This window comes from Podarcis bocagei (genome assembly GCF_964188305.1).
Source record: "Podarcis bocagei genome assembly, chromosome: 1".
In the NCBI taxonomy this organism is placed as follows: Eukaryota; Metazoa; Chordata; class Lepidosauria; order Squamata; family Lacertidae; genus Podarcis; species Podarcis bocagei.
This window is the reverse complement of record NC_138125.1, coordinates 96876927-96949015: the sequence shown is the minus strand read 5'-3', so window position 1 is coordinate 96949015 and position 72089 is coordinate 96876927. Positions and strand designations below refer to the sequence as shown.

At 44.7% G+C, this 72089-nt stretch overlaps 1 protein-coding gene across 4 annotated transcripts; it reads right to left on the bottom strand.

The window, feature by feature from the left end:
• Positions 1 to 43293: 43293 nt before the first annotated feature.
• C1QL2 (complement C1q like 2) lies at positions 43294 to 54145 on the bottom strand. 4 transcript variants are annotated; one of them, XM_081171763.1, is made up of 3 exons: positions 54062 to 54145; positions 51604 to 52434; positions 43294 to 44664 (listed from the first exon to the last, which is right to left on the bottom strand). In XM_081171763.1, the coding sequence occupies exons 1-3, from the start codon at positions 54077 to 54079 to the stop codon at positions 44485 to 44487; spliced, it is 1029 nt and encodes a 342-aa protein (XP_081027889.1). In that variant the 5' UTR covers positions 54080 to 54145; the 3' UTR covers positions 43294 to 44484. The 4 variants fall into 4 exon arrangements, with proteins under 4 accessions (XP_081027889.1, XP_081027891.1, XP_081027892.1 ...); XM_081171765.1 differs by lacking the exon at positions 54062 to 54145 and adding an exon at positions 53260 to 53490; XM_081171766.1 differs by lacking the exon at positions 54062 to 54145 and adding an exon at positions 53176 to 53218.
• Between the last annotated feature and the right edge of the window lie 17944 nt (positions 54146 to 72089).

Below are 72089 nucleotides of genomic sequence, written 5' to 3'. Positions count from 1 at the left end.
CAGAAAACAACCTTTCTCCCTCCTCTATGTGACATCCTTTTATATATTTGAACATGGCTATCATATCACCCCTTAACCTTCTCTTCTCCAGGCTAAACATGCCCAGCTCCCTTAGCCGTTCCTCATAAGGCATCGTTTCCAGGCCTTTGACCATTTTGGTTGCCCTCCTCTGGACACGTTCCAGTTTGTCAGTGTCCTTCTTGAATTGTGGTGCCCAGAACTGGACACAGTTCTCCAGGTGTGGTCTGACCAGAGCAGAATACAGTGGCACTATTACTTCCCTTGATCTAGATGCTATACTCCTATTGATGCAGCCCAGAATTGCATTGGCTTTTTTAGCTGCCGCGTCACACTGTTGGCTCATGTCAAGTTTGTGGTCAACCAAGACTCCTAGATCCTTTTCACATGTACTGCTCTCAAGCCAGGTGTCACCCATCTTGTATTTGTGCCTCTCATTTTTTTTGCCCAAGTGCAATACTTTACATTTCTCCCTGTTAAAATTCATTTTGTTTGTTTTTGCCCAGTTCTCTAATCTGTCAAGGTCGTTTTGAAGTGTGATCCTGTCCTCTGGGGTGTTAGCCACCCCTCCCAGTTTGGTGTCATCTGCAAATTTGATCAGGATGCCCTTGAGTCCATCATCCAAGTCGTTGATAAAGATGTTAAATAAGACTGGGCCCAAGACAGAACCCTGTGGCACCCCACTAGTCACTCTTCTCCAGGATGAAGAGGAACCATTGATGAGCACCCTTTGGGTTCGGTCAGTCAGCCAGTTACAAATCCACTGAGTGGTAGCAGAGTCAAGACCGCATTTTACCAGCTTCTTTACAAGAATATCATGGGGCACCTTGTCAAATGCCTTACTGAAATCAAGGTAGGCTATATCCACTGAGTTCCCTTCATCTACCAGGCTTGTAATTCTGTCAAAAAATGAGATCAGGTTAGTCTGACATGACTTATTTTTCAGAAATCCATGCTGACTATTGGTGATCACAGCATTCCTTTCTAGGTGCTCACAGACTGTTTGCTTAATGATCTGCTCCAGAATCTTCCCTGCTATTGATGTCAGACTGACTGGGCGGTAATTATTTGGGTCCTCTCTTTTCCCCTTTTTGAAAATAGGGACAACATTTGCCCTCCTCCAGTCTGCCGGGACGTCGCCTGTTCTCCAGGATTTCTCGAAGATGACTGCCAGTGGTTCTGAGATCACATCTGCCAGTTCTTTTAATACTCTTGGATGCAGTTCATCTGGCCCTGGAGACTTGAATACATCTAAACTAGCCAAATATTCTTGTACTGTCTCCTTAGTTATTCTGGGCTGTGTTTCCTTTGCTGAATCATTTGCTCCAAATATTATGCTTATTGTATGTTATGTTCATGTTTAATGAGGGTGGATTTCTGTATTGGGGGTGGGGGGTTATGTTATGCTGTAAATAAAATTTCCAATAATTATTTTTTTAAAAGAATGGTGCCTCCCCATTAAAGAACTGCATTATTTGCCATCATACCTGCTCACATCTTACTCACTGGACCAAGAAGAAAGGTCAAGGCTGTGCAGGGTACAGGAGAAAGAATTGTGCTCAAGGTGCCTATGTGGCCACTTACATATTGTCAGACGATGGGGAACTCATCACCTTGAAAAGAGAGCAATAGAGGACACAGCTTTGCATAAAACTGACCCATGCTAACTGATGCATATAGATGCTGTTTTTGAAATAATTACTATGGTTCAAATAGGATGCAATATATGTCACTCAAGAAAGCACATTTCCCAAAGAATCCTGGGAACTGGAGTTTACCCACCATAGTTATGCAACTCAGGACTCATTTGCATGCTCAATGTGCCATCCAGATGCTAGCCAAAAAGGCAAACAATGCTCAACCTGAAATTTCTCAGAAGATAAGATTCTTGAGAAATGCAGTTTGGAAGAACTCAAAAGCTTGCATGCAATTTTGTGACTTTTGATTTGCCTAAGTTTTGCCCCCAGTGTGGATTTTGGAAAGATCATGATGTAATCTTCACACGAGAGGCAGCAGAATTCAGCCTTTAAACCAGGCAGATTCATGACTTCAGTTTACAAATGGGCTCTGTTCACCTAGCATCAACTTCTGTCAGAGTTATGTGTTACATTCAGCAGAAATAAAAGTTACCAGGCTTGTTCAAGCTTGAGAGGTTCATGTTGTATTATCCAATCCAAATAATCATCTCTGTTGAAATTCCAGCTGTTCTTTTCGCAACCCTATTACAAAAGAACTTCAAACAATTAAAACCCCAATACTTTGTCGACATTAATTCAACATGTGTGGACTCAGTAAACAACCGACAGTATGCCAATAGGAGTAGGCCATCATCAATATCTTTTAAATAAAGGAAAATGACTGTCAGCCATCGGGGCCATGTGATGGAAACTATAAATGAAAGTGAATGTTCATTCAACGAATGATTTTGTCTTCAGAATATTTCAGTCATGTCAGCTCCTTCTCTATTATCCAGGACAAATTACTTTGACAGCACTATCTAGTCTTGACATCTGAGTTGTCTCTATAGCCTATTATAGTTTAGAACAGGCATAAAATATTGTTCAGACAGTATGGTTAGTCTAAAAGGGAGAAATTTAACTGCTTTGAAACAGCCTATTAGGAGATGAACTCTCAAGTTTAGCTGCAGGCAGAGAATTAATCCAGTGTTTTTTTTAAAGTTCTTAAACTGCAGCCTTTTTTTCTCCTTTTTCTTTTTTTTGTCAACCAAATGCCCTTTTCATTTTGAAGGATGTAAAATCTGAATCATCATTACAAATTTAAATGCGGCAATTGGAGGGGAAAATGCAATTAAGGAATTAGGGCACATTACGGACAGGCTTAACATACCAGGTTCTTCCACAAATATAAATGGTGGGAAGAAGAGACAAAGTTTGCCCCCAAATCCTGCAAACAATTTAGTATCGCATGTGGTTTTTATTTCTACTGTATCCGAATGCCCCATGGTTTGCAAAGTCATCCTCCGTCGATTGTTTTAGGCAGGTTTCTGTTGTACCGGGAACTTCCCTATGCCTTGACTCTTCAGACTGTACCACAGGAACTAATAATAGCATCATGCTTTTACTGACCTCACATCAGTGTCTTTTGAATGATCAGGAAAGGGGACAGGAGTCAGGCCTGGAACATTTTGGCACTAGAGGTGGGAAATCTAAATGGCACCCATCCTCACATGAGCGCACTGCGTCCTGGACAATGCAGACAAACAGCACACAATCTTCACAGGCTGCCTCTTCCGAGGGAAATGATAGATGAAGGGCCACATGAACACAATAAGCATCTGTTTGATTTTATATACTGTATTAAGTAAATTGCAGCCACAAAGAATGATGGATCCAAACCAGGATTACAACACAGGAGGAGGTTTTTAATTGTCGTTGTTCACCCACCCACCCGTCCTGTCTGCCATGGTTCAGATCTAATGCCCCATTGGCTGTTAACTGCATCAGGAGGAAAGCTCCTACGGTTTCCCCATAGGAACACCAGAAACTGCCTTATACAGAGTGACACCATTGGTCCATATATCCCAGTATTGTCTGCTTTCCGTGCGCTGCTCTGGTTCACCAGAAGTGGCTTAGTCATGCTGGCCACATGACCCGGAAGCTGTACGCCGGCTTCCTCGGCCAATAAAGCGAGATGAGCACCGCAACCCCAGTCGGTCACGACTGGACCTAATGGTCAGGGGTCCCTTTACCTTTACCTGAAGATGCCAGTGAGTCCCACCTGGGACATTCTGCATGCAGAGAAGATGCTCTATCACTGAGCCATGGCCTGTCCCCAGAGGACTCTACCAAAAGACTGAAGGAGGATCTGCTATGGTTTTCACATCTTTCTTCTTCCTCAAACACTTTTAAATGCCCATCTCCTTTTGAATGTCCCAAGGCAGCAGGAAAAGGAGCCAAGATCAATAATATAATGTTTATTAACTCACATATTATCTCCAGCTCCCATCAACTCCAGCCAGTGGTCAAGGATGAGGGGAACTGTAGTCCAAAAGGGTCTGAAGGGCACCAAGTTGAGGAAGGGTGCTAACAGAAATGCTTGTTCTATTAACATTTGGGATCATCCTCCTGGTAATCTCTTTCCCTTGTGTGCAGGATTACTGCAAAGTATTACTAGATCTGTTTTGTTTGTTAGCTGCAGAACTTATTCCACCTCATGTTTAGAGACAACAACTTATTTTTTTTGTGCTGTTATTTTGTTTGGTTGATAATCAGAAAATCTCCCATTCTGGTCGTCATTTGAATTCTTCCTTTAAACTGCTCATCTTCGTAGCTCTTCAACGTTTTTCTTTGGTTTTCGCTTCATCGTTAGATTGTCATTTATCGAGCCAGGCTGGGAGAATTCTTTTAATTATGACACTTTTCATGGATGGGCCTATCGACCCAATTAAGTATCTCTCCTAATTAAAAGGAGAGGCTATTTTTGAAAAATAAAAAGTCTGCTAAATTTAAAATGAAACGCTTGATTCAAAGAAAATAAGGATAAAAGCTGATGATGATTATGTTTTGGTTAATTTTTCCTCCTTATTTATTTAATCTTAATGCACATGTAGTCAAGGACTCATCTGCACTGTACATCTAAAGTGGTATTTTAAAGAATCCTTGGGAACTGTAGTTAGTTAAGATAACTGAGGGTTGTTCGGAAACCCCCATTCCCCTTACAAAGCTACCATTTCCAGAGTGATTTAACAATCAATCCCTCTTACCAGTTAAATAGAAGTTATGATTTCCAATATGTGGTATGTGTCTTTTATGAGTTTGTGAATATTATGATTACCAATAAAGGAATAAGACAGTCCTGAAAATTACATTCTTTGTCAGTTTGTTTATACAAATAGCAATACTGGGCCAACCCACCAACATACACATTGCACTGGATGCAGTTATGGTTAGTTACGGCACAGGACAGGAGACTTTTCACTCAATGCATAATTGACTTAGATAATTCATTGCCACAAGAGGAGATAACGGCCGTGACCTTGGATGGCTTTAAAACACTGGTGTAGGAGAGCAGGGCCAAGTAAGCTTCTGGGGGAGCTATTTGCCAGTCCTCTGCATGCATTTCTCAGAAGAGAAATAAGCTAAGAAAAGGAAGAGGTAGGTTACAGACGAGCATGCATGGCTAAGGGTTAAAATGCCAGTTTCATTCTGAAAAATCCCCCAATTCCTTTGTCATGCCCCAACGAAAAATGTCACAAAATATCAAGCAAGCTTTTTTTTAAAAAAAAAACATTTTTATTAAAATTTTACACCAAGTTTTAGCATAATCGAAAATTCAAATTACATTTTACATTAACCCAACCCCCCCCCCGACTTCCCTCAACTTCCCTTTCTGGTTTATAGCATATTTATTTCTTCTGCTTATAATTTTATATGCCTTAAGTACTAAAATTAATTGCCAGTCTGTTTTTAACATTTTAACCTCATATTTATATTTTCTATTTATGTTTGTCCATTGTAAGTGTATTGCTCGAATCCTGCGAGTGAGTTCATTTCAATGCATTGTTTCCGTATATACATCATAAAAGGTTCCCAATCCTTTCTGAAGTCATTGTTGTCCTTATCTTTGAGTCTCTCAGTTAGCTTCGCCATTTCAGCATGTTCCATCAACATTTCTAAAATATCAAGCAAGCTTTTGAGTTGACCAGAAGCCTTCCATGCCTCTGGGCTGCATTTGTGGCCAGCTGCTTCTTGGCCCTTTTCCTTGGCCTACCAAACAGGCCTGTTGTTTGCAGCTTGCATTTTCTTTGAAATTTGGAGGTATTCCATACTGTTATACAGTTTGCCCTGTGCATATTTAAGGAGGCGCAGACAATCAAGGCTCCCTGACAAGTGGCCCTAAGAGTTAGTTTCTAATAGGTTACAAAGACGCAGGGAAAGCAGAACCATGTCTGTTTATACTTACTGTTTGTTTAATCACATTTACCTCACACACACACACCCCAAAGAGCTCAAGGTAACACACATGATTCTGCTGCCCCTTCTGGCATATTTTATCCTCACAACAACCCTGTGAGGCAAGTTGGACAAAGAGGATGACTGGCCCAAGGTCACCCAATGAGCTTCACAGCCAAGTGGCAATTCAAACCCTGGTCTCCAGTTCTCTGGTCAGAAGTAACATTCACAGTTATGATCTGTGCTTCCCAAACAACATCTTCAGAAGTTAGAACACAAGTGTGGGCAGACAAAGTGTCCATCACGCTGCTGCTTCTACTGATATTTCTTTGTCAGATTTGACTAGCTCTTGGTATTTCAGTTTACTAGACCACCACACATGCAGCCACCCAAACACGTTACATTGTCAGATCAGTTTGGAGAGTAACTTCTTAAATATTGAACTGTTCCTGATCTCGGGTGTCACTTTTCGTTGATTAGTTTAAGGGCTATGCTCAGTTTGTTTAACAACTTTCTTGACACTGAACAAACAACCCAGGAATGGGAGTCATTTGCAAAAGAGAGAGGGGGGAAAAAACAAATACAGGGGCAAGGACAAAACTGTCAGCAAAATAGGAAGAAGGATCCTATTAAAAATGACAAAATAATGCCCGTTCTTAAAAGGAAGTCTATGGACATTGGCTTATCTGCATTCAAATAAGACTTGAAAGCAGAGGAAAGTTAAAAGTTTTCATTAGCAGTACAGTGATACCTCTTAATTAGAATTCCTGGAGCATATTAAATGGTATTTAGTTTCTACCTCAATGCATCATTTTCTGTTAAATAATTGATCACAGCACAGAGATTGTGTTTGTGGAATTTAAGAAAGTGATTAGGCCAGAGAACATTTGGGGAAGGCGGGGAGGAGGGGGAATTACATCAATAACATAAGTGTTATGTCAGCATGACTCAGTGAACAGCATTTTCTGCTGGGCCAGAAGGGATTGTGGGATTAACCTGATGGGCAAAGTCGCATGAACTCCCGTTCCACACACAAATCCCAAGCGTTGCATGGGGGTTGTTAGTCACCACAGTGGTACCTCTGGATGCAAACGAGATCCGTTCCGGAGCCCCGTTCGCATCCTGAAGCGAACGTAAGATGTGACTGAGCGTCTGTGCATGCGCGGGTCACATTTTGCCACTTCCACGCATGCGCATGACATCATTTTGAGCGTCTGTGCATACATGAGCGGCGAAACTCGGAAGTAACGCGCTCCGTTACTTCCAAGTCACCGCAGAGCGCAACCCGAAAATATTTAAGCTGAAGCATATTCATCCTGAGGTATGACTGTATCTATGTTTTCAGCGAGAACCACAGCTCCTCGCACACATAGGCTTGCACACCTAGTCTTATGGTCTCCTCACAAGTAACTCAGCCAGGGCTGACCCACCCACGAGGCAAGGTGAGGAGACTGCCTCAAGCAGCAGGGTCCACAGGGGCAGCAGATCTGGCTTCCAAAGAATGCATCGCCTGCTGTTGCCGCCTTTGCAGCTGTGTTGCATGCCTTGGTGTCAGGCTTCGGGGAATCAACTTCCACCCCCATGGCCATAAATGAGCAGATCAAACGAAAGGGAATTCTTACCAGTAAGTTTCTTTAATAAACACAGTGAAGGACAAAATAAAGCATCTAACCAGAATGGCGGTGCTCCCAATTAAGGTCACTCCCCACTCTGTCCCTATTAATCTACGTCACTCCTACACCGTGCCGAATTTACATATAAGCTAAACAAACTATAGCTTAGGGCCCAACTCTCTTGGGGGTCCCAACAAAATTTAAAGGGAAAAAACCTGGATGTACATTTCCAAAATATAAGATAAAAAACAAATAAAATAAAACCTACATACAGCAACAGTGTTTCGTGTTGCGTAGGCTCCTATGATGTAAGTAATGGGCCCCGCCTGCTAGCCTGCTATCTAAAATATCACTGGTTTGCTCATTTCTATATCAATTACTTTGATAAATACATATATATTTTGTTATGTGCAAATGGCTTTAGATACCAATTAGGTCCATAAATTACCATATAGCATACAGTGGTAACTCAGGTTAAGAAATTAATTCATTCTGGAGGTCTGTTCTTAACCTGAAACTGTTCTTAACCTGAAGCATCACTTTAGCTAATGGGGCCTCCCGCTGCCACTGCACTACCAGTGCACAATTTCTGTTTTCATCCTGAAGCAAAGTTCTTAACCCGAGGTACTATTTCTGGGTTAGCGGAGTGTGTAACCTGAAGCTTCTGTAACCCGAGGTACCACTGTATATTCAAGACAAAAAACAGTGACAATTTGTTGTTGACAAAGGACAGCTGGACATAGAAAGGGCCCCATTACCTTCAGTAGCTTAGAGCCTCATCAAGCCTAAATCTGGCCCTGCTCCTACGTCTTGTAATCTGAATTTGTAGCCTCTGTGCTTTCTGTTCTGACACATTCTGAGCTCTCGTGTCTTTGGAGAAGGGGGGTGGATACTATCCGGAGACTAAGAATCTGTTAACTCTCTCTCTTCTAGTGTTTCTTCTGCTAGCTGTTCCCTATCTCTGATTTCCCAGCTTCTGCCTTCTGAACTATGCCCCTCTGCAAACCACTGTTCCAAATCTATATTGTCCTCCTGCTCCTGGGAAGATTCAGGATCAGGAGGAGGGGGTGGCTCCCACCATTCTTCCTCAGTGCAGCCCTCCTCAGCACGGTCCCTGACACTTGGAGGCCAAATCTGCCACCTCCTCCTTGGCGCCCCTCCCCCAAATGCTGCTTCTTGGTGAATAAGTGATGCTGCTAGTCTTCTCCCACTCTTATTACTACTGTAGATCTTCGATCACCTCTTCTGGGGGTGGAGTAGAGGGGTGCCATTTTGTGGTTCACATCAGGAACCAAAATGTCTTGTGCCGGCCGTGAACACAGCATCCAGGATAATCAGATCGAAAAGCATGCACCCTCCCCTCATCCCCACTTCAGTCACTTATGATCCCTGAAAAATCACTCTGGAGGATCAGGGAAAAGAGAGAGGCGGAAGATTTTTTTTCCCATGAGCTTCCTTAACTTTTCCTAGGATTCAAGCCCAATTCTGAGTGATTCCTCCCTCTCTCAGCAGCCATTGGTACCCCATTCCATATTATTTAGGAGAGCCCGCAAGCCTTTTCAGGGAGCACAGGGGGCTACTGTGGAGAGGAGAGGATGGCACACTTTCATTCTGTGAACTTCCGTAAAGTTTTGCTTAGTTTTGATCAGTGAAGCTATATCTGTTAAGCTTCTTTTCTATAGTTTGGTTAGTCACGCACCTCTCTAGCTTCAGTACTAAATATACATTCTCTGATGGGCAGAATTTCTTTCTGCGTTGCTTGTATCATTCAAATAACTTTGCCATTCATCATGTGTTGCAAAATGAATGTTCCATTAGATTAAAAGGTATGACATCTTCTAAAACATGCAACTATTTAGGCTTTGGGTAAAGATTCCACACCCAAGGTTGATTAGTTTATATTCTGGGGCAATTATATACTGTTATATTGTGAATGGAAAGCTCTAATGGTTAACCTTCCATCACTTTGCAATAAAGAAATAATTACACTATAATCTATGGACTCCTGTTCTATAAATACTTATTAAAACAGCCATTGGCATATTAATGTCTAACATGTTCCTTCATGATCTGTTATATATTGCAGCTGCCTTGCTTGCTTGCTTGCTTTTTTCAACTATCATTATACGTTACGTTATCATATTTATTCCATACGTCTAAGACATTCAAGGTGGCCTACATGGTTCCATATCATCAAACTTGTTCAGATCCAAAATTGGGGGCATGCGTCTTTCGGGGTGTGCTCTGTGTGAGTCATGTGACCCTCACCTTACTCTCAACCTCCCCTCCAAGTCCTTTTTTCAGGGTGAGAGTGCAGCGCAAGATCACGTCACCAAAAATGTCTGCCGAGATCTCACACAAAGAAACAGGATGTCCTCTTTTTTCTTCCAGGACACTTGGAATGCAGTACATCTGCTTCCCTATTTTATACTTACAACAACCCTGTGAGGCAGGTTAGGCTGAGAGACAGCAACAGGCCCAAGGTCACCAAGTGAGATTCGTGACAGAGTGAGGGTTTGAACCCCGGTTGAAGTACAACACACTAACTCAGAGATCACCATCCCGGGATCTGCTGGTACCCACAAAGGCCCTTCTTGGCACCTCTGGGCAACAGGGTATCATGGGCACTAAGTTGGCAAACCTCAATATATTATTTATTTAAGTGGCAAGTAGTTTTTGGAGCTGGAAAGGTCTATCCCTGCACCCTTGCTTTCTTGGTAGTTTTGAAGGATTTTCAGGCCAAGAAGTGACAGTATTCCTTCCTGATTCTTTTTTCTTTCTTTTTTCTAACTTTCCTTTTGTTTTTGTTTTGTGTGTGTGTGTCTTTTGCTTAGTTGTGTGCAGTTAGAGGCCCACACAGAGCCTTAGCTAGGTATCTTGTGCTCCTGGCAGAACCATCCAGATCATGCAATAATCAATAACTTTATTTATAGACATATTTATGGACATATTTCTTTTAGCCAATTTTGCGCCCCGCCCCCCCCCCTGTCTGCGCCACTAGTGGAGGTCTTCCTTGCCACCCCCTAGCTACGGCCCTGGATTCATACTACTTGGGACAGCAACAGACCTGCTTGGTGGTGGTTGTTTTTTTAAACCCCGGTTTCCCTTAGTCACAGATAAAGTAGGGCTCAGAGAGGGACTGGTTTTAATTGCAAAGAGGCAAACAGATAAAGGAGGCTGGTCCCTCCTCCCTCCTGTGAGACTGGCGGCCACATTCAACAGGTGTCATGATCTGACCACCTGTTTTGAATGACATTTGGGAGTGAAAGATGTTACATGGTTAAATTGCAACCAGCCCCAGGACCTTGTGGTGAAGGGCAAATTATAGCTACCTACAAATTAAGGAATTTGTATTCATTAAGTTAGTATAAGCCACTTTGTGAAGGCTCAGCTTCAGGGGAGAATCTACTATGATGCTTCAGGGCCTCTTATCCTGAAGGAACCCCAGAAGCACTGCTTAAAAATGTGGGGAGTAGTAGACCCAATTTGAGCCCCACAACTCAAAACTATTATTATTATTATTATTATTATTATTATTATTATTATTATTATTATTATTCTATTTCAACAATCCTAAAGTTTCAGGGTCACTAGCACAGATGTTGTAAAGGTATGGTGATCTGTTGTGGAACAACCCCACTGAAGAAGATAACAGTGGTTACCTAGACCTAGTTTCTGTCTAGGGGCCCCCATAACAGTTCAAGCTTCAGGGTTCCCAAAATGTGGGTCCACCACTGCCCAGCTTAACTAATTGACTGAGGAAAGTCTTCTCATTTGATATTGTTTATTTTCAGACATGCTCAGACCTGCTGAAACAAAGCAAGCTGTTATGTACTGAGTTGAATAGGATCCAAACTGCAGCAGTCTGATTGGTCCTAGAACAATAGGATCCAAATTACAGCAGTCTGATTGGTCCTAGAACAATAGGATTCAGAATGCAGCAGTCTGATTGGTCCAAGAACAATGCAGCAGCATGATTGGTTGTCAGGAACCACCCAATCATGCTTCAGATATAAGTGAATCCACAACCTGATTGCCTTACAGTAGAATTCCAGAATTAACCAATCATGTGCAGCCCATTGTGTAAATAATGTATATAAAGCAGATACTTTGAGGGGACATTCATTCATTCCTCCTCACCACTATGAGCTGAATAAAGAGCATGAAATCACCTTGCGACTCTGAGTATATTTCACAAGCCATGTTAGGCACCGGGCAGTTGCTAGTCCACAGAAAATTACACAAAGGAAGCCTAATACTGCTGCACAAAATGAGGGCGATGTATAGCAAAATGAGAGCCCCAATCATGCTCAAAAGTTGTTCATATAGATCAAAGATCTTCGAGGTGGTGGCAGCTGCTTGTAGCAAATGGCTGTGTCTTACAGCTTTGGTCTCACACTTCTGGGACAGAATTCGCCGACCAATTCAGTACCTCGGCTATTGTGCAAATGTTTTTCTTCTTCTTTTCCCCCAACTTTTGCATTTTTTTACCCATCGGTAGATTTTCAGCACCACCTAGTTGCCAGATGTTATATTTTGCTATTTTTCTGTGACTTTCCCTCTCTCTGGATCTCCACAAGATGGGTGTGTTATGGCAGCTATCATTGCTAGGCAGTTCAGCCATGTGTCAAAAGCTGCTTTTCCCTTTCCCCTGGGCTGGTGGGAAAGACTGAGCCTGGAGGCCATTTCAGACAGTGCCTACATGGTGGTTATACCTGAGAAGGGAAACAGAAAACACAGATCACCTGGATCGTATCTGGGAAAGAAATTGGAAGCATTGATTACTCATGGAGAGGCATTTCCCAGCAGCATGGAACTGAGCTGGGCAAAAGACCATTGAGATTTGATCCAGGAAACAGATCCTAGGGCTGGTTTTGGCTGCACCTTTGATTATTCTTAAGCAGGTAAAATTCATTAGACAGATATTGTTGTAAAAAGGTCCCTGGCGAGAGACACTTACAATCTAAATTTTGACAGAGCAGGAAACAAAGGAAGAAAGTGAGGGATGTAAATGGTATGTTAGCTACCAAACAATAGGAGCAAATGCAAATACCTGCACTTCAGTTTAATAATAATAATAATAATAATAATAATAATAATAATAATAATACTATTTGTACCCAGCCTATCTGTCTAGGCTGCCTCAGCCACTTTGGGGGGCTTCCAACAGATAATAAAAATAATAAAACACCAAACATTAAAAAACTTCCCTATACAGGTCTGCCTTCAGTTGTCTTCTAAAAGTTGTATAGTTATTTTTCTCCTTCACATGTGATAGGAGAGTGTTCCGCAGGGCAGGTGCCCCTACCGAAAAGGCCCTCTGCCTGGTTGCCTGTAACTTCACTTCTCGCAGTGAGGGAACCACCAGAAGGCCCTCGGAGGAGGACCTCAATGTCCGGGCTGAATGATGGGGGTGGAGATGCTCCTGAGAAGATAAGTCCACTTTACATAACCAAAGAGTCCTGGGTGTACTACTTTAAATGCCTGTCAACACATCTCCCATGATCACATTTATAACAGTCAGTTGTAAACCAGTTTGTGCTTGGATTGCTCCATCCCCACTGATAAGACCACTTCATTGGACAAAAACTGCTGGCATTAAGTCCTGTTCATAGCTCACTCTTCCCTTATAAGAGCTATCTCACATTGTGGTGTGTAACATATTCAACCCTGTGATCTGAAGGTTCGCACTCTCAATGATGGCTCACAGAAGAGCTGACACATCCAATTAATGTAACGTCCTCTTTGAAGAACCATGTTTTTGGCATGAAAGATCCTCCAGCCAGACTATTTATACCTTAGAAGGCACACAAGTTGCACAACGTGTCTGTGGTTTCGCTTTATTTATTTATTACCACCCCCCACCCCCGTGATTCATATTGTCTTTTGTGTGATGGTGCTAATTATTTTGAAAGCATCCCAAGGACTGTCACTCCACTTTTGTTGACAGCGAATGTGGAAAATTAATTTGAACGGAGCAGCCGAAGATAACAACTTCATCTCCAAATTACTGCTGACTGATTCTGTATTGCCAGATCTAGCAAGTTCACTTCCTTGTCATGTCGCTGAAGAACGTAACACTTTATGGTGAGAGTCGGGCGCAAACCTCTTTCTGAGGACCGTTAGTTGAGCATTCTGAACACTCCTCTTGTAAGCCACTCACAGAAGTCCATGTTGGCAATTCCACAGGCAGGAGCGGCCAATGGGGATGAGCGATGCTGAGCACCTGGCCTCCTGACTCCAGTGCCACTGCAGTTTGGGGGCAAGCAGGAATGGGGGCAAGGCAGCAGGGGGGTAGGCACTGTACAGATCTCTGGCAGAGCAAATCCAGAACTCCTTTCACTCCTTTTGTTTTGTCCATTTTTTATCAGCAAATTTAACAAGAAGCAAAAGGGGGGGAGTCAAAATGAAATAAAAATCAAAGGAAAAAGAGAGGGAGAGAAGAGCAGGGGAAATGATACATTATATTATTGCTAATAATAAAAAACCACAATCAGTTCATATTACAGATACAGTGGCTATCAGCACAAAAATCTCAAATTAAACATCAGTTAAGACCAGCCCTCTGGATATCCAAATAGGTATCTACACTAAATTGATGTGTATATGTCATATATTCAAACATTGCTAGGACAGACCACTGTGTAACAGACATTGGGTATTTATTCTTTCAGGCTGAAAGTATAACTCTTTCAAGCTGCCTGTTCTCCTATGAGTTTTATTGATATCTAACTGCTACCAGAGTATTTATATCAATCACACTAAAGATACAATTTGTGTTCCATTATATTATGAACGGTGCCCATTTTTCTGCCATCAGGGCTGCTGGTGTAAATCTATGCCTGTAATGAATTTCGTTACATTTGGCCACATTCACAACACACATTTAAAGCACTATGGTACCACTTTAAATATTCATGGCTCCCCCAAACCATTTTGGGAGTTGTAGTTTCTTAAGGGTGCTGAGAGTCATTAAGAGACCCATGTTCCCCTTCCAGAGCTACAATTCCCACAATTCCCTGTGAAGAGGGATTGTTATAGCATTCAGGGAACTGGGAATATGATTCGCCTACCAACTCTCAGCACCCTTAAGAAACTACAGCTCGCAGAATTTGGGGAAGCAATGACTGTTTAAAGTGGCATCATAGTGCTTTAAATGCATGATGTGAATGCGGCCTTATTCTTGTTGGCCCCATATAATACTTTGAATATAATACTTCAAAAAGCCTAAGAAGAGTTATGCTGGATGATACCAAAGACCTATCAAATCCAGCATCTGATTTCCCACAGAGACCAACCAGATGCCTCAGGGAAATCCCAAGAGTTCCCTCTTCCCGGTGCTATTTTCCAGCAGGAGAATTTTTTGAATTGGTGTGTTTATTTCCTCCCTTCTTCATTTGTGAAGCTATTCTGAACAAGGTTGTTTTTAATAATAAATGTAATAATAATAATAATATCTAGATCCTTGACATTCACTCCTTCCATCCCATCTCTCCACTAGACCCATCTGCCAGCAGAAACGCTGCTTGATAAAAAAATTTCTTCTTCGGCCTCAACAACAGTCAGAACACATTATTGTTCCACGTGAGCCACAGCAGCGACGGCAAAGGCCCGCTTTATTCCCTACAGACTGGCCTGCTCCTGCCGCTGCCATCCGTCGCCATCAAGCCAACAGTAACTCCAGCCGGCATTTTAAACACTGCCAGCGGGAGCGGTTTTGTTCCCTCCGCCTCTTGTCTCCATGGGCAAGGACAACATGCTACCAGTACGGACGCTACTACCGCTGTCAATTCAGTTGATCGGAGTGTCAGACTAAACGCCCGTTTGCCGCCAGAGCTTGCCTGATTATAGAAATAAAGGATGATGCTGTGTCTCCTTTAAGGGAGAAGGAAAGTATATAGGAAGCTGCCCGAGTCAGACCGTTAGTCCATCAAGCTCTGCGTTGTCCACACTGACAATGCCGCTCCCCCAATAAGAACATAAGAAGAGCCCTTTTCATAGTCTCATTGCTGAGCTGCAATGGGCAGAGCTCAGTAGAGTGGGAGGCCAGCCAACCAGAAGAGTCTCTGAGGTGTGCTTGCCTGGGGGCAAAGCCAGCATCTGAAGTCAGGTCCAGTCCTGGTGCTGGTTTTGACCTATAAAGCCTCAAATGGCTCAGGACCGCCTCTTTCCATATGAACCTACCCAGGCCCTGAGGTCATCTTCTGAGGCCCTCCTCCTCCTCGAGAGGTCTGGAGGGGGGGCAACACAAGAACGGGCCTTCTCTGCAGTGGAACGCTCTCCCCAGGGAAGTTTGCCTGGCGCCTTCATTACACACCTTTAGGTGCCAAGCAAAAACATTCCTTTTTAACCAGGCCTTTGGTTGTTCTGATTGACATCCTATACCCTTTTAAAATGTGACTCTTTTCTGGGGAGTGTTATTTTTCTTCTGGTTATATATGTTGTGATCTTTTCTGTGAACCGTCCTGAGACCTCCAGGTATAGGGTGGTATATAAACTCAATCATTCAGTAATAATAATAGGGTCAGGCAAACCGCAATCCATGTAGTCAGGCAATCCAGGGGTCAGGGAATCTGCTGATCGTGGGGTCAGTGGTCAAGAGAAGCAGCAAGGTAGAGCCAGGAACTACAAGCGTTTCCAGCATCTGACTGCTGCTGGAAGCTCTGCTTAAGAAGGCTGAAGCCAGCTGGTTCTCATCAGCACCTTCCCCTCTGTGTCCTCGAAGGCTGGTCAGCTGCAGCTGGAGTCATTCCATCTTCTCCCCCTTCAGGCTGCTGTTCAGCAGGCAAAGCTGACTCCTGGCCCACGACAGCCCTGCTGGATCAAGCCCCATCTAGCCCTGCATCCTGCTCTCACAGTGGCCAACCTCTGTTGTGGCCAAACCACCTTCTGTGGCTTCTAGCAACTAGTATTTGCTACCTCCCACTCTGGTTTTCCTCCCTCAGGGTTTTAGGCAGGGACCATCCCCAGTCGTAACGGGATGCTAAGGATTGAACCTGAGCCTTCCTGTGGAGCAGATGTTTTACCACTCAGCCACAGCCCTCCCCCAGATGGGGCTGACTTAAAACTGTTTAGCAGGAGTCCAGATAAGAGGAGGAGGGTCAGCACTTGAATAATAAGATGGTGGGTAGGAGCAGTTGCCCCTCCTCACCTTTTATAGCGACTCTTTTTAAAAGGTTACAGGGTGGGAGTATAATTTGGCTAAAATTGAGGGGAGTCGGAGTAGAGCTTATGGATTTCATTAATCACACACACCATTTCCCTCAGAATTTGAGCACTTGTCGCATCCACAGAGCACTGTAATTTGGCAAATATCAAGGCGGAAGCTTCATTCCAGTTAAATATTTTGTATATGGCAGGTCCAAACCTTTCATCCTTCATGCAGATAGGTTGTGAGGCTACACAGGTGGGACCTATGTCCTTCATGCTGACAAAGTAGTGGGTGGGCGGGACTTTTTGGTAAAGAGAACTACTGTCCTTAACAGGGCCGTCTTTAGCAGAAGCGGCGCCAGGGTGCAAATATCCGTCCAGCGCCCCCAGATTACCACGGATAGTGTTGGGGTGGCCGTAGCTGTGCACTGTCAGCCATCTTGGGGGGTTGCAACTGTCCCCCATGCCGCTGCAGGAAAGCAATCCCTGCAGAGGCTTGGGAGAGAAGCTGCATGCCTGCCAGCCTTATGGTTGGCGGAGCGCAGCTGGTGGGCATGCAGGGAAAGTGGAGGCCACCGGCAAAGCCGCGCAGCTCCGCTACTTGCTAGGGTGCCCCTGAGAGGCTGCCGCCCTGGCGCGATGCACCACTAAGCCCTATGGGAAAGACGGCTCTAGTCCTTAAGGACGCAGAGCCTTCGAGAAGGAATTGAAAGTAGCCTTTCACCAAATGGTAGAGAAAGGATGGGTTCGTAGCTCATAGTCAGTGAAAACACAGACACTGGTGGTTATGGCATTTGGTTGAGATAATGAACTGGAAATGACTACTGTCACAATTCATCTTCCAACAGCAACCTATGAGACTTAGAAACAGATTTGTTCCCTTGCTTACAAAAGGGAAGGATCGAAGAATCCTGTTTTTCCAGTGGCACAATATTGAGTTTGATTGCTAAAGGGAGGGCGGAGCATTACCTCCACAACAGAAGTACTTTTTTGAGGGCAGGCATCATATAGGAACATACATAGGAAGCTGCCTCATACTGAGTCAGACTGTTGAGACCAGCAGCAACTTTCTAAGGTTTCAAGCAGGTCTTTCTAAGGTCTTTCCCTGCCCTGCCTGGAGATTGAACCTGCAAGATTCAGTGCAACATATGTACTCTGAGTTATGTCCCTTCACTAGGACAACACTTGTCATTTTTAGAGCTATTTCTTTCTTTCTTTCTTTCTTTCTTTCTTTCTTTCTTTCTCTCTCTCTCTCTCTCTCTCTCTCTCTCCTTCTAAAACATTTGTGTGTGTTTTTAACAGACAATACAAGTAAAACCCAGAGGTTGATGTGCACAGCAAACCACAGAGGAGAACAACATGCAGATGCTACAGAGAAAGATGGCGTCCATCATTATAGTTCAGTTCACATGTAGATAGCCCCTCCCTTTGATAGGTCTCTTTGGAGAGTGGAAAGACTTTTGTATGTACTTTATCTCAGTAATCCTAATAACCACCCTGTAAGGTAGGCCAGTATCATCACAACTTGTCTAAGGCTACAATAAGTCCACGGTTAGGGTAAGATTTGAATTTGGGGCCTCACAACTCAAACAGAAATTTATCCCATAAGCAAATTAAACCAACTCTAAACTGAATCCTGGCATTTTGAATCTCGGGCATATATAAAAGAGAGTGGTGCCTGCAACACATTTATTGTGCAAAAGACAGAGAAGGAGGATGTGGAAGCACCCTTGAATTGGTAAAAAAGATGTACCAGTGGTGTATTCCTATGTTCCTACGTAAGCAAGAGCAAAGAGTTGAAAATGGCTGGTGATAAATGAGAACCTCCTTCTAATCTGAGGAGCTGGTATAGAGAAGAATTTAATGACGTTACAACAACCTTCCTCGTGGGCTCATAAGGTTCCTTCCCTCTAACCCACTCCTTTAAGATCAGAAATGAGAAACGTCTCATCAGAACTTTCTCAAGTTGTTACTTTTCTCATCCCATCTAACGTCAGGCTGTATCACGCCACATCCGAGCATGTCATGTCAGATTTTTAGCAGCCACAGTATCCTGGATGCTTAGAATTTCAGTAGATGTGGCAGGCATCGTCAAAGAGCCAGCAGAAACAGAAAACAAAACTCAACCCCACAAGCAGGTATGAGGCATGTCTGTCCCTTCATCAGAATGCATGAAAGGCACTACAAAACTCTGCCTCAGTGCTGAGCAGACCAGCAGCAGCAGCACAGGAGCAGAAGAGCTCTGATTAATATTTATAGGGAATGCATTCGACATGGATAAAGTGCAAATCAACATGACCCATGGGGAAGATGATTAGAAATAATTATTATGCCCAAGGTGGAGCATCCATTGTCTTGGGAATTCTGCCTCGTCAAAAGCCAAAATCTGCAAAAAGAAATTCCAAATTCTCTGAACAGAACATTTCCCCCCTCGGTGACTCTCATCCTAGAATGAAATGTGGCACTTCCCTCTGAGAGATCACTGGGATTCCTGTCATTTCCAGTTTTCATATTTAAAATGGTCAGGTTTCTAGACCTCATGGATGCAGAGAAAAATCCACACACACACCCCAACACCCCATTTCCCTGCTTTTGCTCCATTTGCTTTACTATGCAACTGGAACAGAATATCTATCACTACAATTCAAAGACTGAAGTTTGAACCTACCATTTATTTTAGCCACCTAATAGATGGGATTGGTCATTTGATTTCATAAACTCCAGCTAACTTGTTTAATTTGCATAGGGTAGTTCAGTGGTGGTTAACCTGTGGCCCCACTTCAGACTTTTTTAGACTACAGCTCCCATTATCCCTGACCACTGCTTGTGCTGTTTGGAGTCCAACAATATCTAGAGAGTCACAGATTAGTCACCCCTGGTCTTTCTATTCTGTATAATTGTGTCCAACTCACGTTCACCTGAAGGAATTTTGCTTCCTTTTAGCCATCATCACAAGATTTGGGTGTTGGGTGTCCAATCTGGCATCCCCATCTATGCAATCAGAGAATTAGCATGCTTATTTCACCCTGACTGTTGTGACATTGACTTTAGAATGGGATTGGAATCTAGAAGTGTTAATAAGGACCAAGATGCATGGTGGAATCAGGAATCACAGCTGAAGAATCCCTGGAAGATGACTATCCAACCTCTGTCTAAAAACCTCCAATGAAGGAAAGTCCACAGCCTTCCAAGGGAGTCCATTCCACTGTTGAACAGCTCTTACTGTCAGATATTCTTCCTAACAAATCTCCTTCCTTATCATTTGAATCCAATTTTACTGTGCTAATTCCACCATGTCGGGTAGTGTGGCTTTCACCAACAGTTACCCAAGGTTCACAAGAGGCAGAGTGTTTATTTGAGGGACAATGAAAACAAATTCGTACAAAACTGAAGTCTGGGATGGATGCAATTAGAATGAGTAATCTCCTAAACCCATTCCCACCCAGCTAACCCTGTCTATCCTCTTTCCTCTTTCCTCTTCCCTCTCCCAGCCATGAACTGACTAAAATTCCCATCTCTCACCCTGATAGTCATTCTGAGCTCTGCTCAACTCACTTCCACCCACTTAACATTCCATGCACCAGAGAGCTGCCTCTCCTATCTCATCCTAGTACAAACCCTTCAACGTGGTTTATTCCAGCAGAAAGGATAGATAAGATGGGTCAGTGTTCTTCAGCCTTGGATCCCCAGATATTGTTGGACCACGACTCTCATCATTCCCAGTCACTTTAGCCAATGCCCAGCAATAATGGGAGGTGTAATCTGGCAACATCTGGGTACCCAAGGTTGAGGAACACTGGGACAGAAGGTTCTGCCAGCTGTTATTGTACCATTGCATGGTTTTGTGATTCAAAAGAGGCTATATCTCCATGGGGCTCTTTTCTTGCTTAAACTCGTTGTTGGACCACAACTCCCAGCTTATAGCAGCTGAACTCCTGAGCCAATGCTTTACCAATGCTCCCAGAAGCAACGTCAAGGGCATTTTAGTAATTTAGGAGATGTGACATGCTTTTGGTCTCCTTTGCCCCCCTTTTTAGCTACCAGCACATGTGTTTGTTTGCTCTGCTAGTCAGGCTATCACACATACTATGCTGATATACGCACCTCTGAATCATTTCAAACTTCCTGATAAAATTTAATTGTGGTTCAGTTCCACGGCAGCCTCCCTCTACCACCACAAGGGGTTTTTTAAAAGAAGAAGAAGAAATATCTCAAAATGTTACCACCAGTTTACGAACATTTAATGAGATCTCAAAGTTCACTCACTGCCCTGTAGCAGAAAAGACTTAACAGAGCAACTCTCGAATTCTTGTGTCTTCTGCCCCACCCCCGCCTGCTCCTCTGGAACTGATGCTATTCAGTGAAACAAAAGTTAGCTTTATACCCAAGGAATGCATAGTGTAAAAGAAAGGTAACTGAATGCATCAGTAAAACTCAGTGGTGGTTGAATGACATTATTTGGGGTCTTCAGTGGCACAAAACCAAAGGTAGCCAATGTATTACAGATGTTTTTGGATTACAGCTCCTAGCATCTTCTGACCATTGGCTCTGCTGCTGGTGCTGATGGGTTTTGGAGTCCACACCGTCTAGAGAGCGCCACTTTGTGTTAAACCAATTAGAAGAGCTAACGTCTTCTGAAATCATCCAGCACTGCAGGCATATCAAATCTGAAGGATCACACATAGGTAAAAGATTAAAAGATTGCTACTGGGTGTTTGCCTTCAATAAACTGTTCAGTATTCTGGTGCATTGCTTAGAAGTCTGGATTTGAATCTGCATACTAGGTCTAAACCACAGAGCCTAGGGCTTGCCGATGGAAGGTCAGCAGTTCGAATCCCCACGACGGGGTGAGCTCCTGTTGCTCGATCCCTGCTCCTGCCAACCTAGCAGTTCGAAAGCACCTCAAAGTGCAAGTAGATAAATAGGTACCGCTCCGGCGGGAAGGTAAACGGCGTTTCCGTGCACTGCTCTAGTTCACCAGAAGCGGCTTAGTCATGCTGGCCACATGACCTGGAAGCTGTACGCCCGCTCCCATGGCCAGTAAAGTGAGATGAGCGCCACAACCCCAGAGTCGGCCACGACTGGACCTAACGGTCAGGGGTCCCTTTACCTTTACCTTTACCTTTACATTTACCTTTACCTTTACTAGGGTTAAAATCACCAACTTGTTAGTTGCACCCAGGATTAACTTGGCAGGATATTGAAAGAAAATAATTTCCGGCCACCCGATCGCTCGGCTCCAAAGAGCCAACTCATTCAGCAGGGGACCATATTATACAATCAATATCAAATAGTGGCATTTAAGTTAGAGAATTAATGTTATAATAATGACGTATTGTTTGTTTTAGTCATAAAATGTTATCCTTTTGCAAAAACGACTGTGATAAATTAAACTATGAATTTCTGTACGTGGCAGCAGCATCCAGTGTAACCCAGTTTGGAATTATTTATCTTGTGTCTTCTTGGAGCAATGCATGGACCAGAATAATAATATTCAGGATTAAGGCTTCCTGCCAGAGTTACTTGGGGAATTTGTCCACCACTTTTCTGCACTATTTATCTAATGCTGTCTCTTGCTCACTATAATTCTGCAAGCAATGGATTCACAAATTGAATCAGAGGGAGAGAGACCCAAACATTTCAAAGAAAGGAATCTGACTGGCAACAGGAAGAAAACAATAGATTCGTATTTAAATTAATGTGGATACACAATGAAGTTGTACAACGTTGCAAAGGAACTGTGGCTATTACTCCTGGAAAAACTTGAAAGGTTTTGCAAGGCATAAAAATTGCTAATGCAATTGAGTCTGATTTCACTTCCCAATGATCTCATTTCAGTCAGAGTCGTTCGACCCACTGCAGTTCTGCTCTGAAGAATTTCTGGGGAACATCAAGCTTGAGGGAACTAGTAATGGCAAAAGCCCCATTATCACGTGGTGAGATGTCTCTTTTCAATATGGCTCTGCTAGGGACCTCTGTTCCTGCCTATAAGACACCCACCAATCTAAGAACGGTTTTATTCACTGTTAGATACAACTGGTTCCCCACTTCTGGTCTATGACCTCTCCACCTACCATATTGCTAATTCCTCATAAGTGGACCAGGGGCAATGCCAGTGTCAGTACTCACCCATTTAAATAAGTCTATGCAGTGCACAGTCTCAGCCTTGTCAGTCAGATGCCTTTTTAGCTCCAATCTATTTAGCTCCAATCTACACATTAACATAAAATCAGACAATCAATTAAAATACATCCTAAAATCAGATCAGGATCAGAATAAAAGCCAATCAGATGGCAACCCGCAGATTAGGGTTGGGGACCTTAAATGCTCACCAGGCCCAACTGTTTGTGCTGAACTTATATGGGCCTGTGAGAAAAATTGGGAGGCCACTTTCATGCAAGTTCTTATGAAAGGGGAGGGGGAGTCAGACTGAACCCCAACCAAAGGCCTGGCAGAACAGCTCCATCTTGCAGGCCCTGCAGAAAGATGTCAAATCCCACAGGGCCCTGGTCTCTTGTGACAGAGCATTCCACCAGGCCAGAGCCACGGCTGAAAAGGCCTTGGCCCTGGTTGAGGCCAGTCTAATCTCCTTGAGGCTTGGGACCTCCAAAATGTTATTATTTGCAGACCGTAAGGTCCTCCGCGGGGCATACCAGGAGAGGTGGTCCCATAGGTACGAGGGTCCTATCGACTATTGACTTTGCTTCCAAATTACCATGGGCATTGATGTAAACTCTAATTTGCCGACTGGCTGAGCTCAGCCACCAACCTTACCATATGCTTTCCATGGCTAAGAGATCGCAACGTTGGCTAAAGAAATTACACTGAGTTCCGTCAGTCCTTTTGACATATCCTTGTGATTCCATCTGGCCAAACTTCATTCGCAGAAGACCTGGTCCTAAGACACATTGGCTCCCACAGCTGTCAATGGTTCCCATTAGTCTGTCTACCATCTCAATATCTTTCATGGCGGTGGAGGGGGGGGGAATGTATCACCTTGATCTTTGTGACAAATGAGTGAAGAAACTGCCAGGTCTCCCATGCTGTGTGAACTAAATCCAACTTTTCATAGGTAAAAACAAAGGCACCCCTGTGTACTGCAGCATTTCTACTCTTTTGCCAAGATTCAATGCCTGTCTCTGCTCCCCATCAAACAATATGAGATGCTCTTCTCTATCTGCCGCATTCATTTATTTTACAGTGGCCTGTCCTGCAGTGGCTTTTGAAGCAGGGTGTATTCAGGAGGCAGCTGTCTTATACCAGGTCAGGCTATTTATCTATCTAATTCTAGCCATTTGTTGTGTATTCCGACTGGCAACAGCTCTCTGATGACTCAGGCAGAGGTCTTGCACATCGGCTGCAGATGCCTAGGATGGAATCAGGGACATTCTGGAAGCAAAATGTCTGCTCTGCCACTGAGCTCTGGTCTCTCTCACACACTAATAAGTAGCATTTATTATTACAACTACTATTGTTAAAAGCCTGAGAATGCTACACTGTTGAGTGGGTTTGGATACTATTCATAAAGTAGTTGCAAGTCAAACATATTCAACGTCTATTTTGTGGATAGGCAGTTCTGTGGGGTATTTTGTGGGTGTTTATGTATAAATTTGCATGCCTATGCAGACGGTGCACCCAGCCCAAGATTTTACGTCTAGAGCTCAGCAGAATTGACTGAAAAGCTCAATAGTGTTCTCCATGCGCAAAAATATCAGTTTTAAAAGGCATATTTAAGACTTCTCCACATAGAAAATGTGGGCAGATACCAAAAACTAGAGACAATCGCAGCATATGCAACTATATGGCAGGTTTCCATACCATTTCAAACAATCCTTTCTGCAGCCATGTTGTTGGCCAACACTTTCACATTCCTTTTGCAGTTAAATAGACAGAACAGGGCACATGGCATCTGTTTGCAAAGCTAGAGATAACACAGGGAAAATGGGCCCATTTTTACCTGTAATGCACTGCCATTGTGAAAGACCATCAGGTCAAAATGCAGACAGCACATGTGTACTGGATTATTTTTCCATAGGTCTTTCTGTGGCTTACAAACTCCATTGTGACCCAGCCAAAGTATTATGCTGGGGATCTCATCTGCATTAAATTGCAAGTGACAAGTGTGCATTTTATTATTCTTTTGCAAGCCCATTTGTGATTTGTAAGTCTAAATACAACCTAGGGGAGGCTACAGGCAATAATTTTGCAACACTGGACCCGTTTTATTTTTTTATTAATTAAATTTGTATACCACCCTTCATCTGTGGATCTCAGGGAGGTTCACAACAACATAAAATACAAGATAAAAAACACAAAATACATAATAAAAACAAGAACAAGCACAAACCAATAACCCTTGAGGGAGGGGGGAGGGAGGGAGATTTATGGACATTGTCAAGTTAAGCCTTGGTACGCTGACCCTCTTAGGGCAGAACAGTGACTGGCACCCCACGTGGCACATTTTGAACATTTCTAAGTGGCAGCCACACACTTCTCTGTATGCTCAGGGGTAGAGCATCTGATTCCTGCCCCTTCTTCCTCTTCAGGTGGTTGTGCAGCTGAGGGGTCAGCAGGCACAGCATGGCTTCGTAGAAAATCCACACTCTCAACCACCTCAAGTGAGCCAGGCTGTTTTGAAAGGAGTGGGAGAGGACAGTGTAAGGGAATAAAGTGCCTAAGGTGAGCCAGTGTGGTGTGGTGGTTCAGAGCGGTGGACTCGTAATCTGGTGAACCAGGTTCGCTTCACCACACCTCCACAGGCAGCTGCTGGGTGACCTTGGGCTAGTCACACTTCTCTGCAGTCTCTCAGCCTCACTCACCTCACAGAGTGTTTGTTGTGGGAGAGGAAAGGAAAGGAGAATGTTAGCCGCTTTGAGACTCCTTAGGGTAGTGATAAAGCAGGATATCAAATCCAAACTCTTCTTTGGAGGCAGGTTGGGCTCAGGTGGGTGCCACCCTTGGGGTTCCTGGTTTATTTGCTCATGCAGGACCTGCTATTCAAACGCTCCTTACGTAAAAACCAAACACAAGGAACTAGTACCCAAACCTCGCTGTGCACACGACGCCGATTCAGATATCAGCCAGACCTGTGCGTAGCACCGTAAACAAAGGAGGTTCCTGCAGGGGCCCTTCCTGTGATTTCCCACTCTGGTTCCACCCTGTGTGAGTAGGAAATGAGTGAATATGGTGGAAAGGCATTCTATTATCTGCTGGTCTGTGGGATAATACATTTTATACCACTTTTCCACAAAGCTCAAAGCAGTTTACTAACAACAACAACAATAACAACAACAACAACAGCAACAGTTATCATGGATCCAAAAGTCCCCTTCCACCAGCAGAAGCCTATTATGGCTCTCAGAAGGACTCTTTTGAAGTATGTTGTATGAAAACAGTGTCCCCAAGTCCAGATGTGTTTCTCCATTTATGCAGATGTTCATGTACAGCACAGATAAGGAACTTTGGCCCTTCGGGTGCTGCTGAACAATAACACCTATATAGTGCTTTTCCCCAGGGGGTACGCAAGGGTACGCAGTACCGGTACCTCTTTTTTGTTGTTAAAAGGTGTGGCGCTTTCTGTAACAACCTCATGGGTCTGATAGCAGTTGGAGTCACAAGTTTCCCATCCCTGGTGTTGAGCTTTGCACAAGCTTCTTTACAAGACCTTTTGCAGCCCACACTGCAGCTGGGCAGACTGGCCCCTGATGTCCTGTGACACTGCGCTGACAGGCACCTTCTGCTTGGTCCTGATGCAAATGTTCACAGAACAACACTTAATGCATTGATGCCTTCTGCTGACAGTTGTTTGGATCCAAGTCAGCGTAGTGGATCTCTGGGCCACTTTTCTGCAACTTTCAGGCAAACCCTCTTGTTGAAGGATGAAATAGTTTGACCATAGTTTTCAGGCGGTTTCAGACTTCTTATCCATGTAATGACTGCATGGCGGACATCATATCTGTCCCGTCACACCCACAATTGCAGGTGCTGCTTCCCAAAGTCAGATCCAGGTATATTTTGTTCCTTTGCCACACTTCCAAAAATTGGTAAGAGAGAGCACAGCTGTAATTTGGGTTCAGATGAGCATGTAACCCTCCATGCTGTGGCATCCACTGAGACAGCTGATCTGTTCTGTGCGAGGAGCTTTGAGTCCTCAGTGGAAGGGATGCTCTGGCAAGTGATGTTAAGAAAGCCTTTTATTCTGGAATGCATCCTCAAAAACTGTTAGTACATTCTAGAAAGTGCTAGAGATTTCTAGTTCTAGAAAGTACTCAAAACTGCTAGTACATTCATTTTAAAACTAAATGCACATGAATTGTAGCTTTTTCATTCGATTTACAAGCTTGGAAATGCGAAACACAAATCAAGCCTCCCTTGTGAAATTGACTTAAGTAGTTCAGGGATTCTTCATTTAAACTTCTAAGTACTTTCATTGCTTTTTCTTTTTCACAGTTGTGCTCTTGAGCTTTACATAATCTCTCTCTCTCTCTCTCTCTCTCTCACACACACACACACACACACACACACACATATAATCTATATCTCCTTTTTTTTGCTGCCCAGGAACTCAATCTGAGAAATTAGTTATGAAGAGCAGCAAACTATTTGACTTGAAGGAGTGTGGGGCTTGCTTCTGTGGAAAACAGGTATCAGTGACCCCAAACTTGTTCTTCCTACATTATTGCATCCCTGCACCAATTACTGGCCACTTTATAGCCCATAAAAGAAAGTGAAACTTGCCATTCCCATTAGTCTGGTAATGGAAACAAGACAGCTTTTGGTTAGTGGTAGGTGGGGTAGGTAGTGTCCTAACTTTAAAAGTAAATTAGCTTAGACAGGCTATCAAGTTCTCTGCTTCTTCATCAGGAGTGACAAGGAAGGTAACACCTTGTATTTCTGCTGCTTCTTTTTTCCAGCACCGAGCCAAGATGGATCAAACGCTTCAAGGCCACCTGAAAGAGGAGCTATCTAGTCTGCAGCCATGGAAAAAGGAAGTCACTAGCAACTAAAAATGCAATCCTGGTATAATAGTATCCATGACTAATCAGAACTAAGCCACAGTGAGTGCAAGGAGACTTACTGCCACGTAAAGGTGGTAGGGTGGCAGCCTAAAACTATCTGGTTGTTTTCCTGAGCCATTTTGCACAGTGCTTTTCAGTCTCTCCCCACCCGATTTTCAATATTAGTGAGGTTCAGAGATACTAATTTTTCCAGGACTGCACAAAGTGTTAATAGCTGCATGTTACCTGCCATGCCAGGGCAAAGAGCAGCTTTGAGGGTGATTTCATTTTGGAAAATGGCAGAGGGGATCACTAACCTCCTCCCCTCCCCAACACCATTGCCCTGATCCAAATTCACAAACAGAGAGCAAGTTGCTATTGACATTTTAAAAATGCAAAAGATCCTATCAGCACCGGCCCTAATATTAGGCAGAGGGTGGTGGTTGACTCAGGCAGCAGATGATGGGGGTTCAGGGACCAGTGGCGAGGTTCTGGAGGACAGTGTTGTGTGTGCCTCATGGCCTGCCCTGCAGCCCCTAAACTAGCCTGTATGTGAAATGGAGAGTGACATATTGTCCTTTGCCTCCAGTATCTGGTTTAGACCTCTGGTGTTTACTGGAAGTTTCACTGTGCTCTACTGAATATCCCCCCTCTCCTTCTTTCCAGGTGAATCATGTATTTTGTTTCAGCAGCCCAAGAACAGCCTCCCTTTCCCAGCCTCTGCAAACTATGGCTATAAGAAAGTGTAAGCAATATGCTTCTGTTGTTCCCTTCTGATCAGGCACATCACATAAGTTTCCTAGGCCAGCATGACATTCCCATACACGGTCATGATTTTCTTTCACATGCAATAGTGTAAGCCTTTGCTTTGGTCCAGCTTCTCTATAAATGTGGTCAATTCTACTCAAGTCTTAATTCAAAGCAATCTGTTGCTCTTGTTGGATAAATGACCCAATCCATTGGTGTGTTCCGGCCAGTAGGACTCCTGCTTTCCTCACATGTGAAACATTCTGCATTTCCATGGAAAGAGTCCATTCCTGTGTGCTTTCATTGACATTAATGGGAACCACACCATGTTCAAGAGAGCCATGTGCTAACCAAGTCCAATGTGTTTAAGTGCTAGCATACCTTCCAACATTTCTCCGATGAAAATAGGAACATCCCATTCCACAATGATAATTTTACTATTTATACCCCCCACACACACACACACATCTTACTGGGTTTCCCCAGCCACTCTGGGCAGCTTCCAACATATATAAAAGATTAAACTTTTTTTAAAAAAAAAAAACCCACTTCCCCATACAGGATTGCCTTTAGACATCTTGGGAGTGGAATAACTCCATACCCTCCAACATTTCTCCAATGAAAATAGGGACATCCTAAGGAAAAGTGGGACATTTCAGGATCAAATCAGAAACCGGGGCGACTTCTCTAAATCAGGGGCGTCCCTAGAAAATAGGGACACTTGGAGGGTCTGTGCTAAACATTTGGTGAACAGGCTGCTAGCTAACTAAAGAAAAGTTTACCTCTCTCTTTCCTAACGTTAGACCTCATGGACACTCAATAAAGCTGAAAGTTGGGAAATTCAGGGCAGATAAAAGAAAGTACCGTACTTCTTCATCACATAGTTAAACTGTGGAACTCACTCCCACAGGAGGCAGCAATGGCAAGGAACTTGACTTTGAAAGAGGATTAGATAAATTCACAAAGGACAAGGCAGCCATGGTGGCTATGCTCCACCTCTGCTGTCAGAAGCATTATTCTTCTGAAGACCCGTTGCTGGGAATCATCAGTGTGCGGAGTGCTCTTATGCTCATGTCTAACTTCGCAGGCGTCCTGCAGTCATCTGTTCAGCCATTGTAAGATAAGGATGGACTAGATGAGCCATTGGCCCAAGGCAGTATGTTTGCTTTGTGTTCTCGTGTACTTGAAGAGACACAGGAGCTAATGTAGTATAAAAAGGTGAATACTGGATGTGCAAATTGTTTACAAATATATAGATATAGATACAGGTGTTTGCATGCTTTGGGAAATTTGCATTTCATTACTTTCAGAAGCAAGCCATTCAGGATCAAAATGCAAATCAATCTATTGCCGTTGCCACCAGGAATACTGTATAGGTTCTATAGGTACAAGACTCTACTGGTTTGTAGTTGTTGCCTGAGAATGAAGAGTTTTCTCTTATTACTATTATTAGAAAAGTAATGTAGCAATGTGACTCTCTCAACCTCAGAAGGTTTAACTGGGATTAGTGTGGCATTTTTACTATGCACAGCAGCATCTTGGGGGAGACATAACAGTGTATGCTGTCAATATGCAATAAGAATGCTCTGCTTTGTCGGTTACGGTGGCTTTGGAATCAATGGGGTTTTTGCATATTAATTGCACACGAAAAGGGGCACAGCAATCTCTTGACTTGAAAGAGCACTAACGCTCTTCTAATGTTCACACACAAGCCAAGTCGGCCTCACACAGTCTGTCTAATGAATTGTCTGCTAATCTCCTGTTTGATGCACACATTTCCAAGAGCTTGGCAGCATCACAGTAGAGTGGACCCCTATGCGGTGGGAGGGGGGACTCCTTGTCCATTGGGGAGCTGCATTCTATAAAGCAGTAATAGCACCCATGGTCAATTGTTGCCAGGCTTTGTCCAGTGTAAGTACCTTTCCACAGTAACATGCATGTATCATACAGTATAAAGCAGAACTTTTCAACTGGGGCCAGCCGGGGGAATGTCAACAGAGGATAGTGTACCAAAGAAATCACATTGTACCATCTGATAACTCACTGAGGGTTCTCTACTGGGAACCTCAGCCATCATAGCTGGTCCAGCCCAATGGAGCTTTGTAGGTGTTATGTAATCAGTGGTCTGTGTTTGCCTGAGCTTGAGTCTGGACTAAGGATTCTGAGCTCCTGTGTTCTGATTCGATACATGATGTCCGACCACAGAACATTTTAGGATTTGGGCCTCTGCCATTGGCCCTTGAACTCTGAGTCATGATTTGCAGCTTGGAAGTTTAGACAGCCAATCACGTTGGAAGTGGCAGTGGCCCAGGCTTTCAGGAATGTATATAAGAAGTTGCTTTGCCCCTGATTCCCAGTTATGTAGTTCAATAAAGGTTCTTGCTGTAATCGCTGTGTCTTGCCTCGTGGGAACCCACCTACACTTCAGTAGGCTTTTGACCAGATTGCCAGTGCCTTCGTGAGAGAGGCTAGATATTCCTTGGGCTATGGAGGAGGTGCTGGTATCTCTTAAACAGTGGTTCCCTACCTTTCCTCCACATGGACCACTTGAAAATCGCTGAAGGGCTTGTCAGAGCACTTAATGATTTTTCTGCCTGCTCTGCAGCAATCGTAATGTGCTAGATGCTTTATTTTAGCTTTATTTTTTATTGTCTTTTTGTTGCTTCTTTTATTACTTATATATTGTGATTTTGGGTACTACAGTCTGAATTGAGTAGAATTCAAGTTGTAACACAACAAAATACAATATGAGAAATAAAAGAAGCTATTAAAAATCAATATGCATATTTAATGCGATGGATCTGCCCTCTCCCGGTTTCAACCAGAAATACACAGACTCACAGGGGACCACCTGGATGTAGCTCATGAACAATAGTTTGGAAACCCCTGATCTAAAGAACTTCCCATAGAGGTTAATTTTCAACCTCTTCCCTTTTCTGAGGGACTGAGCATGTGACATTCCTACAGAATCCCATTTTACAGATATGAAAACAAAGGCTTGTGATTCCAAAGATGCCAGCAAGGCTATTTCCCTCTCCGCCCTCCTGCATCCAATTCTTGAACTAAGAAAACTGCCTCACCATGACAAATGGCAGGGCCACCATAGGCGCCGACTCCATGGGGCTTGAGGGGGCTCGAGCCCCCTCAAAAAAATTTTGGGGGGGGCTCAGCCCCCCCAATAATCTCGGGCAGGCGCCCTTCCAGCAGAGCGCCGCCGCCGTCCCCCGCCTCCTCCCCACCTGCTCCTTCGCCAGCCAGCCAGCCGCACGCCCTAATCGGAGAGCCCCGGCCGGAAATCCCGCAAGAACAGGGGAATCCCGACTGGCCACACCTCCCAGCCAGCCAATCGGCTGGCTGGGGGGCGTGGCTTGCCCTATTTAGGGCCGGAGCCACTTTATTTGCATATTCATGAGCTTATTTATTATTCATGAGCTTTCCCGGGCCCCCCCAATATTTTTTCTAAGTCCGCGTCCCTGAGGGCCACTAATAGAAGTGCTAACAATAAGCAATTCATTTTTGTTGCTACAACAAAAATTGCTAAAACTGGGCTCAGCTAGTGATAAAATACGTCTGCACGCTGTTTTCCGTTTGCTCTGAAGACATCAATAGTGGCCAAGAAAGTGTTTTAATCTAAGTATTCTGTGAGGCAAACAGGAGGCAGAGGGAATTCTACAGCAACACCTCGCCGGAAACAAAAATCTTTCAGTTGTTCTTCATTATAGTTCACATCACAGATTAAACCCATCCCAGGAGCCCACCAATGTAAAGGGGAAGGGGGTGGGGAGAGATAAACAGGCACGAAATTGCCAAGAAAAGTGTCCAAAGCAAGATTCAAAAATAACTTCAACATTTGAGCAGAGATTGGATCAATGCACATGTGTAAAACTATTAAGCATAAAGACCACAGTGGGTTTCTCTAGAGGCTAAAAGAGAAAAATAGGACTGTCTCTCTCAGCACACATCTTTTCTCTTTCTCAACAAAGTAGATGTGCCAGATATCTCAAAGGAAGCACATGTGGGATTAGGGCTCAATTAACCAAGAAGAGGAAGAAGCTACAGAGAAGAGCCCACACTAGCAGGGAGAAAACAGTTCTGATGCCTAGAATGTGGTGATTAAAATACCGGTACCTTTCACAGCAAGTGAAATGACAAATATTGAGAGGGGGGGTGAGTGCATGGGAGCAGTGGTAGTACATGGATCACCCCCTCGAGGGTTGTGTCCTGGTCCATTTCATAGTCTCCAATTGTAGCAGTTAAACAGAGACATGTTTTCTCAGTATGTCCCCAACCCTACGATCACTCTATGCACTGCTTTTTGTGGGGAGAGAATGAGGTGCCAATACTCATATATTGATAAAAGTGTTGTGGGTGCCAGCACAAGATGAACACTCTAAGAACAATTTTGTAAAGTGGGGCTCTCCACTGCTGCAAAAGTTCATGAAAAGTACCCCCATATTCTCAGTGCATATTCTCAGTGCAAATTAGAATGCATATTATATGGACTGTCTGAGACCACAGTGTGCATTGTCTTCTGCATTTTATTAGCTGCACATCATAGACCTGCTACATGTGACTGTCTCTGGCCCATGTGCACACTGCCTGGAAGTGTGAATAATTAAGTGGTGTATAAGTGCATTTTATATATAAATAAAAGAAAATAGATGCAGGCTTGAGGGAGGCACTCATTCTGAACTCAACACCAGCACTTACCTGCAAAGTGTATTTAGACAGCACAATACTGCAGAACAGGATCACACGATGCAAGAATGATATTTTCCCAAAAATGGAGAGAAAAAGAAGTTCCGGTGAGAGAAGAATGGATACAGAAATTAATGCAATATGCAGAAATGGCGAAACTTACCGGAAGACAACAAACTTTTTATTAAGGGGTGGAAATGGTTTTTTGAATATTTACAAACAAATCGCAAACAGACCTAGACATTAGCAGGACTGTTGCAAAAGCTTGCGGTTTCCGAAACATATATAACAACAGAGGAATAAAAGAACAAATTAAGATAAATAGGAAACGCAGGGAAAGATGAAAATAATTTTAAAGAGCTGCAGGGGGGGGGAGGGAAGTTGAGGTTTTAAAATGTTAGAACTATTGTTGAATGATTTGTAAAATGTTTTCCTTTTTCTTACACACACACATATATGAATGAATATATATATATATATTCATTCATATATGTGTGTGTGCGTGTGTATTCATTCGTGTGTGTGTGTGTGTGTGTGTGTGTGTGTGTGTAAGAAAAAGGAATATATATATATATATGTTGTTGTTTAGTCGTTTAGTCGTGTCCAACTCTTCGTGACCCCATGGACCAGAGCACGCCAGGCACTTCTGTCTTCCACTGCCTCCCGCAGTTTGGTCAAACTCATGCTGGTATATAATAGAACAGGGTCACACAATGTCACAAGTGTGGAAAGAATTTTCAAGTTCCAAAATGTTACTCTTTGCAGAGTGAGAAATTTTGTGATGATTTTTTTTTTTTAAAGCACAAATCTAAGTAATCTAAATGCAAGAATGCACTTCCTGGGCAGAACTTACCTTTTGAAGTTACTATTTCAGAAATTCCTTGGGGCCCATTCCAACAGCACTGTGGAAGTGACTTTGCTTCTTTGCTTTTTTTTCTTTCTTTTTTTTTTTTTTTGCTCGCGTACTGTGAACCCTTTGTTTGCTTAACCTGAAGCTAGAAAGCAGATTTTTTTCACAAAAAAACTGACTGCCAAATGTTGGAGAATATGCCCTCTGTACCTACATGACTGCAAGAAAGGAAGGAATGTGGCATACTGATCAGAACGACATGGAACCTGTCCCAGAATGTGGTATGATTACAATATTTCCATGCCCATGAACTCAAAATGTAATCCCACAATTTGGCAATACTTGTCTAGCTGGCAGAAAAGCTGGTGTCTCATCAGTGAATGGCGTATGGAGGGCAATCATTAGAAGATACCCACATATGAAAGTCTGCAGTCCCTGTATGAATCTGACCCATCCATTTCAATGGGGTTTAGGAAGCATGTCCTCCTCTGAGCTGCACTCAAAATAATAAAGAGATCTGTGGCATTTGGAAGACTAACAGCTTTATTGTGACATGAATTTTCATGGACTAGAGTCCACTTCATCAGATGCATGAGTGATGATCTTCTTGCCTCTGATGAAGTGGACTTGAGCTTGTGCCATAATAAAGCCATCAAACGTCAGAGTGCTACCAGATTTTCCATTCTTTTTGCTGCCCAACAGGCTATGGGCCCCTCTGGACTGGGATGTTGTTGTTGTTTTGTGGGTGCCTTCTGCAACATGTCATTCACGCAATAATAGTGCATTAGTGAAGGATTCGTACCAGACCATCCGCACATCATTTCACATTATTAGATGTTCTGTGGTGCTTCCTCATTGTTACTGCATTATTGACACCTGGAGGGCCACCCTTGCTTGGTAGCACAACAAAACTGGGACAAACAAACAAAAAAAGCTTGAGCATTTGTGCTAGGCAAAGTTACAGGATTTCAGCAGGAAGTTTCAGATTTCAGCAGTATATGAACCCCAAAACGTTTGCAGGCACAAAGGGTATTGAAAGCAAGATCACACAGAACCACATTCATGAACCCAAATCATCATGAACGAGCAATAAAAATGGCCTCCGGTGGGGCCCTAACACCCTCTGGAAGTTTCACCCCAAACATTGGCCTTTGCATCATTCAGGATTAGATCTCATTGATCTATTTTACAACACAGAATTGTAAGTAAGAAATATCTGGACCGGGCAATGCTTCCATTTTCAGGCAGAATTCTAATTGGCTGTATGAGAAATGTTGTCTGCAGGGCTTGTGGTTTCTGTTCTCTCCATCCACAAGCCGGACCTTTAGCTTTCTATGCAAAAAAAGCAAATCCACACCAAAAACACAAGCCACCATTATGACATGTTTCAATATTGTTGAGTAAGTGCCTTTATCCCAAGCACACAGTGCAAGTTACGTGGATTGTATGTCGTGTTCTTCACAACTGAGCAGAATTTTGAAATCTGTGACTCAGCTATCATGGTTTCAGTTTGGAAATGAGCAAGCAATATCTTTCAAAGTATCAGAACCCCAAAGCAGGTTTGGGCACTGATTTCTGAATAGACACAGACACGGGAAAGGGGAAATCTTCTGAGTGCTACAGAATTCACTCCTCTTGTTCTCCCCCAGTTGTCTCCCAGTCCCCCAGTTGTCTCCACCATCTGTTTGCACCACCACCTATTTTGAGTGAAGAATCCCTAAAGGGAGAGCAAGTACAAAATATAGGTCTTGCCTGCAATTGCCACTTTTGCAGGTGTCGAGAAAGAGCCACCTAACTCCTTGTTCCTGATGTGATTGCAAAGGGCTCCTGCAGAGAAAGGAGGAAAGCAACAAGGAACCAAAGGATCGATTGTGTAAACTGTTGCTGGAGTGGCAATAAGCATTTTTGCTTCTTTCCTGGGGTGTAAGCCAGCCTGATAATTAGTACATGGGCGATAAGCTGAAAATGAGACGTCTGGCGAAGGTGGTTCAAGCCTCCTTCTGACATTGATAATGTGCAGATACATAGATCACTGTCGGGGCAGAGTGCCATCGCAAGCCTGTGTCTTCCCATTGCCTCATCAATCCATCATCTGCTTAACCGCTGACACCTTGGCAGGCACTCACCGCCAGCCATGCATTTGAATTGCAAGGCACAGGCTCCACAGGGGAATACAGATTTGAGAATCTAAGATTCAAATTTGTTTAAGTATTGTGAACAGCAATTCCCTTGCAAGGTATCTTCATTGCCCTTTTGCCAAGGGGGAATGGTTGGGTCTTTTGTTAGAAGTACAAATTGCTCCTTAATGCAAAAGGATAAAGCAAAGCGCAAAGCGCCTCCTTAGAATTCCTCCCGGCTCCCCGGTAATGCTGCCGCATGTCAATTTTAATTTTTTGAAATTTAAACTGAGGGCTTTGTGCCTAAGCTCCATCTTGTCACAAGGAGGAGAGGAATAAGTCAGAAAGGATTAGAAACCTGGTGGGGATTGAGCATCCATGGCAATTATGCATCATTTGGGGTCTCTCAAACCTTGATTTCCAACCATATTCTGGGGATACCTGAGATTGCTAAGCGTGTCATCGGCACATCCTGTGGGAGGTCAGGAACATACCCATTTTCCCTTGGAGGAAGAGATCTGTGGAGTGGAGTGTGTGTGTGTGTGTGTGTGTGTGTGTGTGTGTGTGTGTGTGTGTGTGTGTGACACAGAGACACACACACAGAGAGAGAGAATTCCCCATTTGCATACCAGGTCCATAAGGAAGTCACATCAATTGTGAGGGCCAAAGCCAAGCAATTTAAACAACCCCCAAACTCTCCTAGGAAAAGAAAAATCTATCAACAACACAATTCCATTAGACAGAGCAGTCAAGCCCGGTGGGGATCAGAAACCAATTCTTCTCTCACTTAGTAGTGGATTTGATGGTACAATACCCAAGTATTTGGGATTCAAGTGTGCGACTCTTGGAGCAGTAGAAAATCCCCACATGCATAAGGAAATTTGTAAAGTTTGTGAACTTGACCAAGTAAATACCCATGTGCAACTCTCTGGATAGCTGGGGGCAGACTCTGCAAGGAAATATAACTGGTTCCATATTCTCTACGTGTTTTTGCCATGTGTGCTTGACCCCAAATGCATTGCAGCCCTCCAAACGGAGTGTTACGGGGTTTTTTCAACACAGGAGTTCTGAATTCAATTTTCTGCTCAGCAGTGGAAAAACTCACTGAGCATCCTTGAACAAATTGCTCGCAGCATCAGTTTCCCATTTGTGGAAATGGCCAGCCTAGGAAGATTGCTGTGGGGATGAAACAAAAACTTGAATGAACCCGGAAATGTCTTGTGTTGCTGAGCATTTCTGTACACATTCAACTTGAGTGGTAAATCAAAATATATCCTGGTCAGTCTGTTCAAGGTGTTTTCCCATTTTTCACACTTCTAAGAGAGTTGAAGATGGTCTGGGACAGGGTTTGGGGGGGTGTTTTGTTTGTTTGTTTGTTTGTTTGTTTGTTTGTTTGTTTGGCTTTTTGGCAGGGTGTACAAACATATTTATTTTGTTTCATTGTCTCCTCTCTAACCAGACAGGTCTTGTGGGTTTGGAAACAATACAAAAACCTGTGATACTGTACCTGTTTAATAGAGGGGGAAACATATGTACACTGTACAAGCAGCAATCTGTCCTTTAAACCACCTGCACTTCTCTGCTCTAATAAAGGAATATACACACACGGTGTGGACGTATGCAACCAATGGCAGGAGAATATCTTCCCTCCATCCCTATGGAAGAATCTTGTGTAAGGATCTTTCAAAACCATATGTGTGTACATACTGACTCGCTCCCTGTTCCACAGTCTGGGTGTCTCTTCCATATGATCACACTGTTGGGCATCTTTCCCGAGCTACAGCTCTCCAGCCTCTCATTAAAAGCATAGCTTGATTCCTTGCTAGGCACCTTGAGTCCAGGTCTTGATCCGTATTCTGGCAAATAACATGTTTGCCCTTTCAGTCAGCTACAGGCCTGGCACCAGGTATCAGCACCACTGGGCACTTGTTGAGGCTCACACTACAGAAGAGGGCCTACTCACAACTCCAAGAGCCTCCTGGCCCTGTCCTGTGGCTTCTTTCTCTTTCTGTAGCAAGTGACAGGAACAAGCAGAACAGGAGCAAGCAGAGGTAGAAGAAAGAACAGCTGGTAAGGCATGAGGCTTTTAATCTCAGGGTCATGGGTTCAAGCCCTGCTTTAGCCAAAAGATCCCTGCATTGCAGTGCATTGGACTTGATGGCTCTCAGATTCCCTTCCAACTCTACAATTCTAGAATTTTGCCTTTGCTCAGGTCTCTCACTCTCCAGGAGCCATACAGTTTGGCCAGGGGGATGCAGCAACAGTGGCAAGAGCAGGAAGGAAGTGGAGGCCCACTGTGGGCATTCTGCTCAACAGCCCCCCACCCAAGAAAAACCTGGAGCCAGCAGTGGCCACCAATGAGTTATGCATTTGCCCCGTCCTAGTCAACTGGCATTGATCATGAGTGGAAGAAGGAAGAAGCCCTGGCAAAATGGGATCAAAGCAAAAAATAAAAAGAAGTTCTTCAGGTGGAGGATGGAGGATGGATGGCGGCTAACAGATTGAGGTTGAATCCTGACAAGACAGAAGTACTGTTTTTGGGGGACAGGAGGCGGGCAGGTGTGGAGGATTCCCTGGTCCTGAATGGGGTAACTGTGCCCCTGAAGGACCAGGTGCGCAGCCTGGGAGTCATTTTGGACTCACAGCTGTCCATGGAGGCACAGGTCAAATCTGTGTCCAGGGCAGCTGTTTACCAGCTCCATCTGGTATGCAGGCTGAGACCCTATCTGCCTGCAGACTGTCTCGCCAGAGTGGTGCATTCTCTGGTTATCTCACGCTTGGACTACTGCAATGCGCTCTACGTGGGGCTACCTTTGAAGGTGACCCGGAAACTACAACTAATCCAGAATGCCGCAGCTAGACTGGTAACTGGGAGCGGCCACCGAGACCATATAACACCAGTCTTGAAAGACCTACATTGACTCCCAGTACGTTTCCGAGCACAATTCAAAGTGTTGGTGCTGACCTTTAAAGCCCTAAACGGCCTCGGTCCAGTATATCTGAAGGAGCGTCTCCACCCCCATCGTTCTGCCCGGACACTGAGGTCCAGCTCCGAGGGCCTTCTGGCGGTTCCCTCACTGTGAGAGGCCAAGCTACAGGGAACCAGGCAGAGGGCCTTCTCGGTAGTGGCGCCCGCCCTGTGGAACGCCCTCCCATCAGATGTCAAAGCGATGAACAACTACCTGACATTCAGAAGACATCTGAAGGCAGCCCTGTTCAGCGAAGTTTTTAATATGTGACATTTTAGTGTATTTTTCATCTTTGTCGGAAGCCGCCCAGAGTGGCTGGGGAAACCCAGCCAGATGGGCGGGGTACAAATAATAAATTATTATTATTATTATTATTATTATTATTATTATTATTATTCAGGTGCTGCATAGCTAGTGGGACTCAACAGTGCAAGACTTTTGTGGGGAACCAAGCCCCATAATTTACTCCCATCGCTAAAGTGTGGAAGAGATTCACAACCTGAAGGAGGGAAATGCTGTTAATGGAATGCATCATCCTCACGCAATGATTTATTTATTTTTACTCAGACATATAAGTGATAGCTGGGAATTCAGACTTCTTTCCCATATTAGGATATGTTTGGGTGAAAGAACTCATTGCTGAGTGGCGCTAAGGCTGACATGGATTCGGAATTCCATTCAACAGAATTCAGGCTGGATGGTTTTCACAGCTGTTCAAACTTTGATATGTAGCATCCGCATTTGAAGTTACAAATTGCCAATGTTTATGTGCTTTTCCACATCAGAATCAGGACAAAGGTAATGGTGTCATGCTTCCATTTTCAGTGTTCTGGAATGTTGAATTTTAAAGCTTCAGAACAGCAAACAGGAGGGTGCAAACAGGAGCTTCAACTGATCCGTCCGATACAATGAAGCTGCTTTAATGGCCACAGTACAAACTGTAGTTTGCGCATAATAACTAGATGTAGCACCCGCACTTAGTGACTCGGAAAAGCTGCCCTGCACTACTTGATTGGCCTTAAATGCCCCATGCAGTAAAATAAAATGGCAAAATGGCTCTGAACTGACTCACATAGCCCTTAGCACAAGGCACTAGAGGGCTTTTGTCAGGGTTAAGCTCCCCTCCCCATTTCTGACTCATCTCCCTCCACTGACATGCTCTGGACAGTATTAATGAACACAGGAGGGAGGGCAGGTAAGCATTGGTACAGCAGGGCTATTAGCTGCAGCAACAGATGTAATAGGGCTGGCACTGGGTATTCATGTGGACTTCCAGCATGTGGGAAGAATAAGGCCTTACCAGGCCTCCCTGTTTGGCCCACAGTGCCATTTTGGTCAAGCGATTCCCACTTGCCTTGCGTAGTATGGTAAAGTACTTTTGGCTCGGCCAAAAGGGGTTTGGAGGCACTACCAGTGAGCACAGGCCTTTGCAAAACCTAACTTGACTGTGGAGTGTTGCAACTGTTGGGCTTTGCAGAGTGCTGTGCAAGGGGCTTCTCAAGACTGAACCATCAGCTGATCATCAGTGCTTGGTGGTCTGTGCCTTTGTCCTCGTGGCTTAATTTCAAATCTTGCCAGCAAAAAAGGGGGGGCACCTGACATCATTGTGATGTCTGATCCATTGTGATGTCCCACTCACCTGTCAAACCTGGCCCAGGGGAGATGGGGGAGATAACACACCACTTTTGCACCCTGCTATAATATAGTGGCACCGGCTGTAATATCCTGGTGCCTGACTCCTTATGGCAAGGCAATCGACTATTGTTGTGTTATCATTTTCTGCCAGGATGTTACAAACAAAAACAACCAAAACCCTAGATAATTGCTAGTGACAAAAGCATGCTTTTGAGGCATCCTTTCCATGCATTAAAAACATTTCTTAGGGCAATATTAATCCAATCCTTGGCTGGGTTCCAGAAGTATGATATTCTGTCCCCGGGTAATAGATATGTGTGGGAATAGCCTCAGTGCAAAGGATTGTGCTGGCTGTTTTCAAACATAAATCCAAATGCACACTCCAGAAATAGTACACATTCCACAAGGGGAAAATCCACAAAATGATGGGGCATTGATGCAAGGGAAACAAGGAGCCTTACTGCCACTTGACATATTTTTTAAAGGGCTTATCCAAGAGGTCCCAAGCATGGATAGCAAATCAGGGCAGGCTAAAGCTTTATTCCCACCCCATTCTCTTCTGCAGAAACATATATTAGAACAAAATTCACAAGAAAAGTCTTACATTTCTTAGGACCAACTAATGTGCAACTTATGATCTTTCAAATTATATACCTCTTTCTGTGGAAAATAACTTTTTATATGGGAGGAAATGGATGTTTCTGAGTCAGAGTATCATAGCGCTAAGCCCTTGTCTCCAGCTGATAACAAAGGCCATTCCTGCAGACATCATTAGGCCAGGCCTTTTCAGTTTTCACAGGGGCATTCTGGGACACAAAAGCAATGGAAGCGCTATGTTAGCCCCATCTGCAGGATACATTTAGAGCAACATCACACTGTGTTAAACAGTCACAGCTTCCTCCAAAGAATCCTGAGAACTGGAGTTTGTCAAGGATGTTAAGAAATGCTAGGAGACCCCAATTCTCTTCACAGAGCTACAACTTCCATTGCACTTGAACAATTAACCCTATTCCCAGGGAACTCTGGGAACTGTAGTTCTGAGAAGGGAATAGGGTTCTCCTAAGAACTCTGTCTGCAGGAAGGAAAATTAGAGATACTGTAGATAGATGATAGATGATATAGATATATAGATATAGATATTAGATAGATGATATAGATATATAGATATAGATATTAGATAGATGATAGATAGATAGAGATGATAGATATAGATAGATAGATAGATAGATGATAGATAGATAGATAGATGATAGATAGATAGATATAGATATAGATATAGATGATATAGAGATAGAGATAGAGATAGAGATAGAGATAGAGATAGAGATAGAGATAGAGATAGAGATAGAGATAGAGATAGAGATAGAGATAGAGATAGATAGATGATAGATAGATAGATAGATAGATAGATAGATAGATAGATAGATATAGATAGATAGATAGATTTCCTAGCACCTGTTTGTGATGAGAGATTCCCCCGCCCCTCTGTTTTTTGGTTCTGGCCTCTTTCTTCACACATCCCTCTTTCAATGAAGCCTGTCACCCAATGTCAGCTTCTATTTCATTTCTTTTCCCACTTCCTTTGAATGTGTACATGAACAGATGCCTCGGCTCCATTCTCCACACTACCCTGCAAGAACAAAACTGCATGCAAGAGGTTTATACGCCTGACTTTTAAAAAGAAAATAATATGTAATTAAGTAGCAATAAGTTCCACATCAAAACTTGTTGAATAGGCTAGTTATCACTGCTTCTTTTTGGGCAAAACAACATCAGCTGAAAACTAGAATCCAGTAATAAATGCTGACAGGAGATCATGCTGGAAGACTGTGGCCCTTTGTTTCATTTTTATGCCAATGAATATGCCTCATTTTCCAATGTGTACAGCAACATAACAGATGTTCACAAAGCACAATTGTATATGCATCTACTCAGGAGTATGTGCCATTGACATGAATGAGCATTACTTGCTAGTAGGTCATGAAGAGTTGGACACGACTAAACAACAACAAAGTCTGTGCAGGATTGCAGGCTTAATGTTTGGTTCTCTATCTAAAATGGGGGGGGGGGCTTTCCCCTTCCAAATATTATTATTGTGATTGTGTACTCCAGACTAGAAGGATGGACAGAGGGCATCCAGGCCATCATAATCCATATTCCTTAATGTAGGTGTGGGTTCTGTCTAGCTATCAGGACTCTGCCTAGGCCACACTCCACTCCTGGCCACCTCCCCGCTCTGCAAGCCATGACCCTTACTGGTCCTACTTCACCTCCAAGTGGTTTTGCCTGAATGGAAGGTCTCTTGAACTCTGACCATATCCCCTTGCTTGCTTTGATTCAAGGGAGCTAGGAAAGCAAACTCCAGGTTTATATTCATGAATTTCATGAGCCTGCTCATTATTATCCAGATTGGGCAGTGCTACCAACAAAGAGAAAGGGGAGGTTGTTCACACCAGTAGGTCAAGGGATTTCAATGACAAACACACACACCCTAAAGAGTTGTTGTTTTTTTAATTCTTGCTCCCATTCTCCCAGCTGTTCTCCCTTCCCTTAGGCAACACTAGAAGAGAGACACAGTAGAAAACCATTGTCAAAAAAGATAATTTAATGTGTTATTTCTTTTTTTTTCACCTTTTGCTCATTCATTTGCTTTTAAGACAGGAGATTAAACTTTTCAATACCATCACCCACACAAGTATTGCATTGCACAAGGGTGGATGAAAGAAATAAAGAAATAAAATATATATTTATAGAGTATAAATCAAAACAGTTATATCTGAATCCCCTACATACAAAGCAGCATAACGAACGGCCAATGCAGTGTCACAATAATTCTGTCCTGTTCTCCAGACATTTAGTAAAAGCAATGATTGTACATAAAGAGAAATAAAGTGCTAAGACCCATCCATTCTGCTGTGTGTATATGTGGTTTCTGCCTTGGGTCCTTCATATACACATAGTGGCCTGGTTGGTTTTAGATAGAACACAAAAGCCTGCAGTACCCACTGATTAAAGAAGTTGGTTGGGTCAATGGACACCTCATTTTTAACTGCTTCTGGAATTAACGGAGAGACTCTAACTCAATGGCAAGGCACCCGCTCTGTTCATCAGAAGTTGGAGATTGAGTCCTGACTTATTTTCAGCAATGGAATAGGATTTCCGACAGCAAGACTGTAAGCCACCTGTGATCATGGAGAGCTGGGCTGGAAATTTATTGATCGTACTGGTGGCTCAGCAAATACGGGCTTGCATGTGGTGCAATTTTGTTTTATTTCTATGTAACAGATTGGCAAAAAAAATCAGGTACTGTGCTATCTCAGCACAGATTCTGAGGCAAGGCTGCTTAATGAAGGCTACATAGTCTCATAATTAAACAACAGAGGCAATTCTTAAAATCCTGGGATGTTACGCAGATAACTGCACAACAATGTTTCCATCAGCACTGGAACACCTTTTTCACCAGAGACAGTGAGGATTTAACTCCACATTAGAAGAAAATGTGATAAATGAATGGATTGGTTCATGGTGCTGATTAACCAGTTACTGCTTTCAGCCCTGCTCGTCTCATAGTGTAATCTGAACAACAGGATACACACAAAAAGATAGAACACATCAATGGCTGGAAGGGAAAAGCCATTTGTTTCCCTTCCACACTTCAATCAATGAAACGTAAGAGTTTGTTTAGAATGAAGCTTAAAGTGACCTGAAGAGTAGACCCCCAGGAAAGGCGTGGCAGGGGAATGAGGCGAAGGACCACACCTTGGTACACTTGGTTTTGTCAATCGGGGTATAAAAGAAAGCCAGAGAAAGTGCTGTACTTATTGTTGTTGCCTCCGTGGGCTTTGCCTCCATCCAGTTTGACATACACCTCGTCCCCAGAGTCCAGGTGCAGCACCACACTGTTGCTGGCGTAGTCATAATTCTGGTCTGCATCCTGAGCAATGGCACTCGCCCGCACCTGCAAAGCACATCATGCCAAAAGGGAAGATGGATTCAGCACCTTGCAGCTTCCATGGTCTGCCCTCAAGCCTTCTCTACTATGCATTTCTCTCCCACCTCCCACCCCCGTCCACGCTCTCCTCACACACTCCCTTCCCCTCTCATGCAAGCATCATTCCCGATGCTCAAGATCAGCAGCTGGACCAATATTTCTACCTGCAAAATACCTCGTGTATGATTCGTCACGGAAAGGTAGGCTCCGATGCCAAAATAAGTTCAAATAATTTTCTCTCCCCTTCATGTCAAATGCACCCCTTCCTGCTATCTTACTACAATTCCAACAATCTTCACCTTCTCACAAAAATGACTCCTGAAAGTGGGATTTGAAGCAAATCTGAGCATTCCGTCCTCCACTGGCAAAGCTCCTGGGGGAATGTCAAAGGGGTGCCCATAAGACAGTTTCAATAACACTGAAAGCAGCACACATCCCATCAAAGCAAATTTGAAAATACCTCCTCAGGTAAAACATCAAAGCAGGTTTAAGGAAATTCACAGCAGTGCCCATGAGCAGTGAAAATTCTCAGGGGAGAAGGGCCACACCTACTTATTACCACCTCTTCATATGAACCCTATTCTGACCCTCCCCATTTGCCCCAATATCTCTGCCCTTCACAGTGAAGATATCATCTTTCCTACCCTCTCTTCTCTTATACTGTCTCTTATCTGTACTTTCCAACAGTATCCCTTCCTTTTTCCTTTCCCTCCATTGTTGTATACAATGAGAACATTGAATGTGACAGTAAAAGACATATAGTTTAACCTCCTTGACTAGAAATATTCTTTTCGCTCGAATCCTCACAGACAAATGCCCATTCAACCTGTCTCTTAAAACTTCCATTGATGGAGGTTCCTTGGGCACTTTATTCCACTGCCAAACATCTCCATGCTGTGGTCGCCACAGTAGAGCGCTCTCTCTCTCTCTCTCTCTCTCTCTCTCTCTCTCTCTCTCTCCCCAGTGGCGTAGTGTGGGTTGTCAGCACCCAGGGCAAGGCAAGTAATTTGCGCCCCCTAACCCGTGGATTTGTGCCCCCTAACCCGTGGATTTGCGCCCCCTAACCCTAACCCCCAGATGTTGCGCCCGGTGCGGCCGGGGCCCCCTACACCCCCACGCTACGCCACTGTCTCTCTCTCATCCCATCTCCATAAAGCCTTTCATGGTTTCCTCCTCTTCACACTCTCCTTTGCCTTCTCTTCTATATACTTTTCCTTTCCTCACTTTCTGTCATTTCAATTTAGGCCCCAACTGTGCAATATAGTTTAAACCCAATCATATCACTTTAAACAGTCATGGCTTTCCATAGTTTGTTAAGGACGTTGAGAGTTGTTAAGAGACCTCTATCCCCCCCACAAAGCCACAATTCCCAGAGTTCCCTGGAAAGAGGGGTTGGGTCTCCTAACAACTCTCAGGACCCTTAACAAATGACAGTGCCTAGGATTCCTCGGGGGCAGCCATTACTACTTAAAGTTGTACAATATTCATTATGTGTTATTTATTATATACATCTCAAAATATACATCTCTTCACATTTCTTTACATGCACACACACACACACACAGAGAGAGAGAGAGAGAGAGAGAGAGAGAGAGAGAGAGAGAGAGAGAGATGCAATAAAATATAATCCTCTGGCAGGTGAATGGACCAGTGGTGAAGTCCCAGGACAGCTCAATGGCATTCTCCTTCCTTGGCCTGAATATTTAAAGTTCTTTTGCAATAACCCAGGAAGATTCCTTTTAATGTAGTGCTGATAAGGTGAAGTCACTGTATTGATCCCTTTTGCCATTGTTATAAACCAGGCTTACAAATGCTCAAACATGTATCAGAGCACATCAATATGTTGCGTTGCCACCGCTATGTGAATTAGTGACCATTTCCCTTTCTTGATGGCCTCTCCTTTGCATTCCCCTCCTTCCTTTAAATCCTCACAGGCTCCTCTTCCTCTTGTGTTTCACTTCCGCAAGTTTCATCCCTCTTCCCACCTTTTTGCACCTCACGCTTGCTCAGGGGTGCAGTCCATTCTGTGCCAACAAAGGAAAACTTTCTTTCCTTGGTGTAATTTATCTCCCTGCCCAAGTGACTACTCAGCAAAGCTTCCACCCTTGAATGCCCATCCTTCTGTGGGCACTAGACTTACTCAAATAGCTGCTGCTTTCCAAATGAGATATCCTATTTCCTACTAAGTGAAAAGTGTCTAATGCAGAAAGGTTCTATGGTGTGGTCTGGAGGCATAAGAGGCTGGAGCTAACCAGGCCTGAGTCTGGTCTGGGTAACCATCTGGAAACTACTTGTACACTGCTTTGGGTTCCATAACAGAAGACAGATGGGGTATAAATGTAGTAAGAAATCAGCAGGGGACATTGTGGGTGTGAGGAATTCCTGGGTATAAATGTTACACCCATGAGAGTGCAGAGGTGGCAACGTTCCCCTAAGCCTGCCTCTCTACAGGAGGTGGTCACATCTATGAAGTCTTCCGATTTCCTTCCTACTAATTCCTATCCATGAGATCGTGGACAGAAGAAACTGCAGTTGGGAGCAAGTGAGAAACGTTAATATTCTGGGAACAGAATCCACATTGGCTTTAGCATGGCCGTATAGTCGCTCAATGATCCTGGAGGGCTCAAGAGAGCTGTCCATGGTTCTGGAGAAAAGGAGTGTGTAAATCAAAAGTGAGTTGAGGCCAGAGACTGATGGCCACCACAGAATTGGGCCATCCTGCAACACCATTGAGCAGGAAGGAATGTCCACTTCTTTTCTATCCCCACATATAGAAAGGACTTGCAAGTGTAAACAGTGGTGCAGGCAATTTTAGACCCTGCTTTTCATAGTCTCTTTAAGACGTCAGGAATAACATGGGGTTTACTTCTGCAGCCTTGATAGCAAACACATTTCCTTGGGAATATGCCCAGCTACCCACCCAATGACAACAAAATGCTTTTGAAACTTAAAAGCAAATAAAGGTTGCTGTGATGAACAGTGTCTGGCCCAGTGGGTCCTGGCATGCCCAAGCCAATGCAAGTCCTGATGCAGAGCATGTTAGACTCTTCATCCATCATCTGCCATTCTGTGGGTGGTCACTAGGAAGTCCCTTGCACTATGGGATCCTTGGCTTCAACCCCAAGGTCCAACCCTAGCTGCACCCAGCGGGTGTAAGTAACAAGAGTGAACATTTTTGTGGTAGTTCTTGGATCGTGCAAGCACACCCTTCTCTCTTTTTGCTCAGTTTTGGCAGATGGGCCAACATTTCCTGTCCACAGAGGAAGAGGAGCCATAGAACTAGGATGCTTCTAGGAATAGAAGCCACCATAGTATCAAGTGGCAAGGACAGCCAGGAAGCACCAGAGGTATCAGAACTTAGGCTCTTCAGGCTGAGCATGGATTGGGAGAAGATGCCAAAGGGGAAAGCATAGAGCACAGAATTCTCCACAGAAATGAGTCACTGGGGAGTCAAGATGCTGACTTTGCCTCCAGGGTGACCCCAGGCTTCTTGCTGAAGATCCTAGGCAATGGGTGTCTGTTTTTACTACAAAAGAAGCTGCATAGTGACACTGGGATTGTCCCCCTTTCAAATTGTGGCAGATCTTGGAGTAAGAATACTAGTTGAAGGGTTCCCCTCACTTCCAGATGGATAATGCCTCCTCAACTCCATCTCAAAATCTGGGTCCTAGGCCAAGGGATTCAGACTGGAGATCTCAGTGTATCCTAGCACAAAGCTTTAGCAAGCTTTGATTGACATGATCCACCAGGCCTCCATTAAAAAATAAATTGGGCCCCTAGACTGAAGGTCCTAGCTTGAGCTCTCTCCCTGCCCCTCCAACCCTATAAATGGGAGGGTCAAATTTACAATCTTAGGATCTCTTTCTGAATGCAGAGGAGAGGATATTGAAGCTGAAATTTTCCTTCTAAGCATGCCTCCACTGTCTAACAGTGGTGGTGGCAACTGTGGGTGGGGGCCATAGCTCAGGAGCAGAGCATCTGCTTTGCCTGCAGAAGCAGCAACGGACAGCAAAGTGGGGCAGCAGAGCTCACCTGACTTCCAGTCAGTCTCATTGCTGCCACTTACCAGGAATTAGAGGGGAGGGGGGAGGTAGGCACACCCATCTGCCACCTCTCTCCTCCCTTTCTACCTTCGTGTAAACAGCAGCAACATGATCAACCAGAGGCCAGGTTAATGCCCCGCATGGGGTAGGATTGCAAGTTACACTTTCTACCAACGCTCCAATTAAGAGCCCAGTTTAGAAATCCATGAGCCTCACTAACTTCAACTCTTCCCCATTCTTGCCAAATCATCCCCCATGCTTTTCTGAAAACAGTAGGTAAGTGGACTGTGCAATGGAGAAGTGCCCCCTCTGCCTTCATCCCATGTACTTCAAGAACTACCTCCAAATGAAGGTGCTTTCCAAAATTCTGAGTGGTCCTCATCATGGCTGTAATGACTTAGAACTACTTATCAAATGGGTTGCTACCACCATGTTGTGAGTCTCCACACCATCACTAGTGGCCAGGAACCTGGAGAAGAGGCATGGAGGCTCACAGCATAGAGATAACAATCCCTGGAGTAGGTACTTCTAGATCAAGAATGGGAAACCAGTCTCCTTCCAGATCTTGCTGGGCTACGACTCACGGCACCCTGACCATTAACTATGCTGGCTGTGAGTGATGGGTGCGGGGGTTCAAGAGCATCAGGAGGGTCCAGGTTCCCCATCCCTGCCCTAGATGTCACAGCCAGAATGAGGATTACACATCATGCTGAGGGTGGAGCACTTTCAGCAGCCTCCTCACAGCAAGTGTAACTCATGCTCCATCCCTTGCTGACTCTGAGCTGAATGTGTGAACTGCTTCCGTGAAAAAGGACTGGGTGATATTCAACTAGGATTAGTGCTAGTATAAAATGACCTTCCCCCTGTCCAGTCTCTTCCCCTCACAGGTGCCCTGCCCTGTCCCCAAATCTACTTTGCAGGGTTAGGGGGAAGCCCAGAATAGATTTACGGGAGAACAGAGGAGGGAGGAGAAAGTTCCCTCGCAGGTTCTCTTTAGCACTACTTTGAAAGCATCTCATTATGTTTGGGGTGACACCAGATGCTTGTTCTTGACCATTTCATACATGCTGAATCAATAAGCATGGATTGGCTTGAAGTCTCTTGGATCTCTGAAACATGGTGAGCATAGCTACCACAAGATCCCAAACTGTTTCGCCTTGCTGTGACAAGTCATGCTCCCTTAGCTGTGCAACCTTGAACGTGCAACTGGAGGAGAGGACATGCCATGGTTTCCATGATGAAGCAAGGACAGCAGCCTGAGAAGCTCCGATATTCACACATACAATCAGGGGGTATGTCTCTACTTCACATGCGGCCATTCAGATCTGTCAGATCTCCACATGTTAGCCTACCCATCTCCTTTTGGGTGGAGGTCCCCAGGCTGTGATGCCTCTCTTTGAAGTAAGATTTCACAGATGGTGGCCCTGACATGCATGATGCAAGACACACACACCCCTCACATGATTGGAAGATCTCAACAAGTTCAGGATGGTGAGAGTAGAAAGCCTGTATGCCAGTCTCCAAGGATGAAATCTTAAGCAGGAGGAAGGGCAAGGAAGAGGATCAAGAGTTTCCATGTGGGTTGAAGTCCTGTACTCAGCTCTCATTTGAACAGATGGTCGTCCCTGTCCCCATCACAATGAAGCCTGAGTGCTAAAGATCTCATCCAAACTTTCTCTTAGATGACTCCCTGCAGGTTTCACTGTATTGCGTAACAATGCCTGTAACCAAAACCCAACACACATATCCCCTTTTTTCCCCTCAGGAAGACATTGAATAAGATAATTTGGAGTGAAGACGATGTGGGAAGGAAGACCCTTAAGTATTCTTCTGCCCTTAACCTGTCTACGCCAAATGCCCTCCCATTGTGCAAATACCCAAATGCATATTTCTCAGCATTTGTGGGGCTTCCCATTGGTGAAGATTTGACAGGAAGTTCTCTTGGTTGTGGGGGGGGGGAGGTTCCAATTAGAGATGTCTTGAGGTCATTGACACCTGCTCAGGTGTCAAAATCTCTTGGTCTCAAGCAGGAAATTGGTTAATTCTTGGGAATTCTCAGTGCCATCAGGGCAGGACTTTGGGGTAGAGGTCCAGGGCTGCTCTCAGCAGGAGTAAGAGGGTCTCCAAAGGCAGCAGGACTGACTTCTTACCACATTTTGAGGTAAGTGAAAAACAACACAGATTACCATCTAAAAAGACTTCACCCCGTCTTAAATTACTTAGCTGCACCACTGGGGCACTCTGGGTGCGTGCGATAAGATTATTTTATGACTGAAATACCCACCCACCAGAATAGTCCCCTAATCGGCAGTTGACTTCAAGCGGCACAGCTCATCGAGATACATTGATCTTGAACCACCTTTTGCCAAATCCTTTAATTTAGGAGCCTCGTCGAAGTGGGGTTTTAGGGTGGGGGGGGAGAGTTTCCTTACTAAAATCGGAAGCCCCTTTTCCGGCTGGGATATCTGGAGGGCTTGTTAACACATCGCTTGATCTCAACACTGACTGGACCGCGCGAGAGAGATGTATTTTGAGTTTAGATGGGATCATAGGAAAGTTCTCTCACTCGCTCCGTCGTTCGATCTGTGAGGCTACAGCCATCAGTCCAAGAGCCAAGCGGGCCGTTACACATCTGGACTAGCCCCAAAGCTCCCTTTGTCCCCAAGTTCAGCGTTCCCTTTAGCTGACACCTTCGGAGAAGCTATCCCCCACCCCATCCATCCATCCATGCCTCCAAGCTAACTAGGTGGCGTCTGAGACTGTCCCCGGAGGAAGGATTCCCATCCCCTCAACACGCACATACAAAGGGGAATACAGGGTCCCCCGACCCGCTGTTCCCTGCTGGCCCGTGCCTAGCACCCACCTGCCCGTTCTTGCAGAGGTCCGCCCACATGCTGGTGCCGTCGCCTCCGCGCATGAGGATGTGGTAGGTGAAGAAGTAGATGCCGCGCACCTGGCAGGTGAACTTGCCCGTGGTGGGGTCGTAGTGGTTGCCCAGGTTGGTCACCACGTCGTCGAACTTGAGCACTTCGTAGCCCTCGTGGGGACTCTTCAGGCCCACGTAGAAGGCGATCTTGGGGCCGCTGAAAGCAGCGCTCAGCGCGCCGGTCACCTCGCTTCCCGGCGCCGGGCTGCTGCTGCTGCTGCCGCCCATGCCCGAGCCCACAGCTCCAGCCGTCGTCGCAGTTCCGGGGGCCCCGATGCCGGGCACCGACAGCCCCGGTAGTCCCGGCTTCCCCGAATCGCCCCTCTCGCCTGGAGGTCCTCTAGGGCCCGGGGGACCCGGTTCCCCGGGGGGTCCCCTCGGTCCCGGCTTGCCTGGACGGCCGGGGTCGCCCTTAGGTCCCTGGATGAAGGGCGGCGGTGGCGGCGGCGGGTTGGCGCTCAGCTCTTGCATGGCTTCGAGGGCGGCCGTGGTGCCTCCGGGGCGGCTGGACGGTCCGGCGGCAGCGCTACTGGCGCTGTAGGGGTCGCAGATCATGCGGCAGGTGCCCATCATCTCGTAGTGCGCCTGGCCCTTGGACGGCGCCTGCACCAGGATGGGGACGGCGATGAGCAGGATGAGGCCCATGGCCAGGGCGATCCCCACGGCGGCCACCAGCCGCTTCCTCCTCTGCCAGAGCCGGGCAGCGAGCGCCAACAGGTCTTCCTTGCTGGGCGAAGTAATGGTGACTTCTCTCGACGGCGAGCCTGCCTGCCGGAGTGGGGGGAGAGAAGAAGCAGGAGAAAGACGAGTCAGTCGCGGCCAACCAACCCCCAGCCCGGGGCGAGCGAGAGGCCACCTCCTGTCCCGATCAGCCCGTCAGGGTGGCACCCTCCCGGGGGCACCCTCCGCCTCTACCGATGCCCTTCATGGTGGCATCACTGAGAGGCGAAGACAGGAGGGAAGCAGGACAAGGAGGAGGAGGAGGAGGAGGAGTAAGAGACGCCGCCGCTTATTCCTCTGGAGGAGGAGGGAGACCCCGGCCTAGGCTAGACTGACGTAGAGGATACCTCTTCTTCCCTCCGCCCCCCCCCATCTAAAGCGCCCCTTCCCTTTCCCCTATCATGATCACATCATCGCAATCCAGCCAGCCCCCTCCGCACCCCTCGTCCCTTCCCTCGGGGGTTTACAGACCGTCCGCACAAACACACGCGCGCACTCACTAGCGCGCTCCCTCGAACATCCTCCGCTGCCCTCGAGCAGGCGGGACGCGGGCGCAGCAGCTTTCAGCGGGCGTCGCGCAAACAGGTGGACGAGCGAGCGCCCCCGATGCGTTCAGCCTCCTCCCTCCCCCCCCCCTTCACCAAGCGTCCAGGACATCGTCCCTCTTCCTCCCTCTCCTCCCTGCTCCCCTCCTGCTTAGCAAGGAATCAGAGGGTTTGGTACCCCACCCCCCTTCTCTCTCTGTTTCTTTCTACCAAGGAAGTTCCCGTTTTCCAAAACTGCAAATACCGGCAGAGGGGAAATCTCCCTCCAATCCCTCCTGACGGATGAGCAAGCAAGAGACGCGCGGTCTGTCCAGGGAGAGACACTCACCGCCAGAGTCCTCCTTTACCTCGCGCGAACTGTTGGGGAGAGGGAGAGAGGGAGACAGAGATCACATCTGGCCAGCTGCGTGGTGGGGGAGGGGGAGAGAAGGCAAGGTCCTTGCCAAGGTCCACACCGACCACCACCAGGCGACCAAGTTTTTCGGAGGACAGCCCGGGAAGAGGAAGAGGAAGAGAGCCTGCTGCGACGAAATTGCAAACCTGGCGAATTTCCCCTCCGCCTAGACGTGACCCCTAAGTTAAACAGGAGATATGGGCTGCATGGCTTTCTTTTGCAGACCTTTAAATATATATATATATTGCCCCTTATTTTCTGCCCTTCTTCCTGCTCTCCCCACCACCACCACCACAAAAAAATGGCTATCGCGACTCTGCCTCTTTGCCTCTTTTTCTTCTGCTTTTCTGCGTGCTTTTCTCTGTCCTGCTGCTTATTATGACTTGCTTGCCCGATGCCTCCGCGAATGGAACGGGCGGAGGAAGGGCGCGACTTGATGCGCGAGGGGACCCTGCCATCGGAGCAGGGCAATGCCGTTATTTGAAGCGACTAAAATGGCACAAAGCAGTGAGCAAGCTTCTGAGTGCTGCAGAGCTCTTCTTCAAGCTGGAGGGCAGGAGAGAGGAGAGGGGTGGAAAGAGAGCTTGAGCTGCAGTTTGCCAGAGTCTTAGGATGGAGAGCTGTAAGTCTTTACAGAGTATGTCTACGTAGAACGAAATCCATTGGGACTCCTTACAACCGCCCCCCCCCACACACACACACTTAACTCAGGCTACATTCCAGTGGATTCCCTTACCTCTGAGCAGACAGACATTAGGATTGCTCTGCAAATTAGATCAGTCTCTGCTGGGAGCAAAACTTGCACTGACTTCCAGGTAAACAACCATGAGGTCCAGCCACTTCTGCAGTTCTTTGTTAGGCATCTTTCTCCACGCTCAGCTTCAACAGCTAACAGCCAAAGCCTATGCATGTTGACGTTCATTCTGTTGCACACTTAATGGGGTAAATTCTCAAGTAAGTGTCCATGGCAGCCCCACAGGTCCCGGGACACCTTGAAGAGGGACCCATTTATTGCAGCATGAGTGTTCCTAACTCAAAGCTGGGATGCACCAGAAGTGTGGGATTCTTTGGGAATTTGGTTTCTGGGCAGCAGGAGAAAAGACATGGCTAGGAATATTTACTTATGAAGGAGTCTGTCTGAGAATGTGGAATTAGCAAGACGATATTCTGTTCCTTCCAACTTTTTGGTGTTTTTTTTTTTTGCTGTGACTTCCCCACCACCACCACCACCACCAAATCACACCCCATATGTGATTGAAATGTATCCTGTGAACAAGCAGTGTGCAGGTTCATACGTCAACAACTTTCCACATCTGCAGCCATTCCGAGAAGAATGTGGGTGCCCTTGCAGAAACTGCTACCAGGTGTGTTTCTCACTACAGGGCTGGTTCACCCTTAAATGAGCATCCCTCAGTTTCTCTGCACATGCTCACTTGGTGGCTGGCAATTGAATGGAGACAAAGTGAAAGGAAGATCTGTAGTGCTTCATTTATATTTGCTAGCCATCCCTGGGTGAAAAATGCAGATGTGAAACAGCCCGGTAGTAGCTGGCACAAATGAACACATGTGCACACAGATGACCGTGGAAGCCAAAATGTTTGGCAACAATTACATTCACAACAGTCCTATTTTAAAGGCTCCTCCCTCGTATTTGTCCTTCTGCCTAGACGGACAGTGGTCCTGGGTCTTCCTTACTGCCACAGTTTATGCTCTGCAACGTAATGCGTCCAGAAACTAGTGAATTAAAGTGTTCTGCAGATTTGCATCTCTTCAGGAAGAATTTAACCTTGTTCCCAGCCTCAAAAGCAGCAAGCCATGCTGGCTATATTGTCACTTAACAGAGTGACGAGAAGCAATTTGGTTAGCAAACTCACTTCCATCATCCCTGCTCATATCAAACATTTGACGGGGTTCAAGTGCTCTTTTCATGACGTTGCTCGCTGTTCAGCCAGGGTGTACACAAATACTGTATCTGTCAATGCTGCAAATAAGAGAGAGGGAAGAGAACTACAGCCGATCATTTCTTTAGCATTTTTTTAATTTGACAAATGCTTTATTACGGTGCCCTCACAGCAACCTTGTGAGGTCTTTGCCTGCTCTGGCCGAAAGGAAAAAGACCACAGAAGTCATTAAGCAGCAATCCTCAGAGCTATGGTGGTGTGAGGGACTTACACCTCACACAACTAAGATACACAGCAACAAGCTACGACTCCTAAGACCGCATTCCAGCAAGCAATTTCAGGTAACTGTTTTTGTTGGATTTTCTTTCTTTCTTTTTCTACTTTTTGTCTTGTTTTGGATCTTTCCATTGTTAATACTAAGCTTTGTTTCAATAGAATTTTACTGGTTGTCTTCAAATTTGGTTTTCTGCATCCTTAGAAAAGGAAAGCTGTGCAGAAATGCTGGAAACAGGTGAGAGTGCAATATCATTTCTCTCCTCCAAGATGTTCCAAGAGTGTAGAGGCACCTACCTGGGTTCAACTTTCCTTTGGAAGGAGACCGATGGAGGTTTGTAGGCATTTTGTAGGCATTTTGCTGGTGCTTTTTAAATATACAGGCTGGACATAGGTGGAGTTTTCGCAACCTAAAGCAGGAGTGGCAATTTTATTTTATTTATTTTTTGTATGGGGGGCTTTATTCCCTTGGAACAAACACTTAAACTTCCCCTGTGTACACATTCCTGTTTACTCTGCACCCAATGTGCTCCCACTGCTGGTTTAGGAAACAGTGTACAGTGGTACCTCAGGTTACAGATGCTTCAGGTTACAGACACTTCAGGTTACAGACTTCGCTAACCCAGAAATACTACTTCAGGCTAAGAACTTTGCTTCAGGATGAAAACAGAAATCGCACAACGACGGCACAGCAGCAGTGGGAGGCCCCATTAGCTAAAGTGGTACCTCAGGTTAAAAACAGACCTCCAGAACAAATTAAGTTCTTAACACTGTACACAAATTAGCTAAGGTCCAGATCAATCATTGATCTTGTCATTTGTAGTGTGTTTGATCCATTTCCTCCCCCAACCAGCTTTGAATGGGGGGGGGGGACAACCTAGCATTGATTTTAATCCAGCAATGTTTACACACTGTTCCTTTCCAACTTTCTTCCATCATGGATCCCAAGGTAGCATAAACTTGGCTGCCAAGTTTTAGCAACATGGTAGCCACGCATGCCTTCAGACTATACCCTAGGATTTCTAATAAGCATTTGTTGTTTAATAATTATTCCAAGTGTTTTGACTCTTCCGTGTTTCTGTTCTGTATTAAATTCCACCATTTTGAAATGTTCTTTCTATAATTTTGGGTCACAAATAAATAGAAATGGAGGACCACTGACAAACTTTCTAAGCTTCCATCGACCCACCTTTTGGGAATCGCTACAATATATTTGATTGATTGACAATTGATTCACAGGATGCAGTAGCAGTGGGGAAGAGGATTATTAATTATGATTATCGGGGCACATTTCGGTTTGCCTCCATTTTTGTGCTGAAAAGCAATCAATTCACTAATCGCTTTGATTTCTTTTTCCCAGCACCGCTAAATAAAGGCTGATACATCATCAACAGAGGAGAGCAAAAGCTTGAAGATCTGGATATGTTTAGGGTTTGATGTAAAGTGCACTAAAATCAATATTTAGTTCAAGAAACACATAAATGTGACAGATGTGCCCTGGAGAATATACATCACCTATGTGGTGTTTTTTTCTACCTGTATCCCCCTCCTCCACTGCCCATACTTTCTACCTCCTTTCTTTATTCATGTGTGCCTTCAGAACACATTTTGCAAAAAGCAGATTGATCCTAAACTGTGGATCAAAACACACCATAGCTGTCTACTTTTCCCTTTTCTTGCGAGGAATCCTATTCAGAATAAGGGAATTTCCCTTTAAAAATGGGAAACGTTGACAGCTATGAAACACACTCCCTCCACCTGCCCTGAGACCTGTGGACAAAAACCACACTATTTTTCTCTAGCAGATCAAATAGGCAGAATATACAAGGGTTATGTAGTGTTCTCATGCCATGCAGTCCTATCCAGGTTTGCTCTGATGTAAGCCCAACTGGGGACTCTTCCCAGGCCCATTTGCATGTTTGAAGCTGGTTCTCCATAAGCCAGCCCAACTCCCTATGCAAAACACAAAACTCACTCTCTTACTCTCACTTTCTTACTTTAGGATCCATCCTATAATAGCTGGAAGGATTCTGAAATTGCTAAGTACAGTGGTACCTCGGGTTACATATGCTTCAGGTTACATACGCTTCAGGTTACAGACTCTGCTAACCCAGAAATATTACCTCGGGTTAAGAACTTTGCTTCAGGATGAGAACAGAAATCTTGCTCTGGCGGCGTGGCGGCAGCAGGAGGCCCCATTAGCTAAAGTGGTGCTTCAGGTTAAGAACAGTTTCAGGTTAAGAACAGACTTCCAGAACGAATTAAGTACTTAACCCGAGGTACCACTATAGTAACAACATGTTTATCACCAACACACAGTTTTGTCAGTTGACACTATAACTATTTTGCCTTGACATAATTATTGCTGTCTGTTCTTCCTTTCCATCCCCTCTGCCACCATGTCTGTTCTTAAACGTGTGTTTGCATACATGCACATGTGCCAATTTAGGATTGCCTCAGTCCTGTATACCTGAAGGAGCGTCTCCACCCCCATTGTTCAGCCTGAACACTGAGGTCCAGCTCCGAGGTTCCCTCACTGCAAGAAGTGAAGTTACAGGGAACCAGGCAAAGGGCCTTCTCAGTAGTGGCACCCGCCCTGTGGAACACCCTCCCATCAGATGTCAAGGAAATAAACAACTATCTGACTTTCAGAAGACATCTGAAGGCAGCCCTGTTTGGGGAAGTTTTTAATGTTTGATGTTTTATCTTGTTTTTAATATCCTATTGGGAGCCACCCAAAGTGGCTGGGGAAACCCAGCCAGATGGGTGGGGTATAAATAATAAATTGTTGTTGTTGTTGTTACACTTCATGCTTCTGAAGAAGTGGATTCTGTTCTACCTTAATAAATTTCTCAGTCTTTAAGCTGCCACAATGCACTTTGTTGTTATTCTTGCAACAGACTAGCATGCCTATCTGTCTGGATATTGTTAGAAACACGTACAACATGTACATAATATGTGACTCTACAGCTTCCTAAAACATGTGATTGCCACTAAATGGACACACATGTGTCCTCTCCCTGGAGATTATCTCCATGCATCAACCGTGTCCTACTTGAAGAGGTTGTTAAGTTAGTTAACTCCAGTTGCTATGGAAATTTGGAAAGTTCCTTTTAGAATTAAGTTGCTGAATCAGGATAAAGTGTGCCAATTGCATTCCTGCTAAGTTAATTTCATTTCCTTTGTTAATGTCGGTAGAGCTACCTGTACTCTGGACAACTGGAAAGTTTGGCCTCTATTTAGAAGGAGCTTCTCAAGCAGAAATGTTTTGAAAGTAGTTACTACAGGCCTTTCCATAGAAACATTGTGTTTGTTGGCTAGGGGTGCAGTAGGGGCATTGAGAACACCATCATCAAAAGACTAGCAGAAGACTCATTCTTCTGAATTCATTTCATTTTTTAAATAATTGCCTTTTTAAAACGTAATGTTGAATTGCATCTATCATCATCAGCGACAACCACTTTTACTGTGCAAATAGAAATAAATTTGATTGAGTTCAATGGGACTTACTCCCAGGTAGGTGCATTGAGGATTGGAATTTTAATAACAAATGCATCCATCACTAAGCACCAAACCTTCAAATGGTCAGCTGATGAGACATGCACACGCAATCACACAATATAGCAAGACCCATTTGTTGAGAAAATACTTATTTGGGTGTAAGGCCCACTGAAGTCATGCTTTTAAAATGAGTAAGTAAATTTTTCTCTTCTAGTTGCTCTCAGTCCTCTTCTTGGCAATTTCCCCATATATTATCAACCTTGACTACGAATACAATTTATTTAAACTGCTTTGGTAATCAGCTCTTCCAAAGATTTAATTAATTTTCTTTTTGTTCTGGCATTTGTTGCTAGCTTGAATACCCTTGTATATTATGAGGCCTCTCTATTCCCTTCAGATTTTCGCCTGCCTCACTAAGAGGTGCCTTTAATCTCTACTTTCCAAAGGCAGCAGATGCACTGTAGCTTTTTTCCAGCCCTTTTTTGAATAATTAAGGTCTTGTATCATTTAGTTTGCCCTCGCCTGCAACTTCTATATAATTTGCATTGTGTCATTTTTTAAATAAGATGACCGGATTAGGGAATAATATTCCAGATGTGTTCATACTACTCTCATGCACCGTAGGAATGATTTTTAGTGACATGGATCAACAATTTTTATCAATCACCAAAGGGGTAGGAAGTAACAGACAGGAACTATGGAAACTCTTAGGGAAAACATTGCATTTGGGCACTGTGAGCCAAGACAAAAAGTGTCACGTAGTTAGCTTAGATAATACTTTGCCAATGGGTATGTTGGTATGCAGAGAAATGGTACTTTTTCCAGGTACATGTTATTGCCATGTTGGAGTTTCTCCTGGCAGTGAGAAAAAAGGTGACTCTTCCCCCCCCCACACACACACCAGTTACTTCACCCAGCCCTGTTGCATTTGTTCTGTTCATTCCACTTAATAAAGTCCTGAATTACTGCTCTAAAGTCCTGCACTGATGGTACCTCTGTCTGTGGCCACAATAAATTTATAGAGAATTTGTTCTCATTTGTTTGCACAGAGGTGATACAATGTCTGTTGTTTGCTGGGCATTCACTCTGATTTGTTTTCGGGGAAGTTAAAAGACATTGTGTCAAGCAACTCTCAAACTGCACTTTCCAGTGCATTTTCACCATCACTTTCCTTACAGCAAAAAGGAATGGGGTTTGGATGGGAGCTGGTTGGCAGCAAGTTTGTTGCACAAGAGTATAAGATCCACTTGTAAGTGGTGATTGAATCCCACACACAAATTATTGACAGTCTGGAAACAGACATGTTCTCAGAATTTCTTCCTGTTATACGCCAATCCAAAAACTCCCATCTCTACTGGGGGCGGGGGGAATCTTACTTTAACTGCTAATATTAAGTGTTTGGAATTTCATATTCTCAGGTGCCAGTACAACATGACACCACAAACCCTTCTGCTAATATATCTGATCTTCTGGTGGAATGCTAATTCTTGCTTGTTTGTGTTTATAGCATACGTAGTACTCTTCAGCAAAGAAGTGAAAAGGGGCCCATTCGTTTCCCTCAACAAGCCAAAACTTTTTTTTCATTTAACAGATGAAGAGTACTAGGAAGCACTAATAAGTGTTCTTCTCTCAATGTTATGAAAAATGCTCTTTCTTCTAAAAAACCCCCACAAGAACAAGAATCACAGTTGCATGGGCTGTGTACCTGTGTAACTCTTTTGACTTGCATGAGACGACTTCCACTGTGCAAGCTCAGAGGGGGGGGGGGAAATCAATATGGTTTCATTACACTGGAAAGGAAAAATAAACATATCTTATGCCTGATTCTAATCTAGGTTTCATCAGCAGAAATCTGAAATATCAACCATAAACTGCACAGCATACATGCATGGGCAGAATTCTCACTCATTTGACCACCCCAACATAATTTACTTTTACATGCATTATTTCAAATTATTCCCCCCCCCCATGCATATGAACCTACAAAGTTATCTTATACTAAGTCATGCCACTAGTATTCCTAGCCTAGTACTGTCCACTTGGCCACAGCTCACCCTGTGAGGACCTCATCATATTTGCCAATTAACAGAAAGGGCTGAGTCATAGACAGCAGTCTCATGAGAGCCAGAAAGGTGGGACAAGGTGGTGATGGCATCTTAGCAGACACTCCTTCTTGGTGTCTTGAAGTCAGGAGATTAGGGAAGCAGAAACAAAACATTATGCAATGGGGGGGGGGAGTTACGTGCATATGCATGTAAAAATGTTCTCATGAGGATGCCTAGTACAGTGCTAAATCACGGTAGAAGGAGTGCTTAGTTGCCCTATATATTGCTTTGGGAAATGTCCTGTTTTCATAATGGCTAGGCCAGCCAAGCAGAGCCTATCGAACAGAACAAACACTGTAGCACTTGATGGTCCACGTTGCACTGCTCTGCAATCACAGAAATATTCCGATGAGTTGTTAAAAGCCATAGGAAGGTAACACATGTGAGTATATCTGCTGGCAATAAAGTAGGAGCAGGGACATCCTGAATCTACCTAGATGTAAGGATCTGTTCATCTTGGCATATGAAAGAAATCAGCTGGTGAGATTCCCATTGTTTCATTAGTATATAATGAGCTTGCACACATTGTGATGAGAACTTTCGCTGTGCTCTAGCTGTGCCCTTGCAAGGCTGCCTTCAGCAGGCTGCAGGAAAGACAGTCACGTGTTTAAACAAGACTGCTAAACCTGGCTGCTTTTCTTTTGTAGGATCGGGAGCCTACGGCAGTTTCCCACTGCACGTTGTCCCTTGCATGCCAAGGCACCTGAGCCACAAAGTTCCCAGGAGAACAATAAAGCACCTGGACACAAAGTATTTTGGTTTGTGGGTTCAAATAGGCCACAACTATATTGGTTACAGATGTGAGCGGTTTGGCTTAGGCATTGGGAAGAAGCCAGGCTATATCTTGACTCCTGCCCATCTGCAAGGAGCCCACTTAAGGGTAAACCACCAATAGGGGTGCCCTATAACTTACATCAAATAGGGGCACCCCAAGGGGGTCTCCGTAGGGGCTGTGATATGGGCCTAGCCCAGGTCCAGGCTTTGGACAGGATTCACACCTTGGGCCCATCTAGCTCAGTATTGTCTACACTGATTGGCAGCATCTCTCCAGGGTTTCATGCAAGATTCCTTCCCATTCCTACCTGGAGGTGCCAGGGGTTAAATACGGGACTTTCTGCATGCAAAGCAGATGATCTGCCACTGACCTATGGCCCTTCCCCCAAATCCGACTCAGGAGCATGTTGTTCTGCTCTGTGACTTCTGATGCCCTTTCTCAGCTGCTTCCCCAGTGGACCAAAAGTCTCTCCACTTAGTACCAGTACTTTTAAGTGACTCTGACTTCCTCGTTTTGCACTGACCCATTTCTCAACCCTATCCAGTGTGGGTGGGTCATCCTGTATAGTGTGGTGGCAGTCAAAGTGTCATTGACGTCGCTAGGCTCAAACTGCTTTTCTTGGCTAAGGAAGGTCCGCTGTGACAAAGTTTGAGGGACAACCGTGGAGTACTTGAGAGACGTAGTGCAAGGATCAATGCTGCACTTGCAGCAAGATGGATGAGGAGACATTTGCAAAACCAAAAAACAACTCAGCTGTGTGGGATGTAATACTAATCCGCGCCTAGCTAGATCTGCAGAAGGAACTGACTGCTGCAGAGATGACAGTGGAAACCCCACCTTCAAGATTGCTAGAATTGTAGAGTTGGAAGGGAAGCAAAGGTTCATCCAGTCCAACCCCCTGCATTTATTTATTTATTCATTCATTCATTCATTCCTACCCTGCCCATCTGGCTGGGCCTCCCCAGCCCTCTGGGTGGCTCCCAACAGAATATTAAAAACACGATCAAACATCAAACATTAAAAACTTCTCTAAACAGGACTGCCTTCAGATTTCTTCTAAAATTCAGATAGTTGTTTATATCCTTGACATCTGATGGGAGGGTATTCCACAGGGCGGGCTCCACTGCAGAGAAGGCCTTCTGCCTGGTTGGAAAGGTTGGAAAACATATTTATTGCATTTATACACTCCACCCTTCTCAGTAGTGCATTGGCAATATGAACGGGTCTTCTCTTTTCCACCCATTTTATCTTCACAACATCCCCATGGGGTGGGCTAGGCTGACAATTAACACATATTGTGAGCTCCATAGCAGAGTAGATATTTGAACTCGGGTCCCCCAGCCCACACTCAGCCAGCACTCTAACCTCTGCGCCACAAATGCCACCTCTACACACATTGGTGCTCTGGGAAATTTCCCTCTCCTCCCCCATCTTTGTGAAACTCAGTGATAAAGAAGAAAGAAAAAGATTTCAGAGCATCAGTGTGTATATAGGAGGTGCAGTGCTTAAAGTGCTGGATGTGGGCTGAGGAGACCTGTGTTCAAATCTCCACTCAGCCATGGATTTTCCTAATGTGGTAGAGTCATTAAAAAAAACTCTGCAGAATTTTGGATATGACAACAGCAAACATTTCGATAGTGCTTTAGGCATTGCTTGAGATCAATCGGATTTACTTCTGAGTAGGCATGCATCAAAGGACTGCAATGCCAATGTGTAAGGGAATCACATTAACTGCCCTCCTATACTATCCCTGTTGTATCATGGAGAAAGAGTGTTATCATCTCTGCATAAAACATGCATTCAGATTTCGCACTGTCTTTTCCTCCTACGATGCTAGCCAACAAACTCCTAAAGCCAACTGCTTCCAGTGTGAGTGACACAACTCAGGGTGACATAAACACACTAGAGGGACTTCTGGGAACAGCATCAGTGTTGAGAAAACTCTCTGCAAAGGGCAAAAATATAGTATGCATTTCGGGGGGTGTGGAGTGCATATGAAAGGAGAATAGAATCCACGGCTGCAAGGCAAAGCCACAAAGAGCTTGGAAGGCTGCGCTAGCCTTTCCATGCTGGATGAAGGACACAAAGGACTTTCAAGAGGTGTCAAAATAGGACAACAATGCCAATGAGTCATGAAAGCAGGCTGTGTTTTATATCTGTTCTTTACCAAGGCAGTCTTTGGGTCCTAAGGCAGGCAGGATCTTACTGTTATCATTATTAATTATTCTTATTACTTGTTTTTAATACTGTACACAAAATAAATCAGGATCATATAGTAGTAGCAGTAGTAGTATTTATTATTAATAATAATTGCTGTTGTTGCTGCTACTTGTTTATCACTTGTTTACCAGGCAACCTACAGTACAGCATAGTGTTACAAAAGCTGGGTGCATGGGCATAGCCAGGGGGGGCAGGGGGGAAGCTGCCCCCCAGTCAATACAATTCAATACAAATATGAGGTTCTGGCCTCCCCTAACAAAAGCCTGCCCCCCCCCAAAAAAAATTCCTGGCTACGCCCATGGTGGGGTGCCACCCCCGCTCTCTGCCAAGCAGTAGCAAAATTCCAGGGAGTTTCCGGCACTCACCCAGGGTCTGTGTTCCTTGGAGAATTGAGACATGGTGGATAATAATTTTATTATTTCTTTCTGCCCATCTGACTGAGTTGCCCCAGCCACTCTGGTCAGCTAATAAACTATGATTAAACGTGACGTGCAAACCAGTCCAAAGGATGATATGAGACTTGCTCAGCTCCTGACACATACAGAATATGTCTCTGGAAGGCATAAACTCCTAAACTCCATTGGCTAGTTTTCTACACAGAATATACATGTGTGTGGGTATGTCTTCACTAAGCAATGCACGTGGGCTTATCTATCCCCTCTATATGTTTGAAGGGGTCTAGTGCTGCAAGCCTATACTTACATGGGGTAGACGCTTCCATAAATCTATAGAAAACTGCTTTGTTAACAGTGTTTAAAATCACTCCATCTACACCCCCACAATATGTCAGGACTGGAGAACATAGCTGTCAACCTTCCCTTTTTTTGTGGGAAATTCCCTTATTTCAGCGCCATTTCCCGCTGCTTCCCACTGTTATCCTGGATTGTTAGATATCCTGTAGACTGTCCCCAGGAAAGGTGAGGCTGCTGATCCCTTATTTTCAAATCTGAAAGTTGACAGCTATGCTGGGGAACCTGCGATCCTTCAGATTTTCATGGACTCTGAGTCCCATCAGCAATAAGAACAGAAGAAGAGCTTGCTGGATCAGACCATCTAGGCCAGCATCTTCTTCTCACAGTAGCCAACCAGATGCATTTGGGAAACCTGCAAGTAGGATTTGAAAACAAGGGCGCTCTCCCCTCCTGTGGCCCCAGCCAGCAAGCCCAGATATCAGGAAAGGTGGGAGTTGGAGTTGGAGTCCAACAGCATTTGAAGGGCCACAGATTCTCCAGCCCTGCCCAAGTAAATATGTAGCAGACACTGTTTGCTGGAGCCCACATTTAGGTTTTCCTTAAGGTTTTCTTTTTGATGCATCAGAGAGACTTTTTTTGTGTGTCTATGGTGAAATTCCAAAATCTGTGTTTTGGAAAAGTCACACTTTTTCCTTTAAAAAATGCACCACCCTTTAGCTCTTTGGTGCATCCCCCCCCCCCCCCCCGGTTCTTGCAACCCCAAATGAAAGAGGGAGGGGTGGGGTGGATTCCCATGGGACAGGGTGCACTGGAGTGCTGATCAGTTGTGTTTTATTTATTTTTTAGCAAGGAATGTTATGTGTGCTTCCGAAACAGCCTTTGATGTGATGCGTATGTATATCTGCCTTTGAAAGTGTCATTTAGTGGGATTTGCCCGGAGGAGCCTGAACCAAACAAGATGCGGACGCTGGAGGCAAGCTCACTCCAAATCTGGATGGACAGATGCAGAGGGCAAGATGGCTTTTCGAGACTCGCTGGCGCGTGTACGCCACAGATGCACCCAAAGCTTCTGCCAAAGCTGTCTTTGCCTTTTTCTGAGACTTCTTCAATGGACAAGGAAGGAAAAGAGGGAGAAAAATGGAAGCATGACTTTAAAAAAAAACAACCCATAAACATCAGAAGACATAAAGTTTGATCTGGTAGGCTGGAATCCTAACCCCACTTACCTGGGATAAGCCAGTAGGACTTACTTATGAGTAGACATGGCTAAGATTGCACTGTAGGCCTGAAATCCTATACACATAGCTGGAAATAAGCCCCACTTGCTTCTGAGCAAGCATGCACTGGGAAAGGGCATGTTCCAGGCATACTTAGACGGCAGCCCTGGACATGTTTACCTGGAAGTAAGAGTTGTTTGACAGTGGAACGGACTCCCTCCGAAGGTTCTGGACTCTCCTTGCTTGCAGGTTTTTGAGCAGAGGTTGGACAGCCATCTGCATGGATGCTTTAGTTGAGATTCCAGCATTACAGGGGGTTGGACTGGAAGACTCGGGTTCCCTTCCAACTCAGCCATCCTATGTGTCGCAGTGGCCAAACCTGCTTTCCCTCTGGAACTTCCACTGCTTCTAGTTGTGCCCTGGGGAGGACAGAAAGCTGTCTTCTGGACAGGTCTCAAGAGGACAAAAAGCCCCTCTGTTCCTTATTTGAGCAGGCCTCTCAGGCTGCTCCTGCTGTTTGCTAGGCTGTTTTAATTGTTTGCACTTCACTCCCAGCAAATTTCAAACAATCTCTTCCCGCAAAGCCGGGAAACAGCCTCACAAATCTTTTGGCCAAATCCATTTCAAATCCTACCTCCCATTAAAAAGGAAACATGCACATAACGAAACGCACATAAGATATACCCAGCTTTCCTTCTGAAACAATTTGAAGGCTGGCTAGTCACCAGGCAAGCTCAAGGTGCTTTCCTGCCCTCCCTCCCTTTTTGTCTTTCCCCTCCTCCATCCAATTCCTTTCCATTTCAGAGGTTGATCCTGCAGTCCTAACATTGTCAAGTGTGCACCAAACTTTCAAACTGCAGGTCCGACTCCAGAAAGAAATATTGTGTGCTGGTACACTATTACTTATTCATAAAGAGCTCAAAAACTTAAGAGGACTGCTTTGCAAAGCAAATAAGGCAGCAAGGAGATTGTGTTATGTACTCGTGTGTGTGTGTGTGTGTGTGTGTGTGTGTGTGTGTGTGTGTGTGTGTGTGTGTCCTTCAAGTGGGTTGCTAGCTGCACAAGACAAGCAATGCTAGGATTAGATTTGGGATACATAGGCTCAACAATGACTCGCCAACTAAAAGTGACAGGACGCGGGTGGTGCTGTGGGTAAAACCTCAGCGCCTAGGGCTTGCCGATCGCATGGTCAGCGGTTCGAATCCCCGCGGCGGGGTGAGCTCCCATCTTTCGGTCCCAGTTCCTGCCCACCTAGCAGTTCGAAAGCACTCTTAAGTGCAAGTAGATAAATAGGTACCGCTTTCTAGCGGGAAGGTAAACAGCGTTTCCGTGTGCTGCGCTGGTGCCGGTTCGCCAGAGCAGCTTTGTCACGCTGGCCACGTGACCCGGAAGTGTCTCCGGACAGCACTGGCCCCCGGCCTCTTAAGTGAGATGGGCGCACAACCCTAGAGTCGGACACGACTGGCCCGTACGGGCAGGGGTACCTTTACCTTTACCTATACACAACACACCCTTTCTTTTTTCTTTGTAGATGAGAGCAATTCCAGCTATATATCTGCTTGCAGAATCATTTGAGTCAGAAAGGGACCTTGAAAATCATCTAGCTCAACCTCCCTGCTTTATGCAGATTGGCAATCCAGAATGCAGCATCTCTGACAGATGGCAAACCAGCCTCTGCTTGAACACCTCCAGGGGAGGAGCCCGCCTCCTCCCGAGACAGTCTGTTCTGCTGTCAATCAGCTCTTGACATTAGGAACCTAAGAAAAGCCTGGCTAGATTCCATTGCTTGCTTCTGGCCCTACTAAGCTCTGGCATGTGACCCTCAGAAGGTTGCCCAGAAAGGAATGCAGACTGGAACAGGTTCCCCACCTGCTACAGTACAGGAAATAATATTGCTTATGTCTATGGTTGCCTCCATCACATGTTTGGTTTGTCTGTGTGACTTCATGCCTGAGGATGGGTTTGCCCATGGTGCACAGAAAAAGCACAGAAGAGAAACAGCCCCAAGTGGCTCCCTGTGAGAAATTACTCAGTTGACTTCCTGTTTCCTGGAGCAAAATCTTTGGCATCTAAGAGTCAACACAACTTATTGCTTTCACATACTTTCTACACCTGCCCTCAGTTGCTGCTCTCTTCCTTTCTTTGGTGAAAGGGCAAAGGCTGGATCCTGTTCATCAGTAACACAACTGACTACTCAGCTGTCAGCTCCTCTGAGGGAAACTCATGCCTGCCTCTGATAACAAACTGAATCTATTGATATGGCCGGTTCAGAGTCAGTTCATCATCCATCATATTTCTGTGATGTGCATCAGTCCAACGCCTGCTAAGAGGTTTGTCATGATGTGGAGGCTTAACTCAGGGGCAGCTAACCCTTCTCTGCTTGAAGGCTACACTGAAGTTGACTACCCCCTTGAGAACTGTCTGACAGAGGTGGACATGGCCATTGTGGATGGGACGCAAGTGGAAAACGGACCTTCTGTCTGCACTCTTCTATCAATCATCAACAGATCAGGAGGAGTTTTCCCTCCCAGTCCAGTGCTGCTTTGGAGTGGGAAAAGAGCCTTTTCTCCCTCTCACACTGCTGGCATAGCCCACCATAGCAAAGGGGAAGAAAGCCCCCCAGAAAGTGCCTTTCTCCACCCCTGCAGGAGACCACTCCTTCCTATTTGCTGAGCCTCTGCCACCCCAGGGTGGCAGGAGCGAGCCAGCAATACATCACGCAAAGTAAGTGGAGTTAACTCTTTATTAGGAAAAAAAGAATGTGCCGCAAACTATCTTTAGAACACGGCATTGTACAAAAGATTTTAGTGAGATAGTCCACAGAGCTGCCTTTTAAAACCCATGAAGCCAAATGTCAAAATATAAAGAATTTTCAGACTCGCTTGCCAAGGAATTCTACATGTGTCTAAGCAAAAAGCTTCAACAGTGGGATCACAATTGATCACAACAATGCTCACTTAGGTGTATTTCTCAGTGATTGCAACGTGCTTTAGGATTGCTGCTTCACAGCCGGCTCCTGAAATCTACAGCAGTGATAAGGAAGCTGTGGTCCTCCAGATATTATTGGATGCCTAACTCCCATTAGCTAGGCAACATGGCCAATGGTGAGGGATGATGGGAGTTTGACAACATCTGGAGGGCCACAGTCTCTTCATCCCTGCTTCACAGCCAGATCCCATGTTTCCTTGGGAGCAAGCCCCACTGATTAAATGGAGCTTAAAGTGTGCATAAGATTGCAGCCTTGCCTTTAGCATTCCAGCACAGCCTATTGGAACAAGTCTCCCTGCATTTTCATCTTTTGCCTGGCACATCTTTGTGAATTGCTAACATGGTGCTGCTTGCCTTTCTCTCTGGCCAAGGTCCCATCTTGCGTATTTTGTTACAGGCGTCCTCTTTGGCTTGCTGTCAAATTCCAGTTTGATATTTCTTACGCACCAGCTGATTGCATCCTGCAGGCGCTTGCTGTTTGCCAGTTGTTGCAGGCACACACACACACTTGTTTCCAAAATGACAGTGACCTCTTGCTTTAGGCTCAAGGGGGTCTTCTTTTTTGTGTGTGTGCAAGAACTCTGTGACACCTTGTGCAAGCAAGCAGAATGGAAGGACATCCATAGAATATCCAGGAAGCCATGGAACTCACAAACACACTCCCACGGAAGACAAGACATGGAGGGATTATGCAGAAGTTGGATGTTCTGCTCTGCTGTACATGCCATTTATGGATTTAAAGCTTAAGAGGATTTTTCATTATGGGTTTCACACAAACACACACACACACCCATTGTACATAGAAGTGTCTGCACCTTATTTAAACTCTTCAGATATGGCTTAAGAAAGACTTAGGTCATAGAGCAGAAGTGGATTTTCCCCCCTAATAGGGATTAGTGTTGATTTGTGTTAATTAAGTAGGGGAGAGGGGCAGGAGAGAAATAATGCAATCTGGGTTCAAATCACTGCTCAGGCATGTAGACTTGAGCAAGTCACTATCTCCCAGCCTACCGTAATTAACCTCAAACAATGATGATGATGACCACCCCAAGCAGCCCTAGGAATAAATGGGGGATACAACTTATGTAGAAAGAAAAGTAGGTAGGTCGACAGATCTATCTCACTCTAGATTCTCATACTATGGCCCTCAGTGTTGTTAAATGCAAAGCCCACCTAAAACAACTCATTTGCGCAGGAGGGACTTTGTCCCAGATCTTGTGAACCCCCCGAGATCTTTTGATGAACTGCAGTATATTAATATTAACAACAACAATCCATGTGATTTTTTCCATAATTCCCCTGAGCCATTTTTATTTGTTTGAATTCCCATTTATACGGTTTTCCACTTTATACTGTTTTCCTGTTAGATTTTTGTTTTATTGATATTGTCCATTGTTTTCCTGTTGTACACGGCTTAGAGATTTAAAGGATATTTAGCAATTTACTAATGCTTTTAAATAAATAATAATAATACAATATACAAGGACTTGTGCAGTTGTATCTGTGACTGTGTGAAAATGGGAGAGGGAAGAGAGAGGCTTTGAATAACAGGGGCCTATGCTGTCCCAGATGAACACCTGCGTGGCCATCAGCAGGCCTAAGAGGAAATGCCTGCCCTCAGGTCCACTCACTGCCTCATGATTTTTGTCTCAGTGAGAACACTCTTGGTGCAAGACCAAGCACAATCCAACACACAAGGATGAGCCAAATTTGTCCTCTCATCCATGGCAAAACTGCTGTAATCTTATGGAAACCCAAACATTGTGAGTGGTGTTCAACTAAGTTTTACTCTGAGTAGACCCCCTGAAATTAATGAGCATGACTACGTTAGGACTGTTATTTTCAATGGGTCTGCTATGTTTGTGTGAGATTTATACTGCAAGACCAACAAGGGCACACCCATGCAAGGGGCAGGTTTTACATGTGTACAGTTATAGCTAGATTATAGCTACACAGGGCTCACACATTACAGAAGCAGTTCAAAATGCTATGCTCTTCTAACAGCCTGGTAGGTGGCTCAGTCGGCATGATGCATGCAAGTGAAGAATTCACAACAGCTGGGAATAGATCCCTGTGGTTTTTGCCATGCAATTGTTCTAGTGAATCAGCACTGTCTCACAAGAACAGAGCCATGGAGCTTGCAAATGAACTGCATCCCAGCTCTCCAGAATAGAAACATTGCAAGAGCCTTGCTGGATCAGTCCAAGGGTCCATCTGGACCAGAATCCCAGTTCCTTTGCAGCCAACCCAATATGTCTCTGGAAAGCCTACACACTTTGCTGATGGTACTGGTGTGCCAGACAATGCTAGACTTGGTAGGCCTTTGGTTTGACCCAGCAGGTCTCTTCTTATGTCCTTTTGTTCACACGCAGTATTTCCCTACAGGTGCATATCGCAGGGGAAGATGTATAGCAGAAGACACCTTGTATTTCAGGGGAGCTTGTTCATCATTACAGTACTGAGAAAAACCTTGTCAGTTTTCAAGAAACTTCACAGTTTCCCAGAACACTATCTGAAAACCCAGTGCTAATAACCCACTCCAAGCCATTACATTCAACGGACGTTGCAGTGTGTTGCAAGTTCTAGCATTTGCAGAGTCTCCCACAATGTAAGGCTGATTGACTGCTGATTGCCATAAGAAATTATTCCCTTGGAAACATGCATTATCCACCTAGAACAGTACATTTCACCATATCCATGATCCTGACATTCATTATCCCCTCACTGAAACAACAGCTATAAAACTTCCTGCCTTGATTTCATAGTGGAGAGAAGGATTTACCAACTCTGCGTATGTCTTGGGAGAGAAAAATCTGCATCACTAGCACCAAATCATCTGTGGTTTTACTGACCAACTGGGAACTGGGAAGAAGTTTCACAGCCGTATAACCTCTGAAAGGAAGGGTTTCTATGGAGCGACCTTTGGGAAACACGTGTGTGTGTGTTAAAAATGCATCAAGTCTCTCCAGTGCTCATTGTAATCCTTTTCTGAGTTAATTGGCCAAAGAACATGGTATTACTATGTACAGCAAGAAGCTGGCTTTGCTCTTGCTCTGATAGTATGTTATTATATCAAATAAAGAGGGTGCCGA

Excerpts from the sequence above, each read along its gene's own strand:
- C1QL2 (XM_081171763.1), bottom strand. Across the intron at positions 44,665-51,603 it reads ACCTCTGCAAGAACGGGCAG|GTGCGGGCGAGTGCCATTGC; the intron begins GTGGGTGCTAGG and ends TGTGCTTTGCAG.